This window comes from Dermacentor andersoni, chromosome 1 (genome assembly GCF_023375885.2).
Source record: "Dermacentor andersoni chromosome 1, qqDerAnde1_hic_scaffold, whole genome shotgun sequence".
NCBI lineage: Eukaryota > Metazoa > Arthropoda > Arachnida > Ixodida > Ixodidae > Dermacentor > Dermacentor andersoni.
In genome coordinates, this window is record NC_092814.1 from 182,329,744 (window position 1) to 182,390,691 (window position 60,948).

The 60,948-nt window shown below is 44.0% G+C and overlaps 1 protein-coding gene and 1 long non-coding RNA gene across 2 annotated transcripts; one reads left to right on the forward strand and one right to left on the reverse strand.

Annotated features, from left to right (window-relative positions):
- Nucleotides 1-22,024: 22,024 nt before the first annotated feature.
- On the reverse strand, nt 22,025-29,824 carry LOC129380815 (uncharacterized). Its single transcript, XR_008609013.1, has 2 exons — nt 29,608-29,824; nt 22,025-23,488 (listed from the first exon to the last, which is right to left on the reverse strand). It is a non-coding gene; the product is annotated as an uncharacterized lncRNA (long non-coding RNA).
- Nucleotides 29,825-29,836: 12 nt separating this feature from the next.
- LOC126547271 (hydroxyacyl-coenzyme A dehydrogenase, mitochondrial-like) lies at nt 29,837-59,334 on the forward strand. Its single transcript, XM_050195237.2, has 8 exons — nt 29,837-30,034; nt 30,159-30,287; nt 33,728-33,885; nt 34,437-34,563; nt 37,390-37,479; nt 41,471-41,543; nt 48,674-48,790; nt 59,031-59,334. Exons 1-8 carry the CDS (start codon nt 29,921-29,923, stop codon nt 59,153-59,155), a joined length of 933 nt encoding a protein of 310 aa, XP_050051194.1. The 5' UTR covers nt 29,837-29,920; the 3' UTR covers nt 59,156-59,334.
- Nucleotides 59,335-60,948: the final 1,614 nt, after the last annotated feature.

Sequence of the window (60,948 nt, forward strand, 5' to 3'; positions counted from 1 at the left end):
TGTTACATGGCAACAGTGTTGGGTGTTTAGTAGCTTGTCCTTGTCCACTGTTAATAACTTGTTCCTTCTCCAGTGCCCCTGTGAAGTGCCTACTTTTTGGACACAATGTGCTCTCCATGCATGCATGCATTTTTAGCTTGTAAAGACGTTTATTAACCCCTTGCCTCAAGCTGGTCCTTGCTGATGTCACCCAAGAAGGCATTGGGGAGTATGGCAATGTACACTTACAAAACACTGTTGATACCAGTGAAACCAAATTAATGGAGCTGCTGTTCTTTTTTTGTCCACTCCATCCTTGTTAGTTACAATGAGCAATGTCCGAACAGAAGGCATATGTAGTTGGTCGTGCATAGCCTGCGCACTAAGACTTGTTGGCATGTTATGACCTTAGCAGTGTTTATATGTAAAAACCTTCTGATGTGTTGATGACTCCCTTTTCTTTATCATACTTTGCCTGACGGAGCCAGCAAGTGGGTCAACCAGATGTTCAACAGGCTTCCCACTAGTTTTCCCAGAGTCTCCTTTACCAGGGTGCTGCTCATAGATATCTGTTTTCTTGACCTTGCACTGCACTTCAACCATGGCCACACCTGCTAAACCTATAGCATGCGATCAAAAAAGTGCTATACATCATGTTGCTCCAAACTCGTGACATGTGCTACAAGGCCTTGAGGAACACCCTCATTTATTTACGCCCTCATCATACTGTACGAAGCTTCGCATGATAAGTGCGACAATTAACATCTGCTGGTTTTTCAGTGTTATTCCTGTCCAGCTTGCTGAAAGCTATCCTGAGTGTTTCAAAAGCAAACGACCGCTGCTGGACAAGAAGTGCTTAAAACAAGGGTCGCTATAACCACATATGTCACACGACATGAAGGCCACTGAGTATACAGGTGGTTTACTTCATATCCGAGAAGCTTGGTTCTCCCTTTGCTAGCGAGTGAACTCAACTTGCCCCGAATACATGGCCTGTGACAAACTATGTGCCAGATGCTGTGTCCCCTGCAAAGCTGAAGATGTGTATGAGATCCTGACACCCTGCAGCGGCTTCTACACTGGGCAAACAGGCTACTATAAAAACGACTGCCTTTACTAATATGCTAATAACATGAAAACAGGCAGAAATTTGGCTATTCATTGGACCCAACTGCAGGTGCAAGCCACTCTTCCACCAGATGTGTGTTGTTCACAGAAACTGGAGCTATACAAATGCAGATAAAAACAATGATGTTTGAAAGTAGTAGAGTTGAACTACATTCTGTACAAGCAGTGCTATCTGCAGCGCTGGTACCTTATAGCCACAATTCATGGCTGCACCACCATGCAAAGGCACTATTCTTGAATTATTAACTTCTATTATATTTATGGTGGCCATATATTGCAATTACATATCCACATTATGTGCAGTATGGTTAAATGTCAATTATGATAGCCATTCCTAATCTGAAATGCAACAAAAGAGCAAATATAGGCAACAAATTGCAATTCAAAGACACAAAAGACAACCAGTGCACAGGATAAGTGATAGACTTCCTTTTATTGAAGAAGAAACGCGACATGTGTCATGCCACCACCAGTGGGTAGCAATCTTTCAAGCTTGGATGACAGAGGCAAAACTTAGCAAAATGCTACAATCACGCTGTAAAACGGCCTTGGACACAAAAAACCGACATCATATTGTACTGAATGAAAGGGCAAGACTCCATCTAAGAACAGTCTATGGTACCACATACTTGAAATGGTGTAAAATATGTTGACATGCCCTACGCGTAAAGAAAAAGCAACAAACACAGAAAGCACGCCTTAAAATGCAATGTGAAGAGTCTGAAACCAAGAAAAAACAACTCGAAAAAGGTTTCGCTAAGTCTTTCAATGATTAAAATTGTCAAACTGTATCATCACTTCTTAATGAACCTGCACAGCTGAAAAGGAAGGAAGGAAAGCCCAATAGCAGGGCTGCAGAAAATGTCACCGAATAAATATACTTTGCTTACCAACGATACCCGTGGTTTAGTTGTGGTCTGTGTATAAACTAATTGTGTATAAACTTTTCTTGTTTAGAATGGTTTAGCGGATAGGGAAAAAATGACCCTAAGAACACCAGGTGTATGCATAGTCTACGCACAAAAAGCCACTGCTTTCTTACTTTATTTTCTCTGTACTACTATTCATGAGTATTTAAGTGCCTTAATAGCACTGCTAACATCCTACTGCAAAACACAAAATTGGGCAAGTTGTGGCATAAAGAAAATTGCAGTTTCACTCATAATGTGAAACAATGATGCAGCAGCTGGTGAAATATGCGCAGGAAGCTTACTTCATGCAGTGTTTGTTGAAGTGAACACTTGCCAATGCAAGTCAGTAATCTCCTTAAAAAAGTAAAATAAGTAAGAGTCGTATTTATTTGTGGGAGTTGTGCCTCAGTGTTGAAGTGGAAATACTTGGCTTTTCTTCCTCCTCTTTCATATCCGGACTTAGCCACTGATCCACACCAAAACAACCCTTTAGCTTCTTACTGCTGAATTCGTTTTGGTTTTCTCAAATCTATATTTCGGCTACCCATTGCTAGGCCTCTCGCTTTGCTTGAGGAAAACAAGACACCAACAGCTCCATCCAGAAAATCTGAGAAGCCAAGCACTAGAAGAAGATTAATGAAGCAGATGCACTCAATCATTGTCATCACATTCAAGAAGAAAACTTTATATAGGACTGCCTTCACAAGTGGGAAGGTCATGTGTAAGAACTTGAAGGTGTGGATGCCAGCTCTATATACAGTACGCAGACATTGAGCAGGTGTTAGCCAATCTAGGCACCTGTTGGCTATATCACGCTCTCCGCTATCAGTATTCACCACGATTGTACCTTCAGCAGAGTGGCTGAAATGTAGAATTGTGGACTGCCACTCTTTTGATCGAATGTTTGAATCCTCGCAGCACAATGAGAACTTTATTTGCAATATTCTAGCAAGAAATTCGGGAATTCCAGTGACAACACCAGTAGACATCGGAACAACCAGGGGAGTTAGCCCATAGCAGCTATTGCTGTAAAAAAGAAGACTGGCATAAGCACAGGAATTGAGATGGGCATACTACATGCCTTTGTTCTGGTAGTGGTCCACTACATTGGTGCTACAGTTAAAGATCTCCACTGTCACTGGACATAATAAGACTTCTTAAATTATACACTCGCGCACCCGCCGCCTCTGAGGTCGCCTAAGTGGACATACTATGCTGGCTGATAGCGGCCCCCTCCCACTTTTAGTATGCTTCGCCGCACAACTAAGCTGTACTGCGGCGAAGAGGCCGTACATTTGTATTGAGTGAATAAACAAATGGTTTTTACAACAGTACAGAAATAAACGCGCACCATGCATCATTCTACCACACGAAAGAGCGTCGCAACATACGGTAGCTGATTCACACAGGCCGTGTAGCCCACTTATCAGTCGTAAAGGGCATTATGGGTAATTCAAAATTTCAGACACACATATGTGTTTATGTTTACGTTCGCACTCCTTGCGTAATAAGACTCCCAGAACTTCCACAATAGAAAGTAATTTACAACACACAAACGCAAAGAACACTATATGTCTCGTTTTCAACTCGGCCGTCATGCAAATGACATATAGCGCGGAAAAACGTGAACATGCTGTGTGTTAGCGTCGTACACTTCATACTAGGCAAGGAGCTAGCACACCACAATCCCGCGACAGCCGCTAATGAGACCAAGACGGGAGCATATGTCTGTGAACGCGCAAACCCTAAGCCACTCTGCTCCTCCGCCACCCCCGCTGCAAGGCTGCACACTCGTTTCATGCACAGCACACCAAACACACATTCAGCGCTGAACAGTGGGCGGTCGACGCAGTTGCATTTACATGACTTGCAGCGAGCAGCACATGCCTCGATGTCCGTTAAGCAAAGTCGGACACGGCGACGCCACATCGCGGTTCGCAGAACTTCGCTGCCGAGGCGCTAGGCCACTTCGATATGGTGGCTAGATAACTTCGATATTTCAATTGTCACCACCGCCGGGTTCTCAAGAAAGCACGGGTCACACAACGCAGATTCTGTAGTGCCAGAGCTCATCGAGGCCAAAGCCGCATTGCCGCACCGCCACTACTCACGGCTTTCCGCCAAGTAACACAGAACCTACAACCAACACACAAGCAACGCACGCACGATTACATGAGCAATGTTGAACAACGCGCGGTCCAGAGAACGATCACGCCGAGGACGAACACGCCACGGCGTCGCTCGGCGCCAGCATCGCGCCTTCTCAAAAATCCCTAAACGATGCTGTCCCTAGGCACCTAGGATCAGGTCACTTGAGGGATTTTTGTACGACAAATAGACGCACGCGGTCTATAAGGGGATGTTGCACTAGCGTGTAAAAACGGACACGGACAGGAACGTAAAAAAAGACACAACATCAACTCGCTTTATTCTATAGCGTTCGGTGTGTCTTTGTTCATGTTCCTGTCCGTGTCCCTTTCCACGCGCCAGTGCAATGTCCCCTTATACATATACGACTCTGCCTATAGGCACCACGGAGGAGGTTTCTTAGCGCGTGTTGTATGCATTTGTCCTCTAGATGGATGGATGGATAAAACTTTATTGGATCTATTTAAATGTGGTTGTGCCCCTAGACGTCCGGGAGCCCCCTCGCCGACATCTCTAGGCAAGCACGGTCCACCAGCCAGAGCTGGTCATCCGAGCAAGTGACCCGAAGAGCGGCCTCCCACGAGGAAAAGGAAGGGTTGGGAATAGGCTCTACCGCCATGGGCGTGGGGCAGCTCCACAAACAGTGGAAAAGATCTGCCCGGGGCGCTCGGCAGGTGGTACATTGTGGAAATGTGCCAGATAGGGAGAAATAAATGCTTTGGTCTGGATCTGGCGCCAGATTGAACTCTGATGGGCGGTAAGGGAATGATGAGGGGGAGGCAAATCTCGCCTACCATCCCTGTAATACGTGGTAACCTGGTGGTAGGTGCAGATCCCCTCTCCTGGTTTTTCCATGGGGTTGGGTGAGTGGTCGTCCAGGGTCCGGAGGGAAAGACCTCGGACATGCGCATTAACGCGCTCGTTCTCGGGGACACACTCATTAAGAGCGTTGCTCATGCCCAGGTACCCACGTGATAGTCACCTGGTGGGGAAGCGAAGAAATGTTTTGCAAAATGTGTGTGACCGTAGGTGCTACGCCTTGAAGGAAGTAACGGTATGCACTTTGGGAATCGGTGCAGATTTCTGTAATGGTAGAATCCGCAGCCGCATGCGCCACTGCTAGGGCTAATGCGACCCTCTCAGCCACATTGGTGCGCGCTGTATTAATCGAGGCAGAGCTGTTAATGCGTCCTTCCTCCGTCATGGCAGCGGCCGTGACCGTTCCTTTGAGCGGACCGACCGCGGCGTCGACATAAAGGACGTCTTCGCGATTTTGGTAACGTCGGGCGTAGTTATCAGCCCGCGCCTTACGTCGACCCGGATAGCGGTGCGAATTCATGTTTCGTGGCAACGGTTTGAGTTACATGTTAGCTGCGAGTCTTACAGGAATAGGGAACCACGGCTCTTTCTATCGTGATCGTGCCGCTTGGCTCACATCCCAGAGTTCGGAGTAGGTTTCGCGCAGTGGGTGTTCGGGTGAGGCACAGAAGCTGATTACTCCTCTGCGCCTCTATGTTTTTCTGGACGGTATTATAGAGACCAGTCTGTAGGAGGCGGGTAGTGTTAGCGCGCATCGGCAGCCTCAGTGCGGTCTTAACCGCCCGCCTGATTAGACGATTAGCCTGATCCATTTGTTTTTGAGTGAGGTGGTGATACAGGCGGTAGTAGGCAAGGCGACTGGCCACTAAAGCTTCAATCATTTGCATGGTGTCCTTTTCAGACAGGCCATTATTGCGTGACGTAATCCGGCGAACCAGTCCTGAGATTTGTTTTATTTGCTTATCGAGGAGGCTCAGTGTAAAACTTGGATCTAGGTTAGATTGGAAGTGCAGACCCAGTATCCTGATTCTATGCACCTTAGGCACTTGTTGACCGTGTATGAACAGGTGTATGCCTGGGTCGCATTTGTGGGGTTTAATAGTGAGCAATTCGGACTTTTCTGGCGAGCAGAAGAGCCCCATTATGCCAACATGCCGTTCGATAACGTTGATAGCTGTTTGTAGGACATCTTGGGCCTCCCCAATAGAGCCTAAGTTCGGAGCGTGACGCATGCATTTCCCCGCCGGCTGGCAGGGCCTGTGTGGTGTATTGTCGAGAAGCATCACTTCCAACTCACTGTCTTAATCTAAAGCATTCCTTTATTCGTATCCGTTTGTTTCATATAGTGTTTGATCCGCATAGTATGGTTGAGTGCTTTGTTTTCCTTTCGCGTCAAATAAAGGCCGAGCACGTTGCGTGACCCCTATTTTGGTGTCTCTCTCTTGCCGCTGCGTATTAGGGTAGATCACATAGTGAAGAAATATACGAGCACGGACTCAGTATACCCCGGCCTTTCGAAAGAACAAGCGAAGCATATGCTGCCAGAAGTTTGTAGAACCTATTATCGACAATGAATAGGCTCAGAGGCTGGCGTCGCACAACGGCTGGTAAAGAATACCGGCTCACTTCCCGCAGTAACAATGAGATACGCGCACTGCCCCTGGCAGTAGCACGCTTCCAGACAATGCGGCCAGCTTGCACCATTGTAACAAACGACGCGGTTCATGACTACTTCTCTCGAGCGTCAGCGCCTGCGCGAGCTGCTGCCACCGCCCGATTCCAGCGCTCGCCGCATCGCAATGCAAGGCGTTCCGAGTTTTCCCAGGCTGTACGGGTGTTCTGTGGCTGTACAAGTTGATTTTTTATTCTATGGCTGTACCTTCAGAGGCAAAGATTTGACTGGTGTAGCAGAAGTCGCTGTAGTGCTAAATTTAGAGTCACAAGTTGCCGTCTGGACGCAATTATATTAGCGGCAACGGGGACACCAAAGCTAGAACCCGGACTGGTCCATGGGTTGGGGCTCGCCGAGGCCTGCACGTGCCAGGGGATGTTCGCATAAAATATTAGCTGTTTGCGGACAAGCGATCTGGCACGCGCACCGTTTGCCAACCGTCTGCACGCAGGCGCGAGTACAAGCAGGTGCCAGAGAGAAAATTTTGGGGCATTTGCTCCTTAAATCTCTTTGCCTAGGTACTACGAAGGAGAGGTTTCTTTGTTCGTTTTGTATGCGTTTGTACCTAGACATGATTGGCATTGGGGAGAGTAGTAGAGATATGGTAGAGAGGCCTCTGGCTCACCTGCGCTGCCGTTTGTAGCTGGTCTGTAGCCAAACGTAGCCGTTTGACTGACCTGCTGTTCTGTGCGCCGTAATCAGTTGGGCCGGCGTTGCGCGTACCCGGTGGTTCGAACGGGTGCGTTGCGTTCACCCAAATAGGCAACTAATACTGATTTGGCTTGGCTCCCGTTGGATTTTTAAAAGGCAGCGTTAGTGCGCTTTGGACATTTCTTGGATTTCTTGTGAGCGACTGTGAAACAGGGTGTAACCTTTCTCTATGGTGAAACCTTTACGAGGTGTTTCTGCGTTGTATTTTCGATTTAAGTGGCCTTCACTGCCGTGGTTAGTTTGTTTGGCTGGTTAGTACATGTGCAAACGCTCTTTTGTGATGTTCTGGAGTTGTGGAAGGTCGTCGCCCCTATTGCAAGTACTTGCGTTGTCGCGACATCATTCGAACACTACGCGGCGTGCACGCCGATGGCCGCGCCACTGGTGGCGGCCTTGCGCAGAACGCATGGGAGAGGAGCGAGCCGCGCGCCGTAGCACGCCGTAGTTTGTTGCGTCGCTGATAGTGCTTCTCCGTCTTATTTGTGTTTTCAGAGCAAAATAAGCAACACCCTTCGCATGTGTGGGATGGCCAAAGCTTCCGAAGAATGTCGAAGAAGAATTGTTGCAGGGTGGGGGGGCTCAAATACCGGCGAAAACGTGCCGGTGATACGGTTCTAATTATTCCCCGCAAAGCCTCATCAGCAGGAGCAACGGTGGCAATGGATCGTAGCTTCGGCGCGAAATTTCTTGTTCTCATCCTTTCCTTTGTCGCTTCGGTGTTTTTTTCTTTTTTATCATTATTTTTTTACTCAATTGTAGTTAGACGGGTAAGCGACGAAGTTCGTCTGCAGTGCAACCTGCGGTTGAAAGGCATTTCGCTAAAGTTCGGAATGCCGTTTGCCGCTTATATTGTTTTCCGCTTCTTTACCGCGTTGGGCTAGCTAGGCAGCACGACTGCATGAGCGCATTGTTTTGCATGTTAAAGCTACAGAAGTTTGCAAGAACTGAAATTGTTAGTTTTATGTGGCCCGGTAAATCCTCGCACCAGCTGTCGCGCACTTCATGTTTTTACATTTATTTTATGCGTGGCTTCGCCCATGTTTAACTGTTGCTAGTTGCTTCATGCATAACTCTTGATTCTTTTGAGCTGCGAGGTTTTCACCCTGCCTCGTTTGTAAAGGGTATAAATCACGCTGTGTCTTATCGGAATGACACCAAGCAAGTGCTTCTTTAACAGCTTTATTCATTTCGCCCGAGGGCACCTTAGATATTGTGGTTTTTTGGGAAATGTGTTTAGAAAATAGGTCGCTCAGGGCGAGAATTGCTAATAGTTACTGCATATGGTATTTTTGTTCTATTTTTCGCTGATCCATTTTTCGCTGAGTAGTTCGCGTCACATCATCATACCTTGATGCTGTCTGAGCAGACTTAACACGCCGAGTGATTTGTTTGTTTCACGACGTAGTCGCTTCTTGCAAGTGAATTTTGCACTCAGCTGAATTATTTCTTATTATGATTACGCCGCATAGGACTAAACCCGGCCTTGCCGCCAGCGCTGTATCTAATTTGACTGGCGCTGCTCTGCCTTTAAATATATCATGTGGCCATTCTCTCTAGTAACATTTAAAAAAAGTACTGCAATGTTAGTCACACTATAGCTTTGTACGTTTCCAAGCAGTTCCCTTAGGGAATTTAAAATTGCAAAAACTGCAGCGCGAACGGCAGTTCAACGGCGGTACAGCGCTAACACGCGCTTTTATTAACCCGTGCGTTTGGTGGCTTCGTTGACTATAGTGTACGCGTTTCTATCAATAAATTCGCAATTATTCTACTTCAGGCGACTTTCACTACACTTATTCGGCGGCGTCACGTGTATTCATCGGCAGAAAAATCACAACGGTATATGCAGACATCGCACCGTGCGGATTTGTTATCTAAGTCTGCACTAACGACGGGTGCTTATTATTGAGGTACAGTTAGGTAGTTAGGTAGTTCTACCCTTGCAGCATTACGGCAAGGGTAGAACTAAAGAAGAAAAAAAAACGGTCGAGACATCGCATTAGTCAACAAAATTTGTCGGCTAGTTTACATGAGCTCCACTTCATGTAAATGGTCTTCATGGCGTTTGTCTGCGGGACGCACCTGGCGCGTATGTGGACCATGTTGCCCCAAACACCGGTAACACCTTGTTCATACCCGCTCCCACAAAGGTCTGCGTCTTCCCTACAGCTGTCACCGCAGAAGAAGCAGTCTGGCGCCCGAACCAAGGAGAAATCGCAGCCGCGAACTTCAGTCACCCTTGCTGCAAAGCGTTGTCGTCTGCTACTGCTCCCACGCGTATTGTTGGAAGCGCCCGCTAGGTGGCTATCAGTGGCGCCTCTATAGGCGGTGCACGCGGCCTGGAGCAGAAACAAGTGCTATAACCTACCCCGGTGGTCGTGTAGGCGTCAGCTCTCGAAGTATTGGGCAATGCACGGTGGGAGCCCGTTTTATCTGCGGATGCGTGCTTGCACCAACTCGTGACGAAACTGATCATTCGGGACCTATGAAAGCAGTGCTGTGTTGTTTTTGTTCCCTGCTTAGTTCGCCTGTTTACATACTCGCCTGAATGTGTGCTATTGTGATTTGTAAGTTTTCCCCCGTCGGTCTGTACCAGATACCTCGCATTCAGCTGCTTGTCACCTGTGGTCGTTTTATAACTTTGCTGCAAAATTTTGTCCTTAAGTCGAATAAACTTGGGAAGGAAATCGTGAAGCTTTACTCCCGGAAAGCGCTTGTACGTCCATAGAATTTACAGTTCAAATGCAACACATATCCTCATATAAATTTTAGAAGAATTTATGATTTCAGTAAATTGAAATTGCAGTTAAACAGAATTCAATAACTTGAAGATTTCTATATGCACACCAAATAAGTTCTGCAAAGTAAAACGGTTTGTTACATTAAAGTTCAATATATGGAGGTCTAATTGTACAAAATTGATTGATATAGGGGTTGAGTGGATACAGGGTGTGCATATTCACACGCCTGCTCCCTTAGTCAGTCGTTACGTGCCGGTCTACTTGGACAATAAACCAAGCAACAATGTTAATGTTTTCGAACTGTTCATATATCGGGAGCACACCAAGAAGGTGATCTAAAACCTCCAGGCATATGGTGACTTTCTGTTCCAAAAGAAAAAAAAGTAATAGTAATAATGTGTACAGTGGCATAGCAGAGTAAACAAACAAAAAAGCTGACTTTTTAAGGCAATGCTACATTTTTTTTCCTAATTACAGCAGCCGTGCAAGGTGTTCTAGATCAGTTACAATATTTGAAAATTCATTGTGATGGGCCAGTCTGTTTCCCTTAGTGTTATAATGGCCTCATATTCTTGTGAAGTTAATCATATTACTCCTGTATCCTTACCACATTGAACTCCTGAAATGTTTTATCCTGGCCACTCCTCCTCATCCACCATGCTTCTTCTGCTTAATAGTTCTCAAGGCAATTATATTGCCCTCCTCTCCCTATTATTAAGGCAAAGAAACAGATCCACATGGCCATCACAAACTAATTTTCACTTGCACATGCCCTGACGTTCAAAACATTGCAGTTGAGCTAGAAGCTAGAGGGAAGCTAGAATTAGCACTAGTGAAATGTGAAGGTTGTTAGCAAAGGTGCCCACAGTGTGTGAGGCCACAGTTTATGCGAAGATAAAAGTTTTGAGAAAAATTATATAAATTTTGCAGTTGATATTGTTGTTTTATTAATGCTGCTCTTGCTTTAGTTATCTTTTTTTTTTGTCACCATATGTGTTAAATGTCACAGCATTTGATATTATAGCATTGACATATATCAGTGGGGGGGGGGGGGGTCCTCATCTGGATAGTTCATTTCTAATGCATACACTTTGTATGGCTTGTTCGCGTTGCCAACACCTACTGTATTACTTTGCAATTAAAACCTTCACAATTGTTTTTCACACAAAAATAAAACAAGCAGTCTAAAAAAGTTCCTTTGTATCATGCAATATAGCGCTCCTCTCACCTAAAGCTGTATGTTCTCGAGACACAAGTAAACAGCTACATGTTAGCTGCAAAACCTCTTAAATTTGCAACAATATCGAATATATTGAGACAAAAAAAAATACCTTGGTGAACATATTGCTGCAGATGCTGACCAGCACATGAGTAGTGCTTCTTTTATTACAAACATTTAATCACCTTGCAGAGAGTGTCTACCACTTAAATCACAATCATTTTATTGAGATATTTTTGTGTCATTTGCATGTGGCAGAAGCAGGAAATAGTAAGCTGACTCTGCCTTAAAGCAAACATATGCATGAGAGAGCGCTTAAAGCATTACTTGTTCAAACCAAGGCTTTGGTGTCTAGACTTCACGACGAAGAGAGTAAAATGTGAGGTCACTTGCCCTGTATTCTGAAACCATCTATGACTGGAAGCTTCATTCCACTGAGCTGAGCGCAGTGCCACCCCTCGACTGAAGCCGACGCTGTGTTTCACAGTAATTGACATGAAGTTTAATTAAAGCTAAGCAACCACCTCTGTCAAGGAGCGGGGCTGCTGTGCATTTGAATCCAGGTGGAGTGGTGAGTGGAGAATACGGGAGTTGGTCATCTTTACCTATCCTCGAGCTTCTTAAGAGATTTCCTACAACATTTAAGCTCAGCCTTTCTGTTTTCTTACAGCATGGTTATTACAGGTGGTACAAAACATTCCATTGTACAGTTTCTATAATTCTTTGGGAAAACATCCATCACCTCACTAAACAGGAATAGGCTCAATAGGTTCACTGGTATCATCTATAGTGTCTCCATCCAAGACCTATTGCTATTACAAGGCATTGCAGACATTCAGTGACGAAGCCAGAAATTTATTTCAGGGAAGGATTCTCCACTGGCCATTACCACTCCCCCATCACCTCTCTCTCTTGCACTATATAAATGTGTGGAGGGTTTTACATCACACCAAGACAAACTCCTAGCACTCCCCGGACAGGAATGCTTTAGCAATGAGGATGCACATTTTTACGTTGCCAAAACAACTTTGCTTAACTTCTGACAAAAGTTTTTCATTGCTAAGGCATGCAGCCACTATGCTTAAAATTATGCTATCATCCTTGTGCTGTTTTTAAAAATGATTATATTAAAAATAACATTTTGTTTACAAATTGATGTACTTATATAATGTATATTATGACCTAGTTGGTACATTACTTAGGAAAGCGAACTGTGCTAAAAACATGACAGCGCTCTGTCTTGTGTCTTCTTGTTTGCAGCCCAGACTTGTTGCAGCCCAAGTAACAGTGGAGGTCAGCGTTATTTTCTTACCAGGTTTGCTAGTGAGTGGTTCAGCCATGGCTGTGTATGGAAGAGAGCGGGCACTATTTTGCAAGTCGCCTATTACTTAATTGCAGGCAATAGGGGCATGCTGCCCTGACACCTGGCTATTCTAAAGACTGCAGAGCAGCAAGCACAGCACATGCTATGACAGGGTAGGCGAATCTCGGCTAAGGCAACTGGCCACGGCCATCTGGTGTTGAGCGATCGAGCAGTGATGAGACAATCCCCCTATGTTCCATAATTTTTCACTTAACTTCATTCTTGACTCCCTTAATGCGCATCACCACCCTAGCCCCCTTACTTTATCCACCTCCCACTCCCTGGAGCTCTCTGAAACTCTTTTCAGCTAATCACTGTCGCACTTTTCAACATTCATGGGGTTGTTGAATGACACAGCATTCTCTAACATTCCTATATTTATGTTTCTGTGTGGACATCGAAGCCATTCACCTAGCTCCCCTAGTTTGTTGTGGCGGCTTCTTAGCTTCCCTGGTCCAGCACCCCATCCTTGATATAAATTGCCGCGCGCAAATCAACATTCTGTAGGCCTTTCTTTCTTGTCCCGTTTTCTCTCCATTTTTTCATTCTTAGCAGTGTGTACAAACTAGCCTGAGAGCAAGTTCTTCTGAAGTTAATTAACATACTGAAAGTCAGAGTCAATGGAAAGTAAAAGAAGAAAAAAAAGGGGGGGGGGGAGTGTTTTTTATGAGTTTTCTAAACAAGCAAGTTGTAATATAAGTAAGTTGTATAATAGCAAGCACAAAGTATGAAAGAATAAAAAACACATTTGCACTTCTCGTCTGACGAAATTTACTGTGCTTTTACAGAAATGAAAATCATTGAAAAGGAAGTAAGTGTTCACGTTGAGATATGAGCACGTAATCTGTAAGCCTTGTAAGCTTATGTCAAGTAAAACAACATGAAATCCTGAGAGATTGAGCTTCTTAAGTACACGTGTTATAATAGGAACACCAACCTTCTTCAGGATGATAAAAGCACTGTAGATCAAGGTTCTCCACGTAGTGGAAACATTGTTAAATCTGTTAAGATGTGAATGTGGGCAAGTTGGTAACAAATTTCTAACTTGCTAAAGCACACTTAAAAGGAAGAGGTCTGGACACCGACCAAAAATGGTTTAAAAGAGTTATTTACGTTTCGGCTCCCCCACGGGAGCCTTGTTCACAATGAAAGAAGCGGCAGAGCTGGCACCCCTTTTTATGTGCGTCTCAAAACATGATTAAGGCACCTGGCATACATGGGCGGCAGATTGCCTTCGTTGCGATTAAGAGTGTGCGCCGTGGTTTGGATGAGGACAGTAATTTGCTAAAGCACATTACTGTCCTCATCGAACTAATAACTATAGTTTCTTGTACATGTGTCTTGATCACATTCAGCACAACATTATGCATTTTTATCTTTCTTTAATACATTCTGTAGCCCCTCAATGGATTCAAGATGCTAGAAATTTATGTTGAACCACAAAGTGCTTGCCATTAGAAAAGACAAGAAGTCAGTTCCTGTGTTAGAAATATGTATTAGTTAGAGAAAGGCTAAAATTTAGTATGAACATTAGCCATGTTTTGAAGTTTTCATCCTACTCATTTTACAGTTGAAGCTAGCTTGCTTCTCAGGTTACTTGTGCTTAGGATTAAAGCAGATGAATGGCTTGCCGGGGTGTTATCCACAGAAAGTGGTCACTTTTCTCACTCTCACCGTAGTGTTTGGGCTACTGCTGGTACTGTTTGCCGCATAGCAGCCAGTGCAGTGCCACTGAGTGTCGTGTGCCGATGTGCCAGTTTTTCTTAGCATGTGGACACTTCTCCCACGAGTTTCTTCGATGTTGTCTTGACGAGGGCCGAACAGTGAATGAGCCAGTTCATCTTGAAATTTTATAATTGGCGTAGAGTTTCCTTCAAGCATGCTACGAATGTTCCACGCATTTATGATGGCACTTCCAACAAGCAACTCAACGGCTACCTTTCTCTACCACTTGAGTCCTTTTCTAAGGCAGTTGTGGTATAACGTCATTTGTTCGCTATAGTCGACGCCCTTTTTTGCTGCATTGCAATCGAGACCGGCCTGATGTTTCATGATTGGTGCGCCGTCCCTTGTTTTCTTCCCACTGTCCACCAAAGTTGCTTTATATTTGGCGACAGATGTGAGTATCAGAACAGGCCTCTTGTCCATCCACTTCAGTGCCTTCACTCCATTTTTGGACTGAAGTCCGGTAACACTGCCATTTGCAACCTTTACTTCAGTGAGATCTTTTGGCAGCCCTTTCCTCACTGAGCGAACTGTGCCACGAATGAAAGTGTCTTCCTTTAGAAGGCGAAGAGTGAGCGGCAAGCTCATGTAGAAGTTGTCTACGTACAGCGGGCGCACGACTTCCTTGTAATTTTGCAGGAGTTTCAAGCATACATCTTCGGCATGTCCGATGCCAACTGTTCAGTCACACTTTCCGGCATATACATCAACCTTTAGCCTGTAACCGTCTTTGGTACATGCCTTGAACAGCCTGACTCTGTAAGAACGAAAGTCTGCCACGCCATGGCACTATTGTTTCATCTATCACAACCTCCTTTCCCGGCTCAAGCACAGTGGCAAAAACTTTGGTTCAATTTCTCTACCAGAGGATGGATCTTAAAGACATGATCCTGCAACTCTGCAACCAGTTAATTGTCCACAAAATGCCGGAACCTCAAAAGTAGGGAAAAGGCAGCCACAGCTCATATTTTGACGAATGAGTTCAACACCATACAGGTTACTTTTTGCCCAGTAGTGACTCAGATAGGAAGATAAACGAGATTAATACAAATTGGTATTCCAACAAATGCTTTCGTTTGTTGGAGATTGGTTTCCATCCAATTTTTCAACTTTGATTTAGATTTGGGAGTAGGAAGACAGAGGAGACCAATACAAATCAGTATTCGAATAAATGCTTTAATTTCTTGGGCATTGGTTTCCGTCCAATTTTTCAACCATGATTTAGATTTAGGAGTAGTTGACTTCAACACTTGTTGTGTGAACCTGTTTGTTTCACTGACCATCATTTGCCAAATGTCATCCGTAATAAACAGTGAACATAAAGATGGGGCATAACGGCTAGATGGCAACTGAATGATAGTGGGCGGCCTAGAGTGCGGTGTCACACTAGGCGAAGTGGTTGTTGCCGGTGTCCATTTCTCTAGAGATGGGCTGAGGGAAATGAGAGCATCGTATCCTGAATCATTCACCTCAGAATCATCAGTCAGGTCTGACTCTCCATTCGACATGCTGGCTGAGGTCTGTGATGGTTCGTAAACACTATCTCTGTCACTGATTTCACTGTCTGTCCAGTGCTGAACATCTGACACTGAAGCACTTGACTCATCCGCTGGTGATCGCGAAGTTGCTGGTGCATTCTTCTGGCCCAAAACTAAGTTTATTTGTTTCCTCTGCATTGTCCTTGTTTTTTTTTTTTTGCATCCGTAAGGGGCATGAGGATCTATCTATTAGACACGCTGAAAAGTTTGATAGTAGCAAGAAAAATGCAGGTACTTATTCCAACGGCACGTATTTCAAAAACTGCGGCGAAAGTTTGCAAGAAACCCAACTGAGAAATGCGCCGCCACCGGACTCTCCGAAACAAACATGCCACCCCGTGTCAAATGCAATAAAAATATATGTTAGTTGCAATTTCAAACCTCAGATGGCAACACAAGAGCGAGAATTCTTGCGTGTGGGTCACTGGAGAGTCACGCCGCACACAGCATAAAAACGTTTTCATTGAGTGCATCGTGGATTGCCAGTGGGTCATAGCATTTAACATCAGACAAGTAGTCTACTGGCTATCTATAACCTCACACAACAAAAATCGTACCTCTGAGTTCAAGTGTCATAATGTTATCGCAACAGCAAGCAGATGAATGCCCATAACTTTGCTGCTGCGTAGGAGCACAGGCTGTGCTGTGATGTCATTCAGAGTGACACGTGACTTAGATTCAAGGCAGCATCAGTTATTTGTTGAATCTGTTGCTTCAGTGGACTAATTAAAGTTAAGAGAAATAATGAAAAATACAACCCGAATGTCTGGGTGCTTTTGTTTTACTTCGCACTGTAGCAATATGAATTTCCGTTTCGTCTCCTTTTTCCGACGTTTGCACGCGCGCAGAGAACGAAACTATACGTCATTGTCTACTGTGTTCCAGCATTGCGATCATGCTCCTTCATCCCCTCGCGTTTGCCTCAGTGCTGGGGCACTGACTTATACCGCTAATCACGTGTTCTCGTGTAGAGCGCGCATTATCGTCCGCTACAGGAAACGAGACAAGCGCAACAGCTCGCACGACACCGTCACCGGAAGTGTGCCGGTGACGGTGAAAAAAAGAAGACGGCAGGGTATACCCGCCGCGCGACCCCTCGGCTCCGGTATGGGAGAACGCAGTGAAGGAAATTCGCTTACACAGGCGAAACGGGGAAAGTCGAGAGAGTGTTTATATAGGCGGCGACGCTTGCCTCCTGAAATCATGTGTTCGCGGCACTTCAATCATTCTCTCTCTGCTGTTAATGAACCAATATGAAAAATGCTTGCGGTAGAACACTTCTTAGAGGGCACGTAACAACTTTCAGCGTATAACCAAAATGTGTTATGTAGCCTGTGAGGGGCCCTTTAAAACAAACGCGGTAAAAATCGGGTGTACCGTGGGATGTTGTTACAGCTGCGTCGAGCTTCACAGCCCCCTACACAAGCATTGCTGTGAAGCCTGTGGCAGAAATAGAGTTTTATTAAATCAAAGGACTGCATAGAGCGCGCTCTCGTGTTGTGCTACGTGAATTAAATCATTCGTTTCCTGCCTGCACAAACGTCTGCATCTCGAGTGGATTTCGAGCACACCGTATAATAATGTGCAGTTCCGTCGTGCTTCGCAGCACTATACATAAGCACTGCCGTAAAGCTAGTGGCAAAAGTACGATGTTATGAAACCAGATCAATGCATATACCACGCTCTTTTGGTGCGCTGCGTGAATGGAAACATTGCTTGCCTGCCTACACAAACGTTTGCATCTCGAGTTAATATCAAACAAACCATATAATATATGTGCAGTTTTGTCGAGCGCTTCACCGCACTGCATGCAAGCATTGCCGTAAAGCCTGTAGTATAAATAGGGTTTCATGAAGTCAAATGAATGCGCAAACCTCGCACTTGTGGTGTACAAGGTAAACAAAGAATTCGTTGCCATGTCTCCACAGTAGTTGGTCACGTTGATTTGTGTGAGCATATAGGTTCATGTGCCCCATCTACCTCTGTGATGAGAAAATAAGCAAGAATATCAGCTGCTATGTGTCGATGCATATGCTTTTTATTACAAGGTGTAGGAGCAGTACATCTTACTGCATGAGTAAACTACTCATGGAAACAGTACGTTCCTTGAACACTGTAGCTATTTAATAGCCTAGGAAGCGCGCTATATTGGAAGTTGCAATTTTTTTTCTGTTCGCAAAATTCAATAACTCAGTGCTTTTTCTAAAAGCAAATTTCGCAATGATACGTGTGCTGCGTCAGTAAGTTAAGTAGGCAGCACATAATTACGCTAAACCAGAGGAATATCTGCAGGTAGGGATTTATACAAATGTACTGAGTATTTTAAAAAAAATCTTTTCTCAAATGTTTTCAGTGTGGATCCAGTTGCATATGCGCCCAGCGCTGATTTCCAGCGCTTAATTTTTGTTGAACCTTGATGTAACAAAGACGTAACACTCAGCACTCTACTTTGTTACATCAAAAATTTTTTTACAATGGAACACTGCATTCTACTATACGTGCCGCTCATGCGCCCCAAATTTTTGGCCCCTCTAAGGAAGTCACTGTTTTAAGTCACTGTTCTCTAAGTTTCGTCCGAAACTTGAATAACGCTACTTCCAACACTCGTGAAACCAGCAGCCACGTCGGCTTGCCGCCTTTACACCGGCCGCAAATTACTTTTAAAACATGTGGCACGCGCGGGCCGTGTATATGCACTCTGCTGCGCGCGGACAGCCGTATGCACGGGCACGGCCGGGCAAGAGACGTCGCGCGCTCTCCTACCCTAGCGCGCGCTTGATCACGGTACAGTGTACTAGACTATTCTAGTACACTGTAATCACGGGACGTGGACAGCGCGCATAAAGCTGCCATCCTTCTCGGCTCACCCTCGCACCCTTTCATTCGCAATTAACCCCAGCACGTGGGATGCAACGGGGCACTATAATTTTTGTCACACTTGGACTTTAAACCAAACATCAGGGCGATGGTGAAAATTTGCTTAGGGTGTCCAAAAATTGATATCGCAATAATACACTATGGAGAAAGGTATTATGGAAATTATCTGTGGATGGGTCGAAACCCCCTAATTTCCCAAACACGCACCCGTCCACTGGCACGCTGCACACCACGGATCCCGCGCGGCACGCTGCATCATTAAGGCGTATCGTTCTTCTCTAGCTCTATGATCATTTCTGCAGTAGTCACTTGGCGAGAAGCTTAATTTCCAACCTATGCGAAAGTGTCGTACCTGAATTTCGAAAGTACACGGACCATATATATGTTGGCAAAATAATCGGAACTCACTATTTAGACTCGTCAAAATTATACTTAGCTGCTCACTTGAACTCATGAGAATATACTACTCAGCCGAGCTCACTCGGGCTCAAACTCGCCAAAATACTGCTCAGCTGGGCTCACTCAGACTCATGGGATGATCTGAGGGAGTTGACTGATCAGTGAGTTTGCCAGCGTATGATGTGTGCTGAACCACAAACCTGGCTTTCTTGAATAAAAACAGTTGGTCGCTGCAGCATATGGATGCATGCATAAGTGTAATTCAGAGAGCATGGCATTGTAAAGGCTGCCACAGTTACCATGCCATGCTGCAGCTCATTTCAATCATGTCAAATGCAATACCCCTGCCAGCTTTTAGTCAGTCGATCAAATGTGATTGCTATTTATCTCATCACAACACCTCATTTTGCTGCCTAAGGTGAATTTTCCTTGGCATCCATTTTGTTACTCTAACAGGTTACCACTTATCTGTTGCCTATACGAAATTTGAAGTTGTGCACATTTCATGTGGACTCTATGCCAAACTCGTAGTACTGCATGCGTTTTTGCAGTTAGGTCTAGAGTTACAGAATCGCATGTGGGAGTTACTTTAGTTAGCAACTGTAGCTTTGGAACAAACATGTGCATGAGAGGGTGCTTAAGTGTTACCTGTCAAGACTGGGAGCACCAAGGCAACTTGTGCAGTAAAGGCATGGGCAGTACGAGCCCACAGATTTTTTAAGTGTGGCTGAGGTGATGCGTCTAGACTTCACTATGAAGAGAGCCAAATAAAAGGTTGCCTATCCATCATACCTATTCTGGAGCCTTTTCTTGAGCTTTTTTAAAACATTAAGCTCAGCGTGTACACTTTATCACAGCATAATTATTACATGTGATATAAAACATTGTATTGTACAGTTTCTCCAACTCTTCGTGAAGGCATCTATGCATAGATTAAACAGGAATAGGCTCAACGTTGACATATCTCCACAGTAGCATCTCCAGGACCTTGTACTGTCACAATGCATCACAGACATTATTTAAGTGAACTCCAAAAGTGAAGCTCTTCGTTAACATTGACTAAAATTGTATCTTTATATAGCAAAGTGATCATGCATAAATCTGTATGTCATGACAGAACACTTCGTTTCTCACGGACTTTAGTTTACAATTGTTTTCAAGTTCAGGAAAATTGTGCAGTGGGCTAGTTGGTTCGACATACTTAACACTGTTGTGCGGAGTGACGAAGGGACAGGACTTGAGTGAGGAAACAACACACGACACCTGAGCACAAACTATCAACTGGTGATTATCACAAGACAATGATTCTGCTGAAAAGTAGGAACCAAAGGAAAAGAGAAGTCGTGGAAGCATACAACCTCAAGGTGGACCCACAGGGCTCATGTGTCAGCCCGCCATCTATTTCACTCAGCAATAAAGAGATTAGCATAATTGCTGACAATAGAGGGTGTAGGTAGACCGGGAAGAGGACTCCTGTGCATGCGTGTAGGCTTTATGTACGCTTCACTTGCAGAAAAATAAACCAGTTTGTAGTTTGCGCTCAGGTGTCGTGTTGTTTTCTCGCTCAAATCCTGACCCTTCATCGCTCTGCGCAACAGTGTTAACTTTTCAGGTTGTTCACTATGTGATGTAGGAAGGGTAAAATTGATGGGAAATCCCAATATTCTCTGGCATATTGCGAAAAATATGGCCCAAGTCAAGTGTCATTTTAGGCTTCACTGTCCCCTTTTATAGGGCAAATAGTAATAGTTTGAATTCTATGGACGCTGGTTGCTTTTTCTGACTTAACCTAGGCGGTGCTCAGCTCTCAGTTGAAAGGAACAGGTAAACAGGAGGACTTGCCACATAAGCAGGAGGTAGCACTCCACACAGACTTAAGCTTAATATACTGCGTGCTTCCACAGCCCTAGGGGGCTAGTCTGTAAGTGTTGACTAAGTGGACTGTCCATTCCAGTACACGCTGAATGAATAGAGCACGAGAGCCCACGGTGACGATTGCCGCTTGCTCTACCAGCTTAGAGCTCTACCTAAACAGTGTGTGCTGAAATAGTCCACTTAGTGGATCCTCACAGAATCCTTCCCGACTGATGTTTGTGTTGGTAGGTTGCAAGCATTGCACTTTCTTTCCTTTCATGTGGGCAGTTCCCACATATGGATGTCATTTAACATATTGTATTCATATTGCCTTTGATCTATAAATTTCTAATTCATGCTTATAACCAGGCCTACCAGCTCTTGTCCTGCATATTTATATAGCCTTCTCATTTCTGCATCAACACTGCACATATTTACAGCAAATTGGAGTCATTCTCCATTATACCCTCAAGCACTTGAAGTAGACACTGCAATAACCCCAAGGGAGGGGGGACAGTAACGCAAAAACCTTATTGGGCTTGTAGTGCTGCTGAAGGATGCACACATACCATGTATGCTAAAATTCTCAGCAGACATTCCAAAGTTTGTACGAGTTCGATTTTAGCTGGCTAAACTGAATGATTCATATTGAAGGCAATTCTTGCAACACTTGGTCAAACTGAATGAAACTGGACAGCACAATTAGCTGTGTTCATCTACCATTTATACGACTGCTGCCCCGAGCATTTTGCCTGTTACTTTGCCTTTCGTTTCTGTACTATCAAGTTCAAGTACACATGTACTTTATCACTGTACACGTAGAATGGCTTCAAGGCTTTTCCTGGGCATTCAACAGTCACTATTTATTCCTATAAACCTTCCTGCATGTGAAGGCAAAAAAAACTTATTAATTCATGCTGGAAGTATAAAAAGACAGGTATTTGCACAGAAAATTTTTATTTTGAGCACCGAGGTTCTTGCTGATGTAGATATGGTGCTCGCTCCCTCCTTGCCCGAAGCATGTGCTTGCTGTACACAGCACCTGATGATGGCTTCCTAGGTCAAAAGATCAAACTGAAATAAGAGGCATTTTGTTTTAGCTCCGGAAAGAGAAAGCAGGATTGAGACATTAACATGTATAAAAAATACTTGCCTAAAGAAAAATTAATACACAAGCAAATTCACTAAAGAGGTTCACTTTCAAGAGCAAAAGTATGGTTACGATGAAAATTACAAGGACGCTTCACTGCTCATTGAGGTTTCGGTTCAGTAGTTGTTGAGCCACAAGGGTTAGCATGCTACATCTTGCATATTATGTTTTGTAGAACAATATTGCACTTTGAACAATGTAGTGCCTATTTAAATGTACTGACAAGGAATGCTTAAACTCCAGGCTAGTTTGGTCTGCACAAGATATGATACAGACACTGTACTGCATTCATTTAGTGTTTTTGTCACTGATCTCATGCACAAAGGTCATTCACACCTATCCTACATGAAATGCAGTTTCTTTGAAGCTTCATCTAGTCCTTGAATTTGCTGCATGCTTATGTCTAAGGGAATTCGTTTGGTTCCTTTTAATGTAGTACATCTAAGCAACTGCTATCAAATGCCCATAGTGTTCCCTTGCATGTACAAAACATTTTTGGCCCTTTCAATGCACAATACTCATTACATTTGACACTTGGGACTCGTGCAAGGCGCCATTTTGTATTATATGCTTGTCCACATCTGATAATACCTTCATAGCTGGGTCATTCCCATGCCAAATGCCTTGGTTATTACTGTGACCATCTCACACTTTTCCTTTAGTATCTTCTTGTCCACTTTTAAGGAAGCATCCCACGACACAATGTCTCCATCCTAGTGGTGCTATGGAGTTAACTTATGTGCTAGTTGTAGCAGATGACGTCAACTGAAGGCCACTGAAGATAAAACTCTCTGCGAGAATTCCTTTTGCACAATAAATGCAAACAATACAGAATAGTCAAAATGTAGTTATCTGGCAAGACTGGCTGCATCCATCATCTTTGTTTGGTGCAATTCTGAGGTGGCTCCATGTTACAAGACGCTTGGCGATTATTGCCATGTGACTGTTCGGGACTCTATAAAACACAAGAATTGCCTTACTCCCGCCTTTCTCTTTGTGCAGCAGCCAACGTTATTATTCGTCCAATCGCACCGTGTACTGTTCGTGTGTCCATAGACTAAATTCTTCACCACATTGTTTTTGCGGTATTTCGTGAGTGACCCATGAACTCATCTTGGGGTGGGACTTCTTTGGCGTCTGCTTCTATCTCTTGTCGTCAGCGCCTCACACAACTGGATGCCACTGGCAATTCTTTTCCTAACCACGAAGAACGCATTCGTCTCGTCACCTCTTCCGATTACGTTCTTTGGCCACCTAGAGAAGAGATTATAGGTGTCAACTCCTGTAACATTGTGGATGGCGGCATACTCATTCTACCCTATGACCATACCCTATCTCGAACAATTCTGATTACCCCTGGCCTTATTCGCTTCTCTGAGGGGTCTGCATTGCTTACTGCAATAAACCAAACTCTCGAACCCCAACTGTTGCCTCGTGGATCAACTGTCACTTGAGCTGTTGACACTCATGTCGTTGCAATTGTCACGAAGACAGCTCAGTGTGTTCTTGCGTCTATTACCGTGCGCTGAACAAAATCGTGCGCAAAGATGTTTACCCCGTGTCACGGATGGATGATGCACTAGATTCACTCCACGGTGCTGAATATTTTTCTAGCCTTGACTTTAGACCAGGCTATTGGCAAATACCGATGTCCAAATCCGACAAAGAAAAAACGACATTTGCTACCCCTGATGGGCTCTACGAGTTCAGTGCGATGCCTTTTGGACTCTGCAATGTGCCTGCCACATTTGAACGCATGATCGATAAGTCTTGTGTGGCTTGAAATGGAAAACCTGTCTGTGCTATCTCGACGACATTGTGTTTTCAACCATGTTCTCACAACATTTGCAACGTCTTGATGAAGTCCTTGCCTCTCTTGCAAATGCTGGCTTGCAGCTCAACACACGCACACACACACACGCACGCGCACACACACACACACACACACACACACACACACACACACACACACACACACACACACACACACACACACACACACACACACACACAAATGCAGTTTCGCCAGCAAGGCCATCAAAGTTCTGGGGCACATAGTCAGCAAAGAAGGTATTCGACCGGACCCCGAGAAGCTTACTGCCATCCTCGAATTTTGTGTCTACTGCGTCAAAAAGACATGCACAGTTTTCTTGGACTTGCTTCTTCCGGCACTTCATATGCAACTTCGCTGCGCTTACGTCCCCGCTCCATCAACTCCTCGCCAGTAATGCGCCCTTTGTTTCGTCCGACGAATGTGAACATGCTTTCCTGCTTTTGCAACATTCCCTGACGTCAGACCCAGTACTGTGCCACTTTGATCCGACCGCGCCCACCATCTTTCACACCGACGCTAGCAGTCAGTCTCGGTGCCATTCTACTGCAACGTGACAACACATTCCGCAAACGAGTAATTACTTATGCTAGTCGTGCACTAACCAGTGCAGAGAATTACTGCAGGAGTGCCTTGCTGTTGGGCAGTGCAAAAATTTCGCCCATATCTTCATGGCCGCCATTTCACAGTCGTTACCGACCATAACACACTGTGCTGGCTTTCATTGCTAAAGAATTTATCAGGTCACCTGGGTTGCTGTGTGCTTCACCTACAGGAGTACGATTTCAATGTCACCTACAGGGCTGCAAAGAAGCATCAAGACACCAATGCTCTCTCTTGCTACCCTCTGAAGAATCATGACGATTCACCATAACCTCTCTAATTGTGTACGTCCCGAGTCCTCTTCATCGGCTTTACCCATTGTAACCCTCGAATGGCTAAGACACGACAGCCCATCTGTCCTTGTGTCCCACCAACGCATCGACCCATACTGCTGAACTATTCTCCAACGCATGGAAGATTCTTCGTCACCTCCTAACGCCTGACTTCGTCGACAACTTAATCAATTCAAGCTGCACAATGAGGTTTTACATCGCAACATTTATCACATCGATGGCAACAAATGGGTCGCGGTCATACCATGTTCTCTGCAATGTGAGGTGCTTGAAGCCTTTCACGATCATGCGACGACTGGTCATCTAGGCTACCACAAGACTTACAACAGAATATGAAGTCGCTGCTCCTGGCCTGGCCCACCTTCAGCCGTTGCGAAGTATGTTGCACCCTGCGTTCATTGTCAAAGCCGCAAACGACCAACAGCTCCTTCTGGCTCTTTACAACCTCTGCCTTGTCCCGCTTCGCCTTTTGAAGTAGTTGGAATAGACCTGTACGGTCCTCTTCCCACGACCTTACATGGCAATCGTTGGATTATAACGGCCATAGACCACCCAACACGCTATGCGGAGACAGCATCTCTACAATCCGGGACTGCTGCTGAAGTCGCTGATTTCTTTCAACACATTATCTTACACCGCAGCGCTCCGCGCGTTCTCCTGTGACCGCAGCAGTCTTCCTCTCTTCTATCTTTACCGAAGTTCTGTGCGCCTCTAACAGAATTCGCAAGACGACTTCCAGTTACCATCCACAGACCAACAGCTTGACGGAGTGTTTTCACCATACCCTCTCTGACATGATTGCAATGTACATCCGCCCTGGCCACACGAACGGGGATGCAATCCTGCCGTTTCTGACATTCGCCTATAACATGGCTACGCAACGTACTACTGGCTTTTAACATTTTTTCTTCATCTATGGCTGTTCACCAAGTTTCATTCTTGATGTATCATTCCTTTCGACTCCTGTACCCCCATCAGTTCCTTTCTTGGAACAGTTTGTGTCTTGCCTCGCGGAGTGCAGTCGCCTTGCCCCGCTTAACACAGGCGTCTCCCAGGACGCTTGCAAGTTTCGTTACGACTTGACCCACTGTGCTGTGACTTTTTCTCCTGGTGACGAAGTTCTTTGGACTCCTGTGTGCGTTCCTGGCTTATGCAAAAAATTTCTGGTGTTTTATTCGACTTTCCGCGGTCGTTGAGCAGACATCACCTGTCAATTACCATGTCTCGCTTGTTAGAACGCCACCCGATTCCCGTTGCTGTGGCACAGAGATAGTGCATGTCTCCCGCTTAAAACCAAATACTTGACGCATTTTATAGTACTTACGCGCAGCCAGGCGGCCGCTTCCACAGAGAGAGAGATTTAGCACGGGCACAACACATGCCTGACTTTCAACTTCATCATCTGCACATCTTTTTTATCTGCATATATCATCACTAGCAGCACAGTTTAATCCTCGAGGTAGTAGTCCGAGCTTGGCTGGAATAAAGCGGTTCCTTACGATACATATATATATATATATATATTTCTTGCACTTCAAGAAACTTCGTTTGACCTCGAAGACTTGAGCACTGAAGTAACGGCGCTAAGCATATACAAGACCTCATAGTAGGAGACAGTTCAATTTCACAGCCTGAGTCCCCTTGCTGGTGTAATCTTCCTTCGTGTAATTGTTGCATACTTGGCTATCACTAAGACTGCTTCGCCTTTCTGCAAAACTGCAGCCTCTTTTTTTTTTCTGCTAGTCCGAGCATAAGTGCTGCCGCACATGACTGCTGTTGATTCTGATTTCGAGTGAATCTGGCTTGGCCTCATTATGGTTACTGAGTGAATTATAGAGAGAGAGAAATAGAAGAGAGGAAAGGCAGAGAGGTTAACCAGACGCATGTCCGTTTTTCTACCCTCCACTGGAAAACGGGGTATAGGGACGAAGAGAGAGAGTGTTCCACAGCTATCATGCACTAAGATTAAAAAAAAAAAAAAAAAAAAAAAACAGTTCCGTTACTCGAAGAAAACCTAGTGCATATTGTTTCCAGTAAAGTGGAGTAGTAGCCAGTAATTCTTTCGTTACTGAGATTTAATTTGGTAATTACAATTATCTAACTCGAGAAGTACTCTCATAATTTTCAGTGTCAATGAGGCATTTGTTGGCATCCCAAAATGACATCTAACTGCAGTGTTTTCAGCGACATACTAATCGCGTACAATTTTACCGACTGGAAAATAACCTCACGAACTATGAAAAATACCATGTGAGTGAACTCTCACCCACATCATAAAGCAGTGCCCTCAAATAAGCTGATTGAAAGTAACTGCATTGCCTATCGCAAACCCGAAGAGACAGCGCACCACCTTGATAATGGTACGGAAGGAGCCCCAACAGCAGTTTCGCAGCTTCTCCTTTCTCTGTACGTCACACTTATTATCCCTCTCTCAAGGCCGACTGATAAATGATAACAAAAGCACCTTGATAACGCAGCCAAAGTGCAGCTCTGACCACACACGAAATGTGAGGAGCAATGTAATAGGCACAGAATGTTTCAAAATCCAGACTTTGCTCGCACCGCATCGAAAGAGTGCGGGCGAAGTTATATTTCGCACCAGAAACTTGCTTTGGACCAAAGCCAATATAAAGTGAGCGTTTTATTTTTCATGAAAGTGTACACGTGCTGCAAAAACAGGTTCGTGTCAACAAATAAAAGCGAAATAAACACACTGGAAAGCGACCAACTTGTAGAGAAAAGGCAAAACCAATGCGTTCACGAAATTAAATATACCACTTCTGTGAGCCGAACTGGCAATCAGAATGTCGGCACACACACACACAGACAAAAAAACAAAACAAAAAAACTGTGTGCTCTTACTATCTATTAATTCGTAAGCTGCGTTGAACATCAGCCTAGAGGACGTGTTCAAATAGGTCTCCTTTTGGAGCTACGCAGTACTGTCTATTTTATCACACCTTTAGTGGCTTTCTTGATGACCGATGCCGGAATTCTATGGCAGACATCCGTTATCCTTACCTTGAACTAATGTGACGTCCGGCACAATCTTTCACATAACCCCAAAGAAAGAAACTTAACGGAGAGGTCACGTGACCTAGCCGGCCTCTTTACAGGCTCGTGCCTTCCAATCTATTTGAAAAGTAGCACCCAACCAGTTTCGTGCTCGGCTGCTGCTGCATGCAGGTGGCCCATCTTGCTGATACAGCAGAAGTGGAAAATGTGACAGCGGGACTTTGCTGAGAAACTCATCAACCACTCCTTCAAGGATTTCGTTCACATAACGCTGTCCAGTCAGCGCGTGATTGAAGATGGTACTGATTATTGCACTGGCGTAAATTCCAAACCACACATTGAGCGACCACTGGTACTGGCGCCGATTGCACTGTACTTAATGTAGATTGGAGTCCCTCCAATAGTGTGCGTGAATGACAATGAATGTATATATGATGGCACCTGCACTGTTCTTTTGCGCAAACTCATCATGCCACAGGTTCTTAGTGTCAAGATGTAAAACTTACCAGACCCAGCTTGTCAGTTAACAATATACACTATAGAATTAACATCTAAGGTTATCACTAAGATGAGTGCTAAAACCCCTTAATGCTTACATAGGACCAGAATTCACAAGTGGCTGTAATATCAACGTGCAAGGGCTCAGAGGGTTCCTGAAGCACTCTTGAGCACATGAACATAACTTCCAGCCTGGATATACACGTGCGATGGGAGACAATGACTCGTTACAAAGCCATACACAACACCCTTTCTCACAAAACCTTATGACACTAGTAAAATTTGTTGGCCAAGTTACGATTTATCCTACTTTGAAGCAAGCACATAAAGAGAACATCCCAGTCTTCATCCACGATTAGATCACCAGTATTAAATGGACCCACCTTAAGGGTTATTTGGCAACAGCATGTGTATGTCCATGCTTGTATCGTTTATTGATTGTCCCGCTCTAGTAGAATGGACGACCACGCAGCCTGATCATGCACTTTGTAATGAAGCTTCTTTCTAGAAAATCACAAATACCGACCGCACACACAACCTTTGTCACATCTGCACAGAGCACTCGAGCGTTACGCTGCGGAGAAAGGTTACCAGAGAATGGCTGTTGACAGCGCAGCGATATTGCTATGTAAAGGCTCATTTTACTATGTAAAGGAACGCTGTTTCCCGCGCGTTTAATGACGCCGCAAAGCACTCATTTAGCGACTTCATTCACTACCGCCCTTAGTCGGCGGACGGCAGACCTGAACCATGTGTCAGGAATGTGCGTTTACATTGCGAGATAAATGATGAATACTCTTTATTTTCTCTAAACAAGTGCGAGCACATGCCGCACTTGGGTCATCTGCCATTTACACATTCTGCCGTGTAGCAGCACCGTAACCAGGTAATGTTACGTTTAAGTGATTGTGAAAAAGGCTCTTACAAGTTTGAAGGAACCTAAGATAAACAGTGTCGTCTAATATGTGTTCTCGGCGCTAGTACACTGTAGCACTGGCTGATCGGTGCGGCGGTCCGCGGGATGCGTCACAAGGAAAATAAGCTGGTAAGGAACCTGGAAATGAAGTATCAGGCAGCCGAAAGCGTAGGTTTGCATAGTAGAGGCACATCGAATGGAAAAGTGAAGTACTTACGATAGCTTACGCTAGCACAAACCCCGAAAAATAAACGATCCACATCTTTGTCCAGTTGTTTGAGCGTAGCTCACCTTTGAGCTTGCCATTCTGCCGCCAAAACCAAAGACGGATGTGACATCACGGACGCGAAAAAACAAAGAATGAATGCGACATCCCGGACGTGACGTTTGGGTGAACCTAACGCCTGCGTTCCGTCGACCGGGTGAACGCAGACACTTTCAATCAGTTGATGAGCGCGTGCGCCCGGTTTTATCAGTGCTGTTTGCTGGTTCGGCCTGTTGTGACGGGTTTGGGAAAGTTGCCATAGGTCATGCTTGCGACCTACCTTTCTTCTCGTGCCTTTTCTTCGTCGTCCATCGCGCGGACAGCAATTAACCATGTTGTCATCGTCGGAGGCGGGTCCATGGGAGCCGGGATCGCGCAGGTATGTATAATAGCTGCTTGTTCTTACATTACCCCACCAAGGTCATCGCGAATCACAATTTACACCTTGTGCGCACTTTGCGAATAGTATAGTGTGCAATGATTTGTGTCTTATATTGCCCTAGGTCGCCTCCCAAACGGGCCACCAGGTTGTCCTTGTCGACGTATCGAACGAAGTCCTCGACAAGTCCAAGGTCCGCATCGAGGAAAGTGTGAAGCGGGTTGCGAAGAAGAAGTTCGCTGATGACAAGAAGGTGTGTGTTCTTTTTAGAGAGGTGTGCACTGAAGTTTTGGTGTGGTTCTTGACAGTTAGGCAGTGCAAGTTATGGAAGTTTTTCATATTCTAAAGAGCTATTTGATAAAAGTGTCTGCGATTTCTGGCCTTGATTTTTAAGACGGCATTTGTTTTTGATGCGAGAAAACAAATTTGGTGGTAAAATTACTATTTTTATAGGCTGTACTGTTGATTAGCACCATAGCACCGTTATGAATTTTCAGACAACGAAAATTTACACTTTTTACAATGGACATGATGATCACGATACAATTGTGACAGCCGTTTTCCGAAAGCTAAAGACAAACGCCGCAGCAGAAAACTCGGACGCTTTCTTTCTGCTTGCGCCAATGTCCTAAAGCACATGTAAAGCAAACCCCCCTTATGTAATACCCTTTCAAGGGCCTTTAGCAGTATTGTGAAATACATTTAAAAAAGGAAGTGCATTAAGCCCTCAGACTTAAATATTGAAGCTATAATTTAGGTCAAGGATGATATCATTGCACTTCTAAGAAACTTCTATGTACATATTTGCATATTCTCATTTTAAATGTAATTAGTCACATGATTAGTCGCCAAGCAAGCTGTTTGTCTTAGTGGCTTGAGTCCATATGCTCTTGTGCATCATTCGATTCACTAGGTTCCCGCTCACGTAGGATCGGTCAAGAGTGCTCGTCTGATGGACTGCAAAAGATTGTTTTCTGCTGTGCGTTTGTCAGTGAGATGACCACTTACACTTGTGATAACAGTGATAACGGTGGCACAGCTTTGTCAGAGCTAATGATAAAGGGTGAAAGGAATAAAAAATTGAATAGATTGTTATAAATTGTGGTCCTTCGGCTGCACATGTGCCGCAAATTATTGTGGCCGCAGTCAGACGGCACAGCATGTACCGCATGTACCTTCGTACCACAAGCGCCTTCGACCAAGAAACCATATTGTTTCCTAATATTTGTAGGAAACTTTATGCAAGGCACAGTGTCTTGCGGGCACCAATGCCCAGAAAAGAAAACAGGTGACCAGAGTGCATGAGCTGGTGGTGTTGGCAGAGTACAGTGCAGCAATGGCAGAGTGCATGTGTAAGCTGCTCAACTGTTTTGGTGCGTTGCCAGGTATTGCTTGTGAATCGGCAGTTTTCAACAACCGATTCAGATGCGTGTCGCTCTTTGTAGTGCGTCTGAATCGGAAGTTAACCTCGTAAGTTACCATTAACTAACACAAACATGCATTTGTGAAAAGTGCATGTAGAGCCGCACACTACATGCCCTTAAAAAAAAAAATATCAAAGACCTCGAAAACAAATGGTATAATCCTAAACATGCGACCTCACATGTCATAAGGAAGTTCTCTTGTTTGGTTTGGCGATAACCTGATGTACATTTAACACGTATTCGTATGTTTGCATAATCAAATATTTGTCATCATCATCAGCCAATTTTTATGTCCACTGCAGGACAAAGGTGTTCCCCTATTATTTACAATTACCCTTTCTTGCCCTAGGTCATTCCAACTTGCGCCTGAAAATTTCCTAATTTCATCACCCCACCTAGTTTTCTGCCGTCCTCGACTGTGCTTCCCTTCACTTGGCACCCATTCTGTAGCTCTAATGGTCCACCACTTATCTACCGAATGCATTACATGGCCTGCCCAGCTCATTTTTTTCCTCTTAATGTCAGCTAGAATATAGGCTATCCCCGTTTGCTCTCTGATCCACACTGCTCTCTTCCTGTCTCTTAACGTTACCCCTAACAGTTTTTGTACTATTGCTCTTTGCGCAGTCTATAACTTGTTCTTGAAATTCTTTGTTAACCTCCAAGTTTCTGCCTTATACGTTAGCACCACTAGAATGCAATGATTGTACACTTCTCTTTTCAATGACACTGGTAAGCTTCCAGTCAGGATTTGGTAATGCCTGCCATATGGACTCCAACTGATTTTTATTCTTCTGTAAATTTCCTTCTCATGATTAGGGTTCCCTGTGAGTAATTGACCTAGATAAAGTCTTTGTACACCAGCATACCTACGGGCTTGGCAGTCGACGCAGGTGTCTCAGCCTTCGAAACGGACGTAAGTTTGCCTGAGCGTACTCCTATTGACGTTCAGAATTAGAGGCAGCTGCTGAGGTTTTGCCTCGAGAACACATATTTCACATTCGAGGGCTCTTTTTAAAGGCAGGTACATGGGACAGCAATGGGTGCTGCCGTATCGATTATGCCAACAAACCTTATGATGGAATGGCTTGAACAATGCGCACTCAGTTTATTCAGCCCTGTGTCCAAAACCTTTCTACGATATGTAGACGATTGCTTCAGCACAGTCAAGAAGGAGGCATTGACAGCGTTCACAGAACACTTGAATGGCATGAATGAGGCAGTCAATTACTGTAGAGGAGCAGCAGCACGGTCAGCCTTCCTTTCTTCGAAGTCCTCGTCAAGCGCGAAGGAAATAGCATGTCCTTCAGCATGTAAAGAAAGAGTACCCACACAGGTCGCTATTTGCACTTTAATTCTGCGAACCCTGCCTCCCATAGGAAGTCTGTAGTCGCCTCGCTTGTGAATTGCACTAACAGGATCTGCAAAAAACCAGAAGACATCACTGCTCACATACAGCATGTGGATCGGGATCTCTCTGACAGCAGCTACCCTGACTCGTTTGTGTGTTCTGTGGAACGTCAGCTAGCACTTCCTGCACGCATCAGCAACGCCCACCCCAAGAGTCATGCTCCTGTGCCATATGTTCCTGGGATCAGCGAGCACTTGGCACGGGTTCTACGTCCCTACAGTGTACAAGTAGCACATGTGCGAACAAAAATGTTAAGACACTCCCTCATAAACATTAAAGACAAGCTACCTAAAGAAAAATTCACAGGCATTTTCTACCGCATCCCATGTGCAGAGTGTGATCGAAGTTACCTCAGCAAGACAGGTAATTTTCAGCAAAGACTGAAGCAGCACATGTACGACATAAAAAAGAAGAATGTATCTTTGAATGCTCTCGCCGAACACGCAGAAACTATTCGCCATGAAATAGACTGGGACAACGCAAAAATAATGGAAGAAGAAAAGAACTGGGTTTCTTGGGCTTTTCCTTGAATCCCTGACAACCCAGACCATGGAGCACACACTTAATCGCAATGATGGCAACTTTGCCCACGTGTACGCACTTTGCCTACATCACATCTTAAAGCCTACATAACCGGACCATTTCCGCCTTCAACTTCATTATGAACAAGGCTCCCGTGCGGGAACCGAAACGTCTTTTCTTTTATAAGCTTTCGTGGTCGGTGCCCGCTTTTAACTGTTGTCATTGTTACATTACATGGACATGCATAAATTACTTCATTTGTGTGTGTTACTTATGGCATCTTTCTTGTGAAGAGATTATATATATGTTGTTTTACATTATTTTCTGTAATTCCAGGCAAGGGAAGAGTTTGTGCAGATGACACTGTCTAATATAGTGTTGAGCACCTCTGCAGAAGAAGCTGTCAAGAACACTGACCTTGTTGTGGAGGCCATAATTGAAAACATTGATGTCAAAAAGAAGCTCTTTGCAGCACTTGACAAAGCAGCAGGCCCGTAAGTGCTACTCCGACAAAATACATATATAGTGAAGTACCACTAAATTGAGCACCACTTAAACTTGTCACTTGAATGAACAACTACAAAGTTCTTGTGCCTATTGGCAAGCCCATGCATTCAGGTTTCACTTGAATGAATGGTCACTTGTAAAAACTGAGTTTTTAAAAAGGTCCATTGAAGATAATTACTAGAGAAGCTTTACCATGCTTGATCATAGGTCTCCATTGTGAAATAACCTACATGGTACCTTTATCAACACTTGCCTAATAATAATAGACAATTTGCACAGTATGGGCCAGTCTTGTAGCTGCATTTGCGAAGCAACATTGAAAAGCATTTAGATTGTGTCAAAATAATTTACAGCACCATTTGATAGTCAGTTTTTCTGTAAATATTATGTGACTATGACACTCTAATCCATGGAAATTTGGAAATCTTACTGATGCTGTTGGGGGGGGTATCTCGCAATAGAGATTGAGAATAGTATCTCGCAATAGAGAAAAATGTGGCAAACTACTTTTGTGTTTGTTTCCTCTCGCCCTCTTAAGGTCTACGATATTTACGAGCAACACCTCATCACTACCCATAGCAGAGATTGCTAGTGGCACATCAAGAAAAGATCGTTTTGGTGGCCTTCATTTCTTCAATCCTGTGCCAGTGATGAAACTTCTAGAGGTTGGTTGTATGCTTCAGCTCAGCATATGGATGTTACCCTTTCACTCCTTATTTGCAGCTGTTTTAGCATTTCTCAGCAGCATAAAAAATATTTAGGTGTAGTAGTAGTAGTGTTATCCACGTCGCTTAAACAAGAACACAGTTGCAGGTTTGTAGTGTATAGCACTTACTTTTCTGCTAATATTTTACTTGTTATTCTGAAAAGTTAAAAAACCAATACTGCCTCAAGTGACCTGAGCATTGGAACATATCGCAGTTTGTTAGAAGCACACAAGCTGTGGTAGCTTTTACCAAATATTGCTTTCATAAATGACAAAAAAATCCAGGGGGAGAAGCTGCATATTGCAGTGCTTTCTTTTCTTTTTCTTTTTTCCTGTGTTCCCATGAAACGTTTTCAAAACACAAGAGAGAGGGGAAAATATCATTCTGTAGAAGGCTGAGGTACATCACTTGGCTATTTTTACACATAAATGGTCGAGCAGTTGAGCCATTTTTCATATCTTGGCACTACTTTCTGCATACCATCCTCAAAAGATGCACATGCGAGCTCTCAGACAACTACTATTTCATATAATGGAAATAGGAAAGTCTCGCAGCTTTCATCCTTCTAAGCTGTAGGACGGATAGTTAACGAACCACTGACATGACATCTTCAGCTTGTCATTTTCTTGCATTACGAGGGGCGTTTATAAAATTCTTTTTATCGGTACCATGAATTTGGAGCAGACATACATGACAGGCATCAAAATGAGCACATATGTCTCTATAGTACCACAGAACATATATAGTACCAGAGAACACCCCTAGATACGAGATACGAACACCTCTCATATTAAAACAAAAATGGCAGTGTCCATTGGGAAAGTTGGTTGAAGCACGAGCAATGAACCGCTTTCAGCATTTTAAGTTACCCATTGCCAAGGAGAATCATGCCGAGTTTGTGGCACTGTATGGTTTCAATGCCCCAACCTGCGACACCCTTGTGAAATGGCATGGGTGATTACAGTGTGGCCAAATGAGCTACAAAGATGAACGGAGGGGCCTACCATCACTTGATAGTGAGCCATAAATTGATGTGCAAGTGAAGGCTTTAGTGCTTTCTGATTGGTGGGTTAATGCTGAATAGAAAGTGTTGCAGGTTTACATCAGATATGGCTCAGATTAAGCTTCCACCCAACTCTCATCACTTAACTTTTTCCTTACCCATAAAAATCTGCTCATTTTCTTTGCTTTTATGCTTGAATGTTTTATTTCAAGACGTAGTAGTCACAGTGTATACAGTGGCATATAAATTGCAGCCTAATTACTGGTGTTTTGAATGTAAGTCAAGCAGGAATAATTGCTCAGAGAGTTTTTGAGAATTGTTATGGGGAACAACAAAGAAGCACTTCAAGAAACACGAACGAAAGTAAAAATTTGCTATTTTTAGTATAAAGATCATAACACAAGTGCTCATGTTGTGATCCTCTTGTCTTCACCCTTGTCTAGTTAGCACTGCTGCTTGTCAAATATGACCTGCACCAACTCGCACAAGTTTCCCTGCCACAGCTTTTCTGTGCAAGCAGGCGGGCCTAGTTGTGCATTGTACAGTACCTGGACAGTAATTTGCAGTGTTGCTCAATATTGTACAGTAATGAGTAAGGGCATTTGCACAGGTGATGTCCAAAAGTAAGAGACTAGACTGCTATTCAAGTTTTAAGTCGAAGGTCAGCCTGAAATTGGCGCTTTTGTGTGAGTGAAAACCCCATACGCAGGGATGGATCGCTTTTAATATTTTGTACATACACTGTTGAAACATTGATGGATAAAAGCAACCCAAAGTTGCACTTGATATTAGTCAGGCACAATTATCAAAATAACATGCACTAATGAGCATCTACCGGTGTTTGAGACATCATTGAAACAGCCTAAGCATCGGATCAGAAAATTAGACAACCTGATAGAACCTTCTGTGTCTTCACTGCTGTCACTGCTGCTGTAATTTAAAAATGATGTTGCCAAGTCGACCAAAGCACGTATTTTGAATCATTTGATTGAGGAAGTGTCGGGAGCACTGGAGGCTAGTTTCCATGATACCCCCAGTTGAAGTTTAATTTTTCCAAACTGCCCAATCTGCCAAAAATTCTCAAATCTCGCCAATAGGTAAAGTTCAGCTATCCTTTCCTATGGTGCATGGCTTTGCTAGTAGAATAATTCCAACAGAAATGTTTAACAATGCGTCGAGAAACTGGATCAACTTGATCAATTGCTTTGGGCCTGGTAAAGAAAGAGTTAATCTCTGTCTCTTCATGGGAGTAACACGAACTTATGAGTACCCCTCATGAATGAAGGTCGAAACCCTCTAAATCTTAGAAAAAGTACTGACAATTGACAGAGCACCCTAAATAATTTGTTAAATAATAGTTGAAGGCAAGAACGAACATTAGAACATTTTTGTGGCAGGCAAGCTCCCAAATTTCCTACTCGTCCGTTCTCTTATACTTTTATTTATTTCGTTTAACTTTTCGCTTATTTGTTTAATCATTAGGAGTAATAGGCTGTTGCAGCTACATTGTGGGGTTGTGCTAATGGAAACTGATTTTATTATCTTCCTTTTTCTTTTGTTCTTTATTTAAAATGAAAAGGCTTCTGACGTAGCCTGCTTGTTAGCCTGCTGTTAACACAGGTCATTATTTTAAGGAGCATAGTATTACAAAGTGCTTGTATTACTGCATCGTAGTCTTCGTGAAGGGATAGCAAGAAGCTGGTTACAGAACAAGCCTGATTATATCCATCTGTGCAGGGCTTGTAAAAGTTGTTTTTTTGACTATGGGTTTAACTATGCAGGTTGTGCGAATCTCTGAGACAAGTGAAGACACATTCCAGAAAATGCAAGCATGGGGCAAGGCTCTCGGCAAGACAACTGTTGTGTGCAAGGTGAAAACAAGCTTTTGTAGCCAGATAAGGCTTAGCTTTGTTGCGCTACATGCGAAAGAAGCAAGGGAAACAAAGATTTCCGGACAGTGTAGTATCCAGGGGAATAATAATCTTTAGCAGATCTCCTTTTAAGCTTCTTATAGCAGCATATGCTACCTGTAGCCCTTGTCATTGGCCGATTGTGAACTCTGTATACCTGTATATACCAAAATGGGTTGTAGGCTGTCAGCAGATGAAAGGCATACTCTCTGGTATTATGTCATTCATGCAGCAAGTAAGGGAAACCTCTAATCAATTGGAGAAGCTCACCAAGAGTGTGGGCTTTGTGGTTATTTGTGCCATCAACTAAAATATTTGAGCAGGTTAATCGTGCCAGCCTTTGAGTAATGAAAACACTTAATTGGTTCTGGCAATTTTTTTTTTTAATCCAGGAACTGGCACTGTTGCAACTCTAATTACCCAGTACTTGTCCTCCAGAATGAGATAAGTATTGTTCTATCTTGCATATGCAGATCAAAGCAATTTCTTTGTAATGCAGATAGTGAGAAATTCGGTATGTGTAGGATATACATGCAAGTTCTCAGCAACCGTTATGAGTCCAATTCTATTAAATAGGAATTTTTTAACTGTTGCAAACAGCATGTTCATCCTTCTTGGTAGCTGCAAAAGGTTACTTTTTAGCATTCAAGAACTTTGTCATTGCAGTGTCAGTATTTAACTGTATTAACACCCGAGTGTAAATAAGTTTGTGTGTATAGATGCTCATTTCTACTGAATTCTTCTGTGATCAATGTGAATATGAATGCCTATGGGGAGTCTCTTCATGTATTTGAGCGTCATCTTGAACAATAATGAGCTCAGATGGACTTCAGTGCAAAAGTTCCTTTAAGCCCTCCTGTCACTTACCTACCTATTAGAATGCTCAGATTGAAAAAGGTTTTAGCAAGGAATGTGTTAATGTCACATCTCTCTATGTTGGACAGTCTGGCGGAGAGCAGCCTTTCCACCTTTCCAAAGGTGTATTACATAAATATATGGTCTTTTTCAGTGCATCCATGTGCACTATGCATACATAGAAAAATTTGAGATAATTTGATCATTTGTACTAAACTGTATATTCATCAGTCAATCAGTCCTTTATGTGAAGTGGTGCAATACTGATAAGCCCACATGATTAATAAAGCACCATTCGCCGCTTCGAATAGCAGCTTTTCCTGCTACAAAATCCGCTACAAAAAGCCATATTCCACTTGCACCACTCTTAAATCATTAATACATTAATCAGAAAATTTATTGATCAATCTCCCCACCCTTCACACTTGTGGTGTCAATGCAAAGCATGAATGGCAAAATTCTACAGGAGGGCTCATGAGTGCTTTACAAAAGCTTGAGAGAGGCTTAGCAAATCAAAAATGCACTGTCACTTTGTCTTTTGTTGTATACCGTAAAACCTCGTTAAAGGGACCCTGAAATGATTTTGACGATTTTGTACAGAAGTACCGAGTCGTTAGAGTAGGTCCTTCTGATCATTAATGGATGCATCTAAGTGCACCGTGTAAAGCGTGTAATTTATTATAAGGTTTTAAAAACGAACATCGCTGCAGATCGCAGCACACCGCTCGGCTGCATTTTCAGCCACCCCTAACCATTCGGCTTAAATTGCCCTAATGACGCTAGTAGGGCGAGTTATCCTACTGGCTGCCCAGGGCACGTCATAAATAATTTTTGAAACTTCATGGTGAACAAATGTTGTTAGTAATAGTTGGAATGTTAGTTAATTTGTTTCTATAAAAAAAAAGGTAACAGAGAATGCACAAGAATAATTTTTCGCTACGCTTAAGCACTTCCAGCAAGTGTCGTCTGCTTGTGTTACAACGTGCACCGTTTTGATGACAGGTCCGCGGTCAGTGTCGGTCTCAGTCTTTTCGCGAGCACCATGATTTGCCTTTGTTGCTTTCTGGGCTGCAAACGTAGCAACTGGCAATATGTCAAGCTGCGACATCGTGTCCCTGTGCAAGGCAGCAGACGAGCAGAGTGGATGCAGCGCATCAGACTGTCGCTATCCGATTGGCGCCAGGATTTGAGTGTTTGCGGTCGTCACTTTACACTGGAGGATTACTACCTCAATAGCGTTTTGCGGGTCCAGTGTTTGGGTAAACGCAAGCGCAAGGGGACAGGGCCTGGCCGTTTGACCATGCCGTTTCACAGTATGAGCAGAAGCGCAAACGTCTGCACGGTGCAGCCACCTGGTGGTACAGAGCTCATCCAAACACGGTAGCAGTAACGAAGTGTATTCTTCTTTGCTGCTGGTATAAATTTTTCGCAGGAGCGTAATTGTTAACACATTGTTTTTGTATATGTTTAAAATGTTTTACACTTGGTTAGAGCAATATTAGCTCTTTGTTTGGCTGGTTAAACTCTGCACCAACAGGTGGCTGGATCGTGCAGACTGATCAGGCTGCTCACGTATGCCTACGCTAAAGTTCCTTCGTCAGCTTGAGTTTATGCCTCCACCCATCCGTCGAAACGCCCAGCTCGCCTGTGGTTACCGGAATACCGGACACGTTCGGCGCTGCGACAGAATGGTCGCAACGCACGCTGCTTCGATAGCTCTTGCTTGTGGTCGACTGCCAAGCGGCTGGCGAAGATGTTGGAGAGGCTTCACGCGCTCACTCCTAGAGAACCCGAAGTAGACGACAATGACGTGCCATCATGATGCAGAGCCAGTGAAGGCGGAGCTTAGCCCCGATCATTCGGCGAACGAGTGGAGGAGAAAATGCATGGTTATGGAGGAAGGTAACATGCAATCGTCCATAGCTCTCTTAATATACGGCACAAGTCGTGGTGCCAATGATAAACTTTAGCTGTACCCTACGCATCTACAAAATTTGTTCGAACCGTTTCAGGAGCCCTTTAATTAGGCCCCCATTAATTAGTAAAATTGGATAATTCGGACTCGTTCTCTGGTCCCGGCAGGCATATGCATTATTTAATGCAGTCAAGCTCTCGTTAATTCGAACAACTCTCGTAGCTCGGCAAGTGCAGCAAAGGTGCAACTCAAGAGAGCAGAAATGGCTTTAGCGTCCAACCGAAGCAACGCGGCGGGGTCCGCATCGCTGTAGTCATCAGCGGAAATATCATGTGAAGGAGAGCAATGCCAGAATGCTTCGTGCTTATATGTGTCTTTAAAGCCTTTATTATTGTGTTTACCGCAGTGCATAACACAGCATTAGCTGCTTGCCTTCATAACTGTGTAGTTGCTATCTATGATCGCGTCGTTAGCCACCACAGTTTCATCCCCAGCGGTTACAGCAAACAGTAGTTTCGTTTTGAATTAGTGCGCGCGTCGGCTGTGTGCCTTCAGAACAGCAAGGCCGCCGTCTACGATCGCGTCGATAGCGGCTGCATCTTCTTTTTTTTTTTTTTTTTTTTTTTTTCAGCAAACAGTAGTTTTTTTTACTCGGCACACGCATTGACCGCATGTCTTTAAAACTGCGTAGACCCGGCCATCCATGATCGTCTCACTAGTGGTCATGGTTTCGTCCGCAGCGGTTGCACCTAACAGTTGTTTCGTTTTGACTCGGTGCAAAGCTGTCAAAAATGAAGAACATCGGCTACATCATGATGGATGGACAATCTGTTGGCGACCAGCTGACTGGCAAAAAAATAATCGGGATGTGCGTGCGGTAGTGAAAAGTGCATCTCGGATGAGGGCGCGCGCCGCAGCTGCGCTGCGAAGGAAGTCGCATGACTTTTCCTGCTGCGAGAGCCAATCAGTCACCAGATGACGAGAATTGCAGCTTCTGTACTGCTTTTGTGCAACATAGAAAGAGGATTTGCTCATTCACTCAGCAAATGAAAGCTTGTTTATGTTGTAAGCATTTGTTTTTCTTGATACCCTCGCTAATTCGACATTCGGTTAATTCAGACATTTTTTTTCCATCCTGTGAAATCCGAATATAATGAGGTTTTACTGTATTCACTTTTACAGGACACTCCGGGATTTATTGTTAATAGGCTACTGGTTCCAAGTCTTATGGAGGCAGTACGGATGCTGGAGCGAGGTATGCAAACTGCATTTTGCAGTTCACGTCATCTGAGAGGCAACTGTTTCCATTCCCCATGCTTTATGTATAAGTACTGCATATATGTGTTGCTAGCAGGCATGAGTACTGGTTGTGTTCAGATAAGGAGTCGCAGAGTGTCCCAACAGTTCTTTGTTTTCAACTAAATTTTTGTATTACAGAAAAGACCACACCATACACTTGAACCAAGCTTGTTATTCCAGTGCATATGGTCTTTGCTTCAATATGAAAGAGGTGCAAACAAGGGGGAAAGCCCAGCTTATGATATTGCATGGCATTCCAACTTTGAAATAATTTTTGAATGGAAGGCTATTTCTGCCTTTGTACATTTTATACAATTAATAAATATTTCTGTTTATTGCACAGAGTGACAACACAAGAAATAAATGGCAAATTAGCATTTTTATAGAAAGCCTATGAATGGGCCATTTTTGGTAATTTTAATATACTACCACAACTATTTTGATTTGCGATTCTTTCTGTGCATACTTTACTGCTATTCATAAGCATATATTCTTAGAAATGATTTTTTTTAAATGTCTGAAACATGTGACAGGCTTCTTCTGCAAAAGCTTGTAATCTAAGTATTCAATTTTTTTCTTCTTCCTTGTCCTGCATTTTATTGCATCCCTGCACTCTTATTCTCTTCAGACTTGTAGACCACTCAGGAACATGATTGCTTTTCGAGTCAGTTGAAAAACCAGTTTTTTTTTTGTTTAAATACTCCAGTTAAATGCTGAAGACAGTATCTCCGTGTAAGTGTAGAAAGTAACCACCTTCTTATGATAAAACCTTTTTTATTGGCCTACACACAAAAGAAGATAGAACACCATGTGGTAGGTTGGCATATTAATACTGCATCCTGAATGCTCGTGTCAACTCGCAGTATATTCAGAGTGCACTTAACAAGTGCTTTTCGTTGTCTGTGTTGACACAAATATCCAAACCAAATTGGTGGGAATTTCCACAAAAACTGATGGCAATAATGTGCTTAAACTACTTTAATGCAGTGCCATATGCATCTGCCTTTATATCCGGGATGAATAAGTTATTTAATTGCTCCAGAGTTAATATTAAAAAGTGTTAAGAGCAATGTATTGATTAAAGTACCCAGGAACTCAGGAGTGTAACGAATTGGTTTGTGTATTATTTTAACAACCGAGGTGTTGCCTTGGGGGCAGAAATAAACAACCAGCTGCAAATTCAACACAAAAATGACACTTTATTAACAAGCATCAAACTGTGCTGATGCTTGATCAGTAGAAACAAAGAGCATGCAATAATCTATACAGGCTTAAATCATTTGGGCTCAATGCCATCATGATTAATTCAAAGTGCCATTTACAAGGTCAGAATCATCATTTTCAATGAACCATTGTAAGAAAAGAGTTCACCATGTGTAAGTTTCTTGTGTAAAAGATTCAAGCAAAGGATGGTCGTGGATGGTCATGGATGGTCATGGATGGTTGACTCCTACAGCTATCTGCTTGTTGAAACACGGCTCACTTCTCAGAGTGGAAGAGATGGCACAAGTTATTGTCATGAGGATCCACATTCTGGGTGGAGGCCTCTGCGAGCCCAGGTCCAGGCGACCGTCAAGCCTGTTCCTCCGCTCCCCAACCACCTTCCTCTCATGGTTCCTGCCATGTCGTCATCGGGAAAGGACAGGCCATTGGGAAGAGCAGAGCCCGCTTGCTAGAGGCCTTATGAGCTTGGGTCCAAGCACCTGACCAGCTCCCACCTCTGCACTCTTAGCTGCCTTCCCCTTTTCAAACTCACCCGTGGACTTTGATTTGAAATTTCTTTTGTTTTCATTGTGATGCTCGGCACATGCTCTCGCACCAAACCCATGCAGCATGTCGTCATCTTCTTGGCACACAAGATCGTGCGGCGCTCCGATCTCGCAGTTGTCGCACATCATGACAATAAGCCCCCTTCAGTGGCCTACCAACTATTTCTCAAGTGGAGAGGCAAACTGCAAACCATTCGACCTCCTCCTCCTCTTCCCCACATGCACGCACGCACACACACAGGGTGTTTCAGCGAACTTTCAAAATTTCTTAAAGGTTGCCTGTGGCAGATAGCTCAATTCTAGTTTATGAGCCGGTCTACTCGAAGCGGCGGACACTACTTGCAAAAAAAATTGAAATGCACAATCGACTAATTAACAAGAAGTAACTAATTAACTTTTTAGCTAATTAGCTTATGACCCATATTGCAATTCATAAATTCTAGCAGTGGACTTCGCAAGGCGGATCCACTTGGAACAAGTTCCCAGCACGACACCAGTTTCGAGATATAAATTCTCGAACTTTGCGGAGAAATGCATTGCCGTTCCAGTTACTTGTCTGCATCAGTGCATGAAACAATGTTTTGTTTACAAATTAACTGGAACTCCAATGCAATTCTCCGCAAAGTTCGGAAATTTATCTCGAAACTGGTTCATCTTGAAAATTCGTTCCAAGTGTATCTGCCTTGCGAACTCCACGGCTAGAATTTGTAAATTGCAATATGGGCCATAGTGTAATTACTTAAACTTGATTAGTGATTTTTTATTAATTAGTCGATTTTGGATCTCAATATTTTTTTTTAGTATTGTCCGCCACTTCGAGTAGACCAGCTCATGGTTGTATAGTAATCTCATTAAGGGGTTCTTGTCTCAGTACATAGTACGTAATTACGGCAATCCTTTCGTCTAACAATCCTAACAGTTGTTATGTTGCTATGATGAGGCTGAGTCACATGATCAGAAGATTGGCTGTAAGTAACCTGAGAAGGTTCATGAACAGGATCCACAAGCTGTCGCTTAGCAGATATGATTCTAGGTAGCCTCTGGTCATAACATGTCTGGTTTTCCTCGTACGGCTGTCGTTAATCATGATGTTATCCTCAATCACTTTCTCTTCCTCAAAGGAACTGTGCACTGGCAACACACAGACCGTATGGGCAACCACATTGTCAGAGCTCGGGATCCATCGCTAGACAGTTCTGTTTTCTTTTTTGCAGTGAGGATACTACACACCGCTGCGCTTTATCAGCTGCCTCGGGATCTGCTAAAGTGTCTGCATTTCCTATGGTGACTTTGTGGTTGTCATCAGCGTACAATTTGGGCAGAATTGTAAAAGAGTTCTTTTTACATTTTTGCAGCTCGCTACAAATGCATGACAAGGTCCCTGATACCAGTCTATCTGATCCAGTTGCTGCTACACATGATATAACATTTTCTTCACAGCTGGCTTGCTCCTGCAGAGCTGTCAAGCCTTTGATGACATTTGGTCACCTTAAGCACCTCTGGACTCGCAACACAATGAGGGAGCTTCGTTGCCAGTATTGATTTGCACATGCTTCTTGTGTAACAAAACTTCATGCAACTTTAACCGTAGTTTAGAAGAACTTCTTGCTGGACTAGTTGGTGCATTGCTTTGAAGAACCAAGTTGCACATTCAAAAAGACAACCACAGGAAAAGGCGACAGAGACTGAAAGAGCACAAATGTATCAACTGGTTTTATTTGTGTGAAGGTGCCTTATATATGCCGAATCACAGCCAATGAAAGGATGAGGAGAATGAAAGTGGGAGAGTAAAAAAACCCAAGTCAACTCGTAAACAACAACAGCTGCGCAGAAAAATCTTTTCCTTTTGGTACAATTTGACAGAAGTGTCGCTAACACATTTATTGCCATTTTCCTTTATGTGGTAGGCCTCCAAAAGCTCACGCACTGTTTTATTCTTACTTTTTCCTAGAATTTTTATGTTCTTAAGCAGAAGCTCGCAACCACTGCATGCAAGGCAATGAGCGGGCAAGTTCGCTCCTTCTTTATTCCGAATTGAACGGGCATGTTCCCCTGCACGTTCATTCATGCAACGGCCTGTTTGACCCACGTAGATGCCTCCACGCTTCAGCGGGATTTCATACACCACGCCAGTGGCATATATTACATACGTTTCAGCATGTTGTATGCTGCATGCGCTGCCTCGAGCTCCTTGGCTACCAATTCTCGGGCACAAGCCTGCAAGTTTCTGTGGAGCAGAAAAAAACTAAAGGGACACCATGCCTCTTGGCCACTTTTTTTACATTGTGCGCAACATTGTGCATATATGGAACAACTGTAGTCTTCTTTTTTGGCAGCGCCTCATTCATGCTACCACAATTTCCTCTTTTTATCTTCCTAAGAAGATTTTCAGCCACAGCTTATGGGACGTCGCAGGCGAAGCCGGCTGATAGCAGCCTTTCAATTTGATTATTGAAGCTTATGCGCATTGCATGCGGACATGACTTGATAAGTGCAGATTCCAGGCACAAGTTTGCTATTGCTCTCTTGACTATTTTCGAATGCGCGGAATCACACAGCAGTAGCTCTTTCTTTGCTCGTGGAGCGTAGTGCCAACAGACATGGTGTAAGCCCAACTTCAGATTAATATCTAAAAACTGCAAGGACCCACTAGAAGGAAGTAAAGGTCAAGCCCTGCCCATACTGTCTCATTGCCTGGCATGCAGTGAATGCGAGCCTCTGCTTAAGAACATAAAAATTCTAGGAAAAAGTAAGAATAAAACAGCGCATGAGCTTTTGGAGGCCTACTATATAAAGGAAAATGGCGATAAATGTGTTAGCGACACTTCTGTCAAATTGTATCAAAAGGAAAAGATTTTTCTGCGCAGCTGTTGTTGATTACGAGTTGACTTGGGTTTTTCTACTCTCCCCCTCCCATTCTCCTCACCCTTTCATTGGCTGTGATTCTGCATATATATATATATATAAGGCACCTTCACACAAATGAAACCAGTTGATACTTTGCACTCTTTCCGTCTCCGTCGCTTTTTCCTGTGGTTGTCTTTTTGAATGCGGAACTTGGTTCTTCAAAACTATAGCCCGAGTTGTGCCACTGGCAATCTCATGCACGCCGTCACAAGGAGGCCATAGAAGAGGCCATGGGGGTATCGAAGGCATCAATCAGCTGGATGCTGGCATATTTTACTAGTACTGCTGTGGCAGGTGTTAGGAGAAAACCAATCCGATGAGAGAGTGGTTAATATTTGAGGGAACTGGGAGAAGTAATGTACAAAAAGTGTGTAGGAGACCTGTGAGCTGAAATGCCACGTGGATAATGTGTGTGCTGTGATTAGTGGGTGATATACTACATGGCATAAAAGCAACACCACCTTTAGACGAAATCTCTGTTGTGTATGATTCACACACAAAAGTAAATGTGCAAAAGCCAAAATGCTTGCAAAGAAATCAATTTTGATGAAAATCATAAGGTACTACATGACACAAGCTGAGGCATATGTATTTGCGAGGTGATGGGTGTTGTAGGAGTTGGAGGAAATCCCGCCGCTGGCGCCAGTTGTAGGGGTTGAGGACGGACTTTGCGATGAAAAAACTTGGAGGTTTATTTTACATTATTTACAGTGAGACGTCAGTGAACAGTCGTACAGTCATTACGGGCCGGCAGCAACTCGGACGCTGCGGCCCGTCGCAAGAAGTTCGAGAGAAATGAATCGGGGACTGCTCTGGAATCTTCTAGAAAGCTCTCCGTCTGCGTCTTTTAAGCCCTTCGATCTCTGGAAGGCGCGTCATGTTCGGCCAATGGGAGAGCCCGCTCAGATGAAGCCACCTTCGGCCAATGGTAGGCACCCGTGCGGTGCTGTCACACCCGGAGGCTCCCCGCGGTCTTGCCTTGCTGTGGTGCAATGCTCTCTTCAAAGGCGGCGGGTGAGACGCTGCCAGGCCTTCCCGGTACATCACAGCCGTCTTGTTGTCACGGTGCATCACAGCCGTCTTGTTGTCACGGTGCATTACAGCCAGAAGGTTGTCACGGCGCATTACAGCCGTATTGCTTCGGGACCCAATTTACTTGCAACAATGCCGGGCTATCCCTTCGCTTTTTAGCAGAGTCAAGCATTGAATAGCCCAACCGGCGGCGTACGAAGTGGGGGCCCTCATGTTTGCCTGTGCGCGCCTCTCCGCTTCTCAATTAGCTGTGGTGCGATTCGATGTGGTCTGGGGAACTCGAAGGGGGCTCAGGAAACAGCCCCATATCTAACAGTGGGCACGTAACTCTCTTCCATTACAATATTTCACCACAGTGTGCCAGGTTGTGGAATGTTTGCATGATTTTCTGAAGAGATTTAAATATATTTCTTCATGGGATAAAATTACGCATGTTTCTATCATTTTGAAACCTGATCTTTCCATCATACATATAATCTCAGCATATGTTGTGTGTGTTAGATGTGTGTGTGTGTTAGTATAGGAAGAGTTTAAAATGTGCTGAGCACTCTCATTTGCAGCTTAAACTGAGCAAGGCTTCACCATATACAAAATCGTTCAAAATACAAATACACATTTAGGAAAAAATGTCATAAATAGGCATATTCTGATGCCGACATCAGAAGTCGATATTTAGAGTCCTTTAGAAACAATGCTGAACTACTTTACAATGAAACTCCTAATTTGTATTTGTACGTTAAAGAGGCATGGCACAGATGCAAGGAAAAGCATATCAATTTGTGTAAATTTGTTTCTGTAGTGATTTGTTACTAGTTGCAGTAGCACACACGAGCTTAAAGCCATAGCTTCTTCAACAAGCTAGGAATTGTAAAAAGATAGCTCAGGCCTGAAAGGTGGCTAAGAGAAATGTTTGATTGTAAACTACTTACACTAATTACTGCGGAAAATGTTCCTGTTGGGAAGAGATGTGTGACAAAGTGTCCTTTGGCATTTAAAGCCTTTTGAGCTTTGTTAAAAGATGTTGCTATGCTCTATTTAAAGATATGACTGCCTGCCAAAGTGCTCAGTAACTACCTTTTAACAGCAAGTATGGTTAGTGCGCATAATGTTCGTCATTTTTGCCTCCAACACTTTTACAGTACAGGTTAAACAGAATTTTTTCTGCATTGCGAGAACACAGAAAATTATCATTTATTACTTTTTATGAAGGTTTAGGTAAAATGCTAACTGGTAATTATATTTGGATTAGTTACGCTGAACCCAAGAAACAAGCTCCACATGTGTAACTTTGCTAATGCTGTGACAAGATTCCCAGTGTTGCCCGTGTTCATGCCTGCATGGTTGCATATTTTCACTATCTTTTTTCACCATTTCGTAGGTGATGCCAGTGCCCAGGATATAGACACTGCCTTGAAGCTGGGTGCGGGGCACCCAATGGGTCCTTTCGAATTGACTGACTACGTTGGTCTTGATGTTACCAAGTTCATTATTGATGGTAAGAACCTAAACCAGAAGCCACTGTTGGCTTGTTCATGCTGTGTTCCCACTGAAAAAAAAAAAAGAAAGAGAAAAATCACCTTTCCTCTCAAAAAAGAAGTAAAGAGTAGCGATCTTTTTAAGACCTCAGTCCTTAGTTTGTATTTGACATTTTATGATAGTGCCCACCTCTGTCGCCTGCAACCTGTCCAGAATAGTTAATCCCTAATAAATATGCAAATCAAGGAACTTTCCAAGCAAACTGGCGAGTTTTTAGGTGTCGTTCTAGAGCTATCACAGCAGAGAAGGTTGCAGAGTGAATAGTTAATTTTAAGTAGAGACTAGAGGGCTCATTTAAACATCAAGCTCATTAGCTGGTTGACATGTGAGCAACTGCAAAGGCAAGTAAAATGTGAAAATTTGCAGTTAAGCTAATTTTATGTTTGACGAGGTGGTGAAGGTACCATTGTATGAAGTACAGATTACTAAAGTTGACCTCACAGTACACACATTTTTAGCAATTGTCAGCGTGGACATGCCACTAAGATCATACGATGCTGTCGGTTATTATTTCTTGCTTTGTAATTAGTTGCTGTATTTCATAATGGCATTAATTAGTGAATGTGAGCTTTGTGTGTTAATACAATTCCATTGACCTCCCAGATTGTTACCATTATGTGCATGAGACATGTGCACTTGTAATGCTCGCATGTGACATATATACCACTGTTCTGATGTGTATAGGCCCCACAGGGGCATCTGTATAAGCAGGCGTTTGGTGTGTTGCGACACCACATACCCGAGCAGATGAAGGTTGGACCCTCCTGCATGTAGCCGTGCGTGGCTGAGCCATGTCTGGGGAAAGGGGGATCCTGGGGGTTGAGTGGATGCCGAGTATTTGGACCTTTAAGGCCTCTGCTGCAGAGGCAACACACCTCTTTGGCCTCTGCTTCACATAGACGGGGCCTCTAGACTGACCCCCCTGGAGTAAACCGGCAGTCTCCTTTTCCTGTCCTCTTCAATCTTCGTCTTTCTCCTTCACTTTTAATCGTTCTTGTCTTCTCTTCCATTTACTTCCAGCATTCTTGGCGGCAAGGGTTAACCTTGTGTGTCATAACCACCCTTGGTTAAACGTATTTGGTTATAGTGGGAATGTACAGGGGCCGTATTCTGTAGCGGTTCGCTTTGGAACCGGTTCGGTCTGGCTGTTGCCATTGGTCGGCGCTTCGTTGTCGTCGTCCCGCCCACCAGGGATGACAAATTTTGTTGACGTCACACAGGTTGTCAATCATCTGGAAAGGAACCGGTTCCCTGTGACGAGAGGAACCGCGGAGAACTGGTTCGCTCAAGGGTCGCGTGCGGTGGCGAGCATGATGTCGAGGGTTGCTAGGGCAACCGTGGCTGCCGGCTAGTCTCGCGCCAGCTGACGAGCCGGCACCTAGACGAGACGAGCCAGAGACGGCAATGGCGGCTCCTTTGGTTGTGCTGCTGGCGAGCGCTGAAAGACAACGACGCGACGAGAGGCAACGACGCGACGCGTTCAGCATGGCCGAAGAAGAGTTTCGAAGGCATTTTAGGCTCTGCAAAGACATAGTGCGACGTCTTTGCGATGCGCTGGAAGAACATCTCGGACCTCAAATATTTCATGGTGTCGACACTACGATGAAAGTGCTGTGCGCGCTGCGGTTTTTTGCCACCGGGAGCTTTCAACAGTGCGTCGGGAATGAACAAGCGATTGCACTGTCGCAGCCTTCGGTCAGCCGGATCATTACAGCCGTCGCCAAGGCCATTACGGTTGTGGGCAAAGAAAAAGGATGGGTTAGATTCCCATCCACGGCGCAACAGAAAGCCGCCGTCAGCTGCTGGCCCAACACACACACGACGCCTTTGCTAGGTAGGGGTGCTCCTCGACAAATGAAACGAGTATTTTGCGCTGCCTCGCTGAAACAGAACCCAGCCGCCTGTCCTTGTGCGAAGACATCATTTCGGTTTCGGCGCGCGAACAAGTCCAAAACGTAAACAAAGCGAGGCAAGTTGTTTGCATAACGTATGGCACACCACCTAGCGACTAAATAAGAAAACAACACAAATAAAATTACAACTCCCAGTAGCCGTCTGCGCCGCAAGCTCACATTTATCACTGAAAATTATATTTGCAAGTGTTCTATGCAAACCAATGTTTTTTATCAAACCAGCGACATCCTTCAATTGCTATACCATCCCCCAAGTACAAACAAAAATGATGACGTGGTCTTGCGGCAGACCGCCGCTCGTTGATTGGTTCCCCTCACGCCGCCCCATTCCACTCTTTCTTCGAGTGACGTAATCCAGACATAACAGCCAAACTGAACCGGTTCCAAAGCGAACCGCTACAGAATACGGCTCCAGCTGGCATTTGTAGGACCTGTGTTTGCAGGTCCTACAGTGTCCCTTTGTTTGTTGGGCTCCATGGTGGGTGGCTGGTGCTCCTGCTGAAAGAATATCGTTGTCATGGTCGTGCTCTTTTCCTGTGTTACCCAGTTGCGCACAGAAATGTTTCAGTTGTTTTGTGACCAGAAAGAACTTTCCCCGCTACCACGTCATACACAATGTAAAAATAAAAAAGGCAGTGAGAGCTCTATCTCCCTTCCTCGTTTCAAACTGCCTAACAGAGACAATTGGAACCGGCTACAAAGTTAAGAAAACCGTCCTCTTGCACTCTGAGATATGAAACATGAGAAACTGCAGAACCTAGTGTCAGTTGGAGACTTTCCTATTACTGTGACCCTGCACCGCACTATGAACACCAGTCGTGGTGTAATTTCGGATGATGATTTTTGTGGTGTAATTTTGGATGATGATTTGGAGCTAAGTGAGACTGAACTGCTAGCGGGCTGGACTCACCAAAATGTCATCAATGTCAAAAGAATTTTGATGAGGCGTGACGGAGAAGAAATTCTGACCAAGCATCTCATTCTAAACTTCGGCTCAAGTCTCCTGCCTGAGACTATCAAGGCAGGCTATGTAAAGATCATAGTTGGGCCGTATATCCCTAATCCCCTGCGATGTTTAAAATCCCAGAGGTTTGTCCATAGCTCACAGAGCTGTCGAGGTCGATTGACTTGCGCCAAATGCAGTGCTTCTGAACACGTCTGAATGATGCAAGAATACTCCATATCGTCTAAACTGTGATGGGAGCGCGCCGCATACTCGCGGTCCTGCCCATCCTGGAAAAAGAAGAAAAGAAGTTCGGCACGTGTTAACTGTAACACAAGAATGCGAAACCCTGCTGCACATTTAGTAATACATGAAGTTATACAATCGGGGTTAGACTTCTGCGTAGGACATTGGTAATGCGTTAAGTTATACAATCGGGGCTAGACTTCTTGCAAGGCTAACAAGCCACAATGGGACGTACACGTGTGGCACTAAGGTGACCTCCTCAGGAAGACGCAGCAGCACACGCTTACTATGCAGTGGCGTACTTGTGTGGCCGTCTTTGTGAGCCACAAGAGCATGCACACTCTTCCATTGCTCACTGCCGACAACCACCGACAACATTCCGACTGTGACATCAATGCGCAGAGCGCGCGTGCCCCCGCGTTTCTGTATAATGCGAAAGTAGACCTCGAAACGTCATCAACATGCTTATTTTATACACTCATGATGTGGCGCTATCTCCTATGCCTTGTCACGTGCGCTGCCCAATGACGCATGCACTAGTGAGCGAGATGGCTGCAACGCGACGTGTGCAATCAGGCATGCACTAGGCAAACCTTTAGTAAACCAGAACTGTGGAGCAGCTGTGACTTCAGGAAAGCGTGCTCGTCTCGTACCTTGGAGGCCCGGGTTTGATTCCCACCCAAACCAAAATGTACCAAATTTTCTTTTCAAAGCCACGAATTTACTTCGTTTGCAGAAACCTCCCTGAGAACTGTGATGTCATTCTGAGCATTTTTTCACCCGTCTTTTACTCTTTGCGGCATCGGCCATTTTTGTCACGGTGCAGTTTCGCCAAGGTCACCGTCAAGGGTACTGCCAACATAGACACCTAAGGCTTTCGCCTTAAAAGAAATTGTTACAATCAAAGTGAAGCAGAATGCATTGTTCAAAGAGGCACGAAGGCGGGTATCGTACCTGCCAAAGAACAGCTTTGCCAAAGTGGCATGTCAGGGGGCAATGCCACAATGGCTTCCGGCAGCTGTCCAGCCCATCACTCCGCATCACAGGGCCCAAAAAGGGCTCTGTAAGTTGTAAGTTGTATTTCCCGCATTAGACACACAGCACACGTCTTTTACAATATGAACACACAAATATTGCAGTGGGATGTAAGAGGACATCTACACAATCTGAATTATGTTAAAGAACTTCTTCATAAACGAAGCCCAAAGTTCTGTGTGTTCAGGAAACACACCTAAAATTCACCCAGACAAACTTTCTTAGATGCTATGCCATTTTTAGAAACAACCGCAATGATGCTCTTGCCTCATCTGGCAGTGTGGCTATAATAGTAGATAAAAGTCTTGCCTGCAAGCAGTTACAGCTCCGAACGGCCCTTGAGGTAGTTGCCGTCCGAGCACTGCTGTTCAATAAGCTGGTGACTATTACTTCTGTTTACATCCCTCCCAGCTATCAACTTCACAGAACAGAATTTCAGTAGCTTATCAACGAACTTCCTGAACCTTGCATACTAGTAGGAGATCTAAATGCCCATAGCACCCTGTGGGGAGACTCGCGTTGTGATGCGAGGAGTCGCCTAATAGAGTGAGTGAGTGAGTGCGAACTTTATTTAGGTCCTGAGGAGAAAGAATTAAATCAGTCTTGAGCCGTGCACTTGTGGAAAAAAGGAAATTTTCTGCTAGGTAACCCGCCCACCAGGGTGGAGCCGCCGGGTCGCCTAATAGAAATTTTTTTTTTTTCCACAAGTGCATGGCTCAAGACAGGGACTACAATAACTGCTTTCCATGCCAATGCTGGCATGGGAAGAATATTGGCTCTTTCTTATTAAAGGGAGAGCCAACATTCTATAGCGTCACACATAAAACTTTCTCATCAATAGACATAAGCATAGCATCAGGTACAATGATGCTGTACCTCTAGTGGAGCGTCATAAAGAACCCTTACGGAAGTGGTCACTTTCCGGTTGTTCTAATGCTAACAAAACCAAATGAATGCTGCCCACAAGTTCCCAGATGGAAAGTTGATTCATGGGACTCGACATGGTTTCGAGAACTTATGCAGTTGACTTAGGATGATGCCCGTGCACTCAGTATTGATGGTGCAGTGGCATACCTAACAGTGTTTGTTACTGATGCAGCATCAATATGCATCCCACGAACGGAAGGCTTGTCCTCTAAAGAATGCATTGCCTGGTGGATTGAGGAATGTAAGGAAGCATGTAAGAAATAAAACAAGGCGTCGTGTCTCCTTTGTAGCTTCCCAACAGCAGGAAACTTCGACTTCAAACACATTAAGTCACAAGGAAGATGTGTGTGATGATCTGATAAGAGATGGAACTGGCAAAAATATATCTTGAACATTAATTCCTACATTCAAAAAAGAAAAACATGGAACAAGGTAACAAAATTACTATACTGGTCATCTTACCATTTGCCGTTGGTGGATGACCAGGGCAATAGCCTTGAAGACCAATGCTCTTGGCAAACATTTTGAGCATGTGTCCAGTTCGGATAGCTGTTCCGCTTCCAAGCAAGGCACTGGATGGGAAATGCAGTAAAAATGAACCATACAAATATCCTTTTAATGTTGCCAAGTTCAGAGCTTCTTTGAACAGTTGCGGGAAGTCTGCTGCAGGAGCTGACATAATGTACCTAATGATAAAACACCTTCACCCTGACACACAACAATAATATCTGCACAGCAGGATACCTTTCATTGGCATGGAAAGAGGCTATTGTAGTCCCTGTCTTGAAACAGGGAAAAGACCCATTCTTAGCGACAAGCTACCGTCCTACTGCATTAACAAGTTGCCTCTATAAGTTATGATAAATCGTGGATTAGGTCGATTCACAACCAATCATCTCTTAAGGATTGAGGCATACATTGATAAGGCCTTCGCTCACAATTTTTCCTGTCCCTCTTCCTTGATATGGAAAAAGCATACGACACTACTTGGTGATTTGGAATTTTAAGAGACCTCCGGAAATGGGCATATGTGGCAATGTGCTTTATGTAATAGAGAGTTACTTATCAAAGCGCACATTCCAGGTTAGAGTTGGCAATACCTTGTCCAAGCCATTTATCCAGGAAACTGAGGTACTGGAGGGGGGAGTACTTAGTTGTGCCCTTTTTATTGTGAAGATGAACTCTTTACGTTCAGTCATTCCATAAAGTATTTTTTACTATGTATATGTTGATAGATGTCTTACAGTTAGAGATTAGATCATGTAACCTCACAATATGTGAAAGACGGGTGGAGCTTATTCTGAACAAGGTGTCAAAGTGGGCCAGCGAAAATGGCTTTAAGCTAAATCCCAGCAAAAGCTTGCACATCCTTTTCTCAAGAAAAAGAGGCCTGAACCTAGAACTCGACATTGTGCTAGATGGACACCACATAAATGTGAACACAGATCACAAATCTTTAGGCATAATTTTGGACATAGAACTGACGTTCATATCGCACATAAAGCATATTAAGAGAAAATGCTGAAGAACTATGAACATTCTAAAAAAAAAAAAATAGCAGTAACCCTGTCCATCTCAGAAGGATATATCCGGACATCTACTCAGATGATAACTGCAAATTATGCAGCAGGGCTCACGCATCTCTTAGACACATTCTCTGGGAATGTGAAATTATATGCAAAGAAAATGCAGTTTCCCCAGATGAAGCTGCGGCGCGATGGACGGCCGCGTTGCGCAGCTCAAACCTCGAAAATCAACTATAGGCCATCCAGCAAGCCCGTGAGGCGGCGAGGAGACAGGATCTCCGGACCTCCTCGGGGGCGGCCTAGGCCCAGGCCACGAATTTGCCGGATTGTTAATAAAGCTGTTACCACCACCACCACCAGTCTTGCCCAAAAGGCAGAGCATCGATTGCGATAGCGAATTAGCAGACAGCTATTCGAAGTAAGGATAGTAGTATTATTGGCTGTATAAACTTGGAAACATTCTCTTACTAACTGAATGAACAAGCATGGCGTCAGCGCCTACAAGCAAACATGAATGCATCACACTCGGTAAGCGCGGACACTTGCTGCAAAATGCTGCATGCTGATGTGAGCAAGCGCAGCAGCAGCTGCAAGCGAAGTGACGTTCGTGTGGTCTATCGCTTCAACATAAGAGCAGTGAGAACAAAGCGTGCACAAAGGTATAAGCTGTCTGCAGATCCCTTTCAAAATATGCCGCGCGCTACCGTGTGAATACGTGCAAAGTACACACTTGTCAGCAGAGTCAAAGCCGTCCCTTCCCCTCTGCCTCTCATGCTGCCTCTCCACTTTCCTCCATCTATGGCGCACCATATTGAGCCGCAATCGTCGGCTTCCCTCGCGTGCTTTCACTCACACGTACAGCATACGACGCACGGCAATGGTGTTATCGCCCTTGAACTTTGTATGGGACATCACGGCAACGCCAAAAATGCACTTGAAGTGTCCATATAATTTCTATCGCATTAATATTGTCGCATACAACATGGGGTAGTGATCGGAGGTGTCTAACAAACCTCTACAAGCACCTCATATTTACATGATTGGGTTACGGTGCCATAGTGTACCAGTCTGCTACTCCAAGCGCTCTAAAAATGCTGCATCCTGTTCACCACCTAGCCATCCGGCTGGCCACAGGCGCCTATAGGACAAGTCTTGTGGCAAGTCTCTATGTAGAGGCGAACGAGTGGTCGCTCCATCTGCAGTGTTCATACTTAAGCTTTACATATTTTCTGAAAGTGAATGCAAACCCAGAACATCCCTCTTATCTAACCGTAAACGACTTGACATTTGCAATGCTGTCTCATAATCGACCTGCAGCTAGAGAACCGTTTTTTCTGTGCGTTAGAGAACTTTCTGAGGAAATGAGAGTTCCGATTCTTGAGCAAAGCCTGATGGTCCCAGCGAAGCCATTGCCGCTGTGGCAGTGTCATCTTATAAAATGCGACACATCATTCATAGACGTTATAAAACGCGCACCAGAGGCACACATTGGAATGAATTTCCTAGAACTCTAGTCCAAGTACTTGCGGACAGAGTTTAGCACTGGTGCTTCAAAGTTGCATGCCGGCGTTACTTATGCTGCAGTCGGCCCATCCTTCTCAGAATCCGGCTGTTTGTACCCGGAAACGGGCATATTTACAGCAGAGGCCTATGCACACTTGTTGGCTGTATGGCGCATCAAGTAAACAAAACTAGAAAAGGAAATAATCTTTACAGATTCATTGAGCATCGTGAAAAACTTAATCTCTCTAAAAAAGAACAAAAATTCCGTCTTTACTGAACTTAATGAAATCCTCTGTGCTTTTTATGCACCTCATCAACATGTCTTATTACGCCGGGTACCTGGTCACAGAGGCATCGAGGGTAATATGCTTGCCGACCGTATAACCACATCAGTAACCGTAAAACAGTAATTCTTCCATAGTTGTCTCTGTTGTAGATTTAAAGCCCTTCCTACACAAGAAACAGAGGGGCCATTGGCAACGTATGTGGGACACTGAAACGCTTAATAAACTTCACATTATTAAGCCAAATGTAGGAAACTGGCTACCAATAACAAAAATATTACAGTGAGCTTATTATTTGCCATCTTAGGATAGGTCATACGTGTGGCACTCGCTCGTACTTGTTAACCGGCGATGATCCTCCTCTCCGAGATAAATGTGGCAAGATGCTAACAGTCCTTCATGGTTTGTTCGAGTGTCGGGAAGTAGAAACTCAAAGAAAAAGGTACTTTGCCCCTGCATAGAGACAAGATATTCCCCTCCACTCGGTAATGTTTTTAGGCATTGAATCACTATTCGAAAATAAGTCAGCTTTAGTGTTTTTACATGATGCCGGAACATTGAGTGTTATCAGCCCAAGGTATAGATAGCACATCCTCCCTTTACAGGATGCTGCTGCGATAGCATTCTTGTAAAGCACATACCTCCCAGCCCTTGTATTCGAGGGCTTACTGGTGAGGTACGAGTGCTACTACTACTCACACATTGATTAGATAATTTTTAGTAATATTTTATGATAATACCATACACCATTATTGCAATTATTTTAAAATCTGCAAAAGAAAAAATTTGTTGCATAATAGTGAAGACCACATCCATAGTGTTCATTGAAACTGTCAACCAGTAAAAGTTCAATGTACCTCTGTACTGCTTAAGTTTGCAAAGAAAGACACTTAGTGAAGGCAAAAAGAGCAGACAAGTAGGTTGACACTTAGTTGCTGTTCACTGCTTAAAACAGCAATCTCTGCAAATTTAGATTTGAAAACATGGCCATGTCTATTAAACCACCTGAACCACTCTTTATTAAAGTGGAGAAAGGCATTTGAAGTGAAAGTAGGCTATTTCAGAAATACTTTGCCGCAAGAAGTGCTTCAGTGCGTTCAGCAGAAGCGGAGTTATTGGCAATCAAACACGGCCTCCGCTGTACTCCCGTTCCTTCTTCAATGCCTTACACTGTGAAAGCTACGGTGAACTGGAGCATGCCCACAATGCTCCGCCTTCTTAATGTCACCGTGGTGCACTGTTCAACTTTCATTTTGGATGTTAACACAGATGCCACAACTTCCAATTTTGGTGTCTACGACGCGCTAAGCGCAAGCCAAGCGCGGTTGTCCTCAGTGAGTCGCAGTTTGCTTAGCCAGTGGACTGTGGTGGCACCTCGAGGCCCCCGCGGTATCTATGCTATGTAGCAGACCACAGCTACCGATATATGGAATCTGCTTTATTACGAAATAAAGCGTCCAGAAGAGAATGAGGAGCAGGCTTCCATTGAAAAGAGAGCGTTTGAGAGAAAGGTGACTTCGCGCTCCGTTTGTGAGCTCCACGCACCGCGTACGACAGCAAAACTTGGCTGAGATGTTCACAGCAACACATGCTACCTGCAGACTATGTTATTTCACCAAGCCTAAGGGGTGGTTCAGGACCCCTTTATTCTCATCTTTTAAGAAAATTTCTGCCAGTAGAGATGGTCATTTCTTTATCTCTTTATATGCATGAAATATGGCAACACGCTGCCGAATCTATTTGACATCATGCTTTGCAGCTTGTCTATATGTGAACTCTTTAACTTGTCTTGAGTGGTTTCTAAAACAATTTTTTTTTCCAGGCTGGCACAAGCGATTTCCAGACAACCCTCTCTTCAAGCCATCACCACTCTTGGACAAGTTGGTACAAGATGGAAAGCTTGGAGTCAAAAGTGGGGAGGGATTTTACAAGCACAGCAAGAAGTAAAATGGAAGAAAAACATTTTTATTGCGAGGGAAAATGGATAAAAAGAGATGAATATATGTTTTTATATAAACAGTTCTGTGTGTTTAGGTTTGCGAGTGTGTCCACTGCATTACATACTTACTATATATGTGCACTCATGATCATGGAATTAAAATGAAATAAAAATTTTTCCATCTTGACACCCCATGTTTAAAATGCTTTGCTGACAAGCAGGACCACCTATTTATTGTATTAAGCTCTGTTGAACAAGCAGTATGCAGTACAAAGGTGCCAGTAGCGATGTGTGCAAGCACTACATGACCTAAATTAATATGAAACCGCCTGAGGGGTGTGATGCTGGTTCCATAGAAGGTGCCACAGGATGGTTACAGTTTGTGTGGTTACCTGGTCCCGTCACAGCAGAATCGTCAAACAACAGAAGTCGACCTTCTGCTGCTATGTGAACGAATTACATGCAACATTATTATTATTATTATTATTATTATTATTATTATTATTATTATTATTATTATTCAACAATTACATGAAACAGTGCAAGTTACTTGAAAATTGTGCTGCATTTACTCCAATACATACAGATGCCACTTTCTCCACCTGCACTGTATGGCCCCAAACATTGCATTGTTTACGCATCATGTTGGGCGCTAAGTGCTTACAACATAGTGTATGGCTATTCTCTCATGACGCTTATCAGTTTGCAGTCCTGTCATTGAACCAGCACCCAAACGAATGAAGGAAAGAAGGAGGCACAGGACAACCACTGTCCATCAAATGGACAGTGGTTCTTCTTTAGTATAAGAATTACTTTAGCTATATTCAATTGGTTGGGAAATATTCCTGTGATAAAAATGAGGTTGACTATATGGCAGATAGCTTCAGCTACGATATATTTGATTTAATATGTATTGACTGTATGTTGTCTAGGCCAGCGCCTGTATTTTTTAAGCTGCTAATGATAGTTAACACTTCAGCTGCACAAGGCCGTAGGAAGCAGGATTGTAGCTGCATTTCTAGCTGTGGCACAGTAGGACTCAAGTTGATTTCTGAGGAGGGAAAAAACTTGCAGAACAAATTGCTCATTTCTTCGAGGTTTTGTAAGACCCTGTTCTTGATAGTGATAGCCTTGACATTAGTTGTCTTGTTGTCTCAATTTAGGAACTTATTAATGACATTCCATATTTGTTTAACATTTGTGCATGCGTCAATTTTGTGCTCATAATAAGTTTTTTTTTTTTTGCTTGCTTAAGAGCACTGTCTAACTGCACAGTAATGGTCTCGTAACATGCTTTAAGTCATATGCTAAACGGTTGCCTTTTTGTTTTTCGATACAGGTCATCTTTCTTGCGCAGTGAATCTAAGAGACTTGTAGATACCCACGGGCAACGTGGTGCATCATATTTCTTGATAGAAAATTCATCTTTCATGCAAGCTTTAACCGCATTTGTAATTGTAAAGAAAATTTGCGTAGTGCTAGTTCCGGATCAGAAAAAGATGGAATGTTAGAAAAGTCGATGCGCTCTATTTTCTCATCGTAATCGGACAGATTGAATTTCGTCCTGTGTAATGTTTTTTTTGGAAAAAATGTTAGGTAAATCAATATAAAGAAATATTGGGTAATGATCAGTAACATCTACTTGCAAAATTCCTGTATGTGGGCATATATCAAGATTGGAAAGTATGTTATCCATTAAGGATTTAGAACTTCGCGTTGAACATCGAGTTGGGGCATTAATCAGTGCTGCAAAGCCAAAACGCACAAAGCAGCTGGTGAAGTCAACGTAACCAATATAATT

Excerpts from the sequence above, each read along its gene's own strand:
- LOC126547271 (XM_050195237.2), top strand. The coding sequence starts at position 29,921 with ATGCTTGCGACCTACCTTTCTTCTCGTGCCTTTTCTTCGTCGTCCATC. Across the intron at positions 33,886-34,436 it reads CTTGACAAAGCAGCAGGCCC|GTCTACGATATTTACGAGCA; the intron begins GTAAGTGCTACT and ends CGCCCTCTTAAG. Across the intron at positions 48,791-59,030 it reads TACCAAGTTCATTATTGATG|GCTGGCACAAGCGATTTCCA; the intron begins GTAAGAACCTAA and ends TTTTTTTTCCAG.